General features: G+C 34.3%; 3 protein-coding genes across 3 annotated transcripts; all 3 read left to right on the forward strand.

Moving 5' to 3' along the window:
• Positions 1–24980: 24980 nt before the first annotated feature.
• Positions 24981–25436, forward strand: LOC120250096 (sodium/potassium/calcium exchanger 1-like). The gene has a single exon (XM_039258874.1). It carries the CDS (start codon positions 24981–24983, stop codon positions 25434–25436), a length of 456 nt encoding a protein of 151 aa, XP_039114808.1.
• Positions 25437–29443: 4007 nt separating this feature from the next.
• On the forward strand, positions 29444–30009 carry LOC120250105 (protein ALP1-like). Its single transcript, XM_039258885.1, has 2 exons — positions 29444–29546; positions 29633–30009. The coding sequence occupies exons 1-2, from the start codon at positions 29444–29446 to the stop codon at positions 30007–30009; spliced, it is 480 nt and encodes a 159-aa protein (XP_039114819.1).
• A 5570-nt stretch (positions 30010–35579) lies between these two features.
• Positions 35580–49924, forward strand: LOC120255980 (kinesin-like protein KIN-4C). The gene is given in 29 exon segments (XM_039263752.1): positions 35580–36034; positions 36834–36980; positions 37105–37257; positions 37471–37724; positions 37978–38159; positions 38239–38363; positions 39276–39312; positions 39414–39505; positions 39588–39698; positions 39788–39901; positions 40519–40605; positions 40687–40885; positions 41058–41158; positions 41822–41920; positions 42008–42121; positions 42185–42259; positions 42261–42302; positions 42384–42464; positions 43450–43521; positions 43600–43681; positions 43782–43813; positions 43895–43980; positions 45381–45453; positions 45536–45598; positions 45600–45778; positions 46120–46264; positions 47595–47693; positions 48116–48733; positions 49261–49924. Coding segments are annotated over 29 exon segments (3921 nt in total). The 5' UTR covers positions 35580–35893; the 3' UTR covers positions 49579–49924.
• The last annotated feature ends 22165 nt before the right edge of the window (positions 49925–72089 follow it).

The following is a 72089-nucleotide window of genomic DNA, read 5'->3' on the forward strand; positions in this document are numbered from 1 at the left end:
ACCCTACCAGCTCCCACTGTTTGATTTGACTCTCTTTGTATCGTATTGTATTTTTAAATTCAGCAAGGGACATCTACCCTGCTACTTTTTTATTCAGACTGTTCTACAGTGGATTTTATACTTTACTGCATTTTATTTATTTTACTTTTTCTAGTTATATTTAATTCTTTTCATTTATTTCTCCGTTAGGGTTTGAGGTGATCAGGTGTTGTTTTGGCCCGCATAACCAATAGCCTGGACAAGGGTAATTTCATCTCCCTCGTTGGTCCAACTAAGAAACCAGGGAAGTACTAGTGTCCACACACACTTTTATTTTCCCTTTTTTTATTATTTCCACTTACACTTGTGCATGCATGCGTACATTGGGGACAATGTACATCTTTAAGCATTGGGAGAGAGTGTGTGATTTCTTTTGTTTTACTTCATAAAAATTTGTTCGAAAATGTTGGTGCTTGTGCTTGATACATGCTAAGGTAGACCTATGAAGGCATTCCACAAATTTATTGGAGTTTCTCTAGCTTAGGGACATAATATATGTTGGTTTAGCATTTGTTTCCATGTTTCTCAAGAGTTAGTCTACTTTGCTTGTTTTTGCTCTTTCCTTTGTGCTTTTTGCACCTTATGTCTAGAGAGTGATATTGGTCTCACTAGTTTTATTTTTCTTCCTGGTCAAATTGCATTACATCAGAAAGATTTACCTCCTTTGTGGTGCGTAGTTACTCCCAACAAGTCGGATACACTGTATGCCCTATCGGGAGATATGACTGCCTTTGAAGAGTGTGAAATCTACTGACTATAAACCAGCAATGCGAAAGCTGTCTAAATTTCATAGGAAAGGGCTACCTCGAGACTTGGAAAATAAAATAAAATAATAAAAAAAGTGTGCCCATACTTGTATAAAGACTTAGTACAGAGATAAGTTGAATAAAGTCCTGAAATTTTTTGCAACATAATCTGGACTATAAGATAGTGAACAAGAGACAAGCATTTGAGAGAGTATTTTTCCCTGTAGAGTAGACTATTCTTTGCATAACATGTTCATCCTCCTTAACATTTGATTGTTTCCTTATACTAGTGAAACTCCATCATTCATAGCCTGAGGTCAAGAATTCATCATGTCCATTCCTTTGTTTTTATTTGCTTAAAGACAAGTAAATGCTTAAGTGTGGGGATGTTTGATAAGTGTTTGAACATGCATATTTTACATATCATTTACACTATGTCTAGCATGAACTTTTATATGTTTAGCACCAAACTAGTATAGAATTTTATGATTTCATTCACCATGGGGTCTAATTGCATTTTATGGCTAAAGAAGCAAATATTAAGGCAATTTGAGGCAAATCGGACCAAAATACAATTTTCAGAACCTCACAACGACCTCACAAGACAGTGGAGAATCGCATACATTACGAATGAGCTCCATTTTGGCAGAATTCAAAAGACTTGTCAAAGCTCACATGCATTTGGGCAGATTTCAGTCATCGATCATTGTAGCGATGATTTGTAGTAGTGGTTATTGTAGATGATTACTGTAGCACAACAGCATCACAAATGGGCCGTGATTTCAGAGGTCACCATGGGCATCACAACGTCCGTTGTGAATCACAATGGCCTGGTCATAAAAGATAACTCCTAGAACAACTGTGCCAGGACGTGACTTATGGCCCAAAAAATAAACTTGATAACCACAGCCTTCACAACGGTCATGGTAACCCCGTGGCAAACTCGGTCTATAAATAACCCTAGGTTTTATTTTAAAGAGGGATTCTTTTACCAAACTTGGTAGAGGCGGCTGGATTTCTAGAGACCTGTGCGGCTGGAGACGAGTTTCATTAAAATTTTAGCGGATTCTGGTGAGTTTCTCAAGGAACATTCAACGTGCATCAATAATGGAAAGTGCGCGAAAAGATTCGGCGTTCTCTTGATGATCTTGGGATTTTCCCCACCTCAACTATCAGTGACCTATTGGAGTGAGTTAGTTTAGGAATTTTTTTGCTATTCTTTTGCATGTCAATGTACCTTGATTTTTACTTGTGAAACTCTATTCGCAATAATATATTCTTTCCAGTTATCATAGATTCATTGCATGATTGTTAATGTTATTTTGTTGATGTTATGAGGAAGAGGTTCCCACGCATTAGAACACCCATGCATTGTTAGATCTATGCATGCGCTAAGAAATTAGGCATAGCTAAGTTTCTAGATTAGGGTTTGATTTAGCCTTTTTTGAGAAGTTCTTGATCTTAAGACGAACATAGGAGGCTAGGATGGAAGAGATTTCTATCCTAAATCTTAGTGTTTCAGACCTAATTGGCAAGAAATTGGGACCACAGTAGGCCTCTGAATTCCCCCGGTCCAACACTAGAATACAATTGTCACAACTCAAGTCATTTCATGAGTAATTACTAAGGAAATTCTCATACAATCACGTACTCCTTCCAATTGCACTCAACGATCGTCAATTATATTTTATTAATAATATTGTAGAAATAAACCTAAGAAACACCTAAACATTCAGGCTATTGATTAAGCGAAAAGGAAGTAATAGAAGTATCTATCCATTCCCGAAGGAATATGACCCTCGTGCTCACCCACGAGGCATTATTTGATAACCTGTGCACTTGCATTATATACATATTTAATCTGTGCGTCTGTTATGCAGTAGTGGAGGTGGCTACAAAATAGCTTCTGAAATTGTAAAGATGAAGTTGTGAAAAGAGTAGGGCTTGTGAAGAGATTATGAAAAAAGTGTAATTTCTCCTTTTCTCAAGGGGAACTAATACTTTTACCTACCAGGATTAGCCTCAATATTGGGGGGCATGCTGGTTCCAAATTGTGGGGGGATGAAAACTCTCCCCAAACCTGGTCCCACAACTTATGGTGCATACCCATGTTTAGGTATACACCAAAAGTGAGAGTGATCCTCATTACTTGGGGATCACACCCTCCATCCAAAAGGAGGGTTAAAGTCAAATCCAATCCATTCCTCAAAGCACATTAACTGTGTAACTCAATTTAACTAAATTAGGCTTGAACCAACCTAAGGCCAATCTAACTCCCAATAAGTCAAATAACTAAACCCAACCAACCCAAATAAATAAAAATTGAACCCAACCTCTACACACCCCTTTAACATTCCTTAATAACTTTTAATCTTTCTTGACCATTAATAATTGATTGATGTAAAGTAGATGCACGCAAAAACAATATAAACAAGCAAAAGGCAAAAATAGAGAAAACAAAGAATTGAACATTATAAATTAAGCAGTGCCCGGATCGATTTCACTTGGGAATTCAAAGATTAAGATGATTGCAAATTAAAAGAGAATAAACCTAAGCTAACCAGAACGAAGGAAACCAAAATCACACCAAGTGCTCTCTCAAGACTCCCTAGTGTCTAATCCTATGCTTAAGGTGGTAGTGAATCTCTCATACACCTGTCCTCGCACAATTGCAATGAGCTCTAGGGTTTCCAAGTCAAGAATCATGGTTGGACCACAAAAACTCAAATCAAAAGGTACATGGCGCCCTTTCTATCTCTAGCGAGCATCATTGATACCTACTCATCCAAGCGTGATCTATTCACAAGGATCTCTCAATATACAAGCTAAATTAAAATGGTAGAGCCACTTTTTATTAGCAAAACCAATAATAAAGACAAGGATGAATCCAGAATTTGAAGGTAAGTTGACAAGTGCTTGTGTATAAGTGATACGAAGTATTCTTTTCTTGCATTGAGCATTACTTTTCTCAAATTTTATCGCTTATTCATGTGTATATGTGTTCTTTTGTGCATGTAGGGTTATGAAGACAATTATGGAAGAAAAGAACCAAAAGTGGATCATGGATGCATTTGTTGATCAAGTCTTGGGGTGCGTTTGATACGCAGCTAAGTACAGCACAAGCAGTACTAAACAAAACAAGTAGTTGTGGTATAGCACAACTATTTGTCTTGTACCATGTTAGATATTCTATGGATAGCTTCTCGAGTACTGGACAAAAATATTATAAAATTACTTCTAATACCCTTTATATTATCTTATATTTGTTTTACAATAAACAACTTCACAATAAGATATCTTTTTCAATATTTTAATTAATTTTTTTATAATTAATCAATTTAGTAAATCATAATTATGTTTTTTTTTTGAATTTTCAAAATATATGCAAAATTATTTTTTAAAAAAAATACATGATAAATTCCTTTAATATATCAATCAGTTAAATAATATTATTTTTTATATAAGATTACTAATATGTTTATATATCTATGAAAATCATATCTATGATTCAGGAATATAAGATATAAAGAGATTTATATTTATTTTTTATACAATTTAAATTTTTAATTTTTAAATTGAAATATTAAAAAAAATTATGTTAATTTTTATGATTTAAAATTTTAATTATAAGATATTGATCTTACATTTAAAAAAATGTTATATTATTAAAATTGATTAGTGTCGTGGGACTTGATGACCGTCGTGAGATGTGATATACATGATTGTATTTTTTATTCTTCATTAAGGGTAATTTAGTCTTTAGTTGTGCTGTACCACGATAAAACTTTTGTACCGAGGTTTTGATCGTACAAAAATTTTAACTACTTGTGTTGTACTCTGACATCCTCTTGTGCTATACTTTTAACTTTTTAACAAACCAAACAAAGAATAAGAGAAGTTGTGCTATGTTGTACCCCAAAATTTTGCGTATCAAACGGACCCTTGGAGTGAACAAACGTGAAGACACAAGTTATGCTAAAAGAAATGTGAGTGTGTGCCAACCTCCATTGTGCTCAAGTGAATACACAAAGTTAAAGGGCACAAAGGCAGTCACATTCACGTGTTCCGACTTGTGCAATACTAGCAAGATTTTCGTCAATGTGATTTCATTGAAGACGCAACGAAATCTACCGCATGGATTTGTGCCCATTCATGTGGCCTCGATGATAAAAGTGGATTCGGGAGCATTTTGATGAAGTACTGGAGCAGTTACTGTAGTAAAATCATTGTAGTAGTTACTATTCATAGCTCGCCGGAAACCAAAATCTGGAAATCCACAAGGCCGTGTGGAAATTCCATACGCCCTTGTGGATGCCTGATTCCAGCCCCTATAAATACCATGATTTGAGATGTTTTAAAGAATCTTTCACCAAAAGTGGATCACTGCAGGGGTTTGGAGAGGCTTTGGCTAGGTCTTTGGAGCGGTTCTACGGCCTTCAACATCGCGTTCCTTTGGAAGAGAGTTATTGGGGGAGCTTTCATCGGCATCGTTTCAGCGATGTGTGTACTAGGTTTAACAAGGGAACCTTTGGAGAAGACGAGACAGCTCCATAAGGCCATCAATACGGACTACAAGGGGCTTTTATCTATGGATTGCATGTTTTCACTATTGATTTCATTGTTGATTGTGTATTGCTCCATGGAGAGCTAAACCCCTAATGGTGCTTGGACTTGTAAACCCTATGATGATTTTGTTTCACTGACCTTTATTATGCTTCTTTGATTGATGTTTTAATTGAGTTCTATCCTTGAATGCTTGTTGTATTGATTTTCCCTTAGAGTAACACTAGGGTTGAGAATCCATCTTGGTAATCTTTGTAGATGGGTGACATGCCATTAGTATTAGACAAAGCTAGGTTGGAGAGGGTTGAGAGGATGAAGCGAGAGGTAGCGAAACGTCCTCTTTCCCTTCCGGTGTGATTTATTCTACCTCCACGTTCCAAGAGTTATTTGCGGTCACGATAAAGTTAAGTGCTAAGAGACAAACTCCACTGGGGCTTAGTTGCGCGAGCAACAGAGTGAAGTATTAAAGTAATCCTTAGTGATGGGGCTTAATCGTGACTAGGGGTCTTTCACCTGGACCAAAGGGTTAGATCTATATTAGGGAATAGGGTTTATCACTTGGAGTCCCTAGAGCTTTAAGTAACCTTGCGCAGTTTGAGGCGTTGAGAGTATTCCTTTCCATCGGGGCATAGTGTAGGGTTAGTCACTGTTGACCTTAGGTTTGGGACAGTGTGTTTTTGGATTTCCATGACTCATTAAACATCAGTTAGGAGACATAATGATTAGTCTTGCACTTGAAACAATAGTCCTAGGGTGAGCAATGTCCGAGTGCCCCATTTTCTATCGATTGTCTTTCCTTGTTTCTATTGTGTCTCTTTCTTCTTTTCTTTATTTTTACTTGCATTGATATTGTTCATACCACTCTTGAATCATCTTCATTATAGTTAAATAGTAATATTTGTGTTTCTGAGCACTATTTCCTATAGATAAGACTACCCACTCACCAAGGTACTTTATTACTTCGACAACCCGTGCACTTGCGGTACATACACGCAAGGGGTATGGCATAAGTCTAAATTAAAAGCAATCAAAAGATAAAGCAACCCCAAGCTACACCAATCCGGGCACCCAAGGAAGTTAGCCCTCCATGGGGCTCATGTTCATCAAAACAAAATAAATCTCAATCTCTAGAACCTTAAACATGTAAAGAAAAACCCCCTTTCTCAATGCCGTGTGGTTGGAGATGATGTGAGCCACTATCATTGCCAATGGATTGTCACTCTAGCGACTCCTTCGAACTCCGCCTTCAATCCTTTAAAGCCTCTTTCAACCACAGCCAATCATCTCCAGAACCTTTCCCCCAAGGCCAAAACCCTAGAAAACTCTTCTAATCTTCTATTTATACTTACAAGGTCCGATCGGTACACGGTTAAATACACGGGCATGTACCTTGCCAGTGTAACTCCCAGGAGAAAGCCTAGAGACAATGCCCCCATTGTGTCAAGTGTGCAAAAGATGTTTCCTCGCAAGGCACAAGGGCCACTTATCCAACCAACAAGCTCCAACAACTTTAGAAGGGCCACACAGTTTAAAAGGCATGTCTAGCTTCTATAGTTTGTACTGTATGTCTAATGGCATTGTGGGATATAAATGACTAAGTCTGTTTTGGTGATAATTATCAAGATTGAATTAAATGTTTTTTGTAATGTGTTTTCAGAGTTATGACTCTGATGAAAACTTGATGGTTTTGATGATATAATTTAGAGCAGTATCCATGCTCTTTTACATTTTTATTGCTACTTCTCTCAAGTTGTATATAATCTTTTATGTTTTTTATACACTGTCAAATAGGTGATTATATGATTAAATGATTAAATAATCTTTGAGTGGTTTTGTTAATGGTTGTTATGATCCTAATGTGGAGCTACTATTTTTATAAAACTGATTACAGGTAAATGTATGATTAAATGATCAAATGATCTTGTCTTGTTGATGGTTTTTCAAAATTACTTACACAAGTGATTAAGAGATTTTTAAAATTGGAAATCATTAATTGCAAGCCATAATCAAACAAACTTATTGGACAACAACATTTTCAACTTACGCTATTACTAATAATTACATGCTTTGCATAAAAATCTTCAAAATTTGTTGTAAACACCTGCCACCTTGTTCCACCTACATGCTCTGATAACTCTCCACCTTAGTTCCTCTCTTCATACTATGTTATGTTTCCCTCTTGCTATTGGATCTTAACTTTGAAAAAAAATCTGAGGCTAGGTTTCAACACCTTTGCTTGTGGAAGAGAAATGAAGGGTAAATAAGGGAGAAAGCACCTTGGAGTTTCAACGCTTGAATGATCCAAAAAAACCCAAGCAATCTAGGATGGCAATCATGGAGGATGGCAATTGGGTTTTGTCCGAAGGTGATTAGCCAACTCAGACTAACTTATGATTTTTTTATGTTAAATGACAACTTTGCCCTTGCCACATAAGCAAGTGCTAACGACCGTTACGATTTTTCTTTTTTTTGCCACGCAGAGAAACCACAGGGTAGTAAATGAAAATTTTTCGTTTTTGTCCCTATTTTGCAAAACCCGACAACCACAAGGTTTATTTTTGAAATTTTCCCTTAAAAATATTAAAAACTACGAAAAAATATTATATATTTTTTGAAATTAATTATAAAAATTAAATAAATTAATTATTAAAGTGAAATATTCAATTTAAAATTTAATTTTAGTAATTAAAATAACGGTCATACATATTTTGCAAATATAAAGATTATTTACTTAATACATGTTAATTAAATCAATAAATTATTAACTTTAGATATTATTTTAAATATTTAATTATATTAATTAAAATTAATAATGATTTTTAACATAGTTTATAAATAACTCACTATTTTATATATAATTATCAATTTTTTACTTGAAAGGGTATAAGCGTCATTTGACCATATTTCATTTCTTCACTTTTTCTATTAACAATAACTTATCTACCAACCAAATATAGTTTTCATTACCATTCCTATCATCCTAGGTGGCGTTTGGCTCCTGGATTCATGCGTTGGGAATGGGAATGAGATGCACCCATGAAGTTTAAACCCATGAGTAAAGGGTTGGCATGGTAATGGGAAGGCTGCATGTGGGGTCTTCCCAATCCTGTCAAAATTGGGGGAGTTGGATTCCTTAGTATTGAAATGACTATTATGCCCTTTCTTTAGAAAAGATTTCCACCTTTCTTTCTCTTTTTCCCATTGAGATCCACTGCTGCCCTTTTCTTTGCTCTCCAATCGGTCCTGTCCCTCTTCACCGAGCTGCAGAACCATCCCCGACGATGATCTCATCCTTCTCCTCTCCCTCCCTCTCCAATCTGGTCTTAAAGGAGTTTAACAAGGTTTTTTTTGTTTCTTTAGTTTGCCTTTTTTTAATTGTCTTTGTGTTTCTTAGGGATTAAATTTGGAGCTTTTACTTTTGTTTTTTGTTTAATCTTTGCTCCATTTGTGATTGTTGGGATTGAAGAAAAACAGAGGAAGAGAAAAGATATTCTTAATAAAAATGAGATTTTGATTGTAATATATTTGCAGTATAAGAACCAAGTTTTTTTATATAATATATCAATTTTCTTGTCTTGTTTGGAAAAATTTATGGCTTGCTCATGTCAATGGTTGGTTGAATTTACATTGGGTGGAATGTTGAAAATGAGATTTTGATTGATCTCTCTTCTTCTTCTTCATTTTCTGCTTTTTTGTTTTTGTCTTCATTATCTTCAATGAATTATCATGGGTGTTTTTCTTTGGGATTTTGGAGCTTTGGTTTTGGTCATTCTTTGATCTTTCTTATATATATGCTATTAGTTTTGTAGGTCTGCTAATCAAAATTTCCAGCATTTCCTCCATAATTCTGACAAACATCATTCACATACCCACCATAGTTGGCATTTAGATTAGAATATTGCTTTCTGCAGCTCCTTCTCAGAAACTGACCTAAAGTCTGTTGACCAAAATCATCAACATTTCCTCCATGATTAGCATGAAAACCATTCACACGTCCTTCATAAGTCACATTCGGATTAGAATACTGATCACGTCCAAAATTACCAAAATTTCCAGCATAATTTTGATGAGCATCATTAGCATGCCCTCAATTATTCACATTATGATTAGAATATTGATCACGTCCAGAACTACCAAATTTTCTACCATAATTCCGATGAACATCATTAACATGTCCTTCATAACTCCCTTCTGGAAACTGACCAGAAACCTACTGACCAAAACTACCACCCATATGTTCTCCATAGTTCACATTGTGATTCAGATACTGATATCTAGGATTCCCGATTGGGAATTCATTGGCAACCCATTGAACAAAATTTCCAGCACTTGCTTTAAAGTTCCCATGTGAGAATTGGACCTTATATTAGCTTTTATATTCTCTACAAACACAAACTTAATGCTCTCGGTCCTTTAACAAAAACAAGGACATGTATGTCATTACAAACTAGATAGGATTACACATTGAATAAAAAAAACCAGAAAAAATAACTAAAAGAAATGAGATTATATATATATATATATAAATATATGACGACGGATTGTCTATGGACGTTTATAGGATTTATATTCTATGGATGTTATTCACAGCCGTCCATTTTAATCCAACGGTGATGGAATCCAAATCCCTAATCCACAAATTAAAGATGACGATACCTTCACCTCCGTCTCCCACCGGACTGCGCACTCTCCCAAACCTGGCCGCCCTTCTCTCCCCTCTCTCCAATCCCTCCGCCGCCCCAACCTCACCTAGTGGCCCCGCCTTGACTCAGACGATTGTCCCCATCCTCACCCCCTTCTACCCCCTCCACCTCCTCCCTCTCCCACATTTTCGACTACATCTACCTCGGCAGCGACGCTGGTGCCTGCGATAACGACGCGCTATGTCATCACAGCACCACTCACATTCTCAACTATGTTGGCTCTGTTTGCCCTAAATTCCCCCACTAAGGGCATCACCAGCATGTATGTCATGTACGACGCCTTCGAATACCTTGAAGACATCTGCTCTTCTCGCCCTCCTGGCGACGTCCTTGTCCACTGCCTCCGCGGAGCGTCCCGCTCCGCAACCCTAATCGGTTCTCCATGGCAACCGCATTGTTTGCTATCTCAAACTACATGATTTTCAGAAAGTTTATTCTTCTCCCTCTTGATTTATTCCTGGATTGTTGTTGAATCCATTGTTTTCTCTGTTCAAGCATTTGATTGCGTGATTTGAAGAATGAATTACAAGTTTTTTAGATTGCATGTGTATGAAATCCATCTTATTTTGGATGTGTGGATGCTTGGGATTCATTTGGTCTAGGAATTGAGTGAATTTTTAAGAAGGTTTGTAAGAATTTGATTTTTAGCATCTTGTAGATGAGGAAATGATGAGCTTTTTTAGGTCTCATATGCAAAAGATTATATATTTTATGAAGTAAATATTTTTTACCAACATGTACAATTGAAGCAGAAGATTTGCTGCCAAGAGTTGATGTTCCATCTTGTCTTGTTTTATGCATGTAATTAACGCTTGTGTAATTTTAATCATCTCTTCTCGTTGTATTTGTTGTAGCAGTTGAATTACCGATGACCTGTTGTGCACAGAAATTAAATTTTGCTACTTGCTTGATGAATCATCTGAAAAATCAATTTGCATAAATTTTCTTTTTTACTTCAATTTTAGCTTTGAAGTGAAAAAATATATATTTTGATGCTACTGCAACATTACATATGAAGTGTGAAAAGAAATATCATCAATACCTTGGCATGTGAAGGATCTCATGAAAATATATTAGTACTGCAACTTTTTCTGGCGTCTCATTACCTTTGAGGAGGTGAAGAAAATGATGTAAAGCAGGAACTTATGACAAAGAGATGGCAATTATCACTTAATTGGGGTGATTTAATTTCTTTAAATCACCAAGACAATCTGCAAATAATCCATCTCAATTTTGTTGTATGAGCTTTGGAGATTCATTCATTTTCATGTTGATTTATCAAGATAATGTGTGTATTCAAGCTATCTTCAACACCATCATTTCAATAAGGTTTGTATTTGATTCTGTATCTATATTATTAGGCTACAGAAGAATGCACGGCTGTTCTTGAATTGGATGTTGAGCACACAGGAGCTTTGATGTTGTGGAGTATATGGTGGTGATCGTAGAAACCCAGAAGAAATTACAAGACCACACAAGGATGACCCTGCACCAACTTCATTTGTCCCAGATGCAGCTTACCATACTCTAATTGAAGCTTTTGGTGGAAAAGGTTGTATTGGTTCAACTCCAAATGAACTAAAATCTGCTCTCACTGAACTCAAATATGTAGCTAGTGAGAATAACATCACCATGTACTATGATCTTTTCATTCAAGAATGGATCACCATTTTTGGTCTGCAATTGTGTGGGTTTTCCTTAAAGCATTTTGTTGGTCATGTTGTTGAAAAATTGTGTACCATATCTCATTACATTCCAGAAATCTGCAGTATCCTAACAAAATTTTTGCAGCCTAGCAACAAACTAAAAATGACATACCAAAAATCTGTAGCTTAACAAAATTTTTGCAGCCTAGCAGCAGCTTAAAGATGACATTCCAAACATTCTGTGGCCTAACAATAAATTAAAGACAGACATTCAAAAAATTAAAGACAGCGTAAGAAATTTCTGTAGCTTAACAAATATCCATGGCCTAACAATAAATTAAAAATAGACATTCAAAAACATTATGTAGCTTAACAAAAATGTGCAACAAATTAAAGTTTAATATTTTCTTCAGGTAAACAAATTACAAATTAAAGCTGAAACAAATTAAAATGACATCAAATACAACACAAATTCAAATGTACCTGCAACAAATTAAAGCTGAACATAAACAAATTCAGCACAAATTCACCAAAAACATGAAAATAAATATGAACATAATGTCCACAAGCAAAGAGACAGATATAATCTGCACAAAAATTGGCATTTGGAACAAAGTTCTGCAATAGATTTTGACAAATTTCTGCAATAGTTTTGATTAGAAGTCCCACTATTGATTCCTACAATGTGAAAAAATGATCATATCTAAGTCAAACATTCCAAAAATATGTACCTTCACAAATTTCAACAAAATTCATTCATGTGAATCTTACTTATTTGTTGAGCATTTATAAACCAGACAACCAAAAGCATTCCAAAAATATGGCTCAGGCCTGACCTGCATTACCACATAAAATTTTCCATTCTCAAACAATAATGATCAATTGAAAATATGAATTAAATTAACATAAAAATTCAAAGAAATTATCGTACTTAATGTGCATGTAGACATGTAATGACCCTTTCTCCCACATCTACTACAAGTCCTTTTCTTCTGTAATGACAATTGAATATCGATTCTAGATTTAATCCTTGTATTCACTTTTGGCCGACCTTTTCTTTTAACATGTTTTGGATCAAGAATACTAATGTGTGACCCACAAACATCATCTCCACCTGAGGTTGCAAGGAAAGAAGATGAACCAATAATCTCCTCATTTGCCTACTTTGCTCCGTGCGCAAGACATGTTCTCATGCACTAGAAAATTCATTCAGCTTAGGCATAATTTTTTCGTACATCTCTAAGGATGATATAGACTGTGCAATACGAAAACACATATTTTGTGCACTCCACTTCATCAAGGGTGTAAAATCATTGTTACTTGTAACAACCATCATATCATCCGACCAATATCTTGCAACCATACTCCAACGACGAAGAATATAATTTTTGGGAATCTTTGCAACCTCCTTTTTTAAAATATTTTCAATATATGACAACACAACACACCCTCAATCTTAAACTTCTTACAAGAACATGTAGCTATAGGCTCCCCATCTTCAATACCATCTCTGCTAAATATAACAATGTGATTGCAGATTTTATATTTGGAATGATCAGTCCCATCACGAATGCGTTCAGCTAGGATACTATCACTTTCTCGCAATTCTGCTTGGAAAATATTGAACACAGCTCTTGTATATACTTCTTCTGCATGTCTCTCAATTGGATGATTTGTATGAAAGTTAGGCATAGAGTTCAAACTCTTGAAGTCTTCATTTTCTTCATCATTTCTTCGAGCACACAATACCTTATCATGCTGCATAACAAACTCATCCAATGGAGTTTGTGAATTAACAAAGCCATCAAAAAATGAGTTGATACTTTCACTGCGTTGTGTAGAGGTCATTCCAGCTGTGAATATATATTTCCATTTGTGTGAAATTTCATACATTTTACTCAACCAATGTTTATCAATAATGTTGTATGTTGCTTTAAGTTCACCCATTTACTCTCAAATGCTTCAATTGATGCACTACAATGTAACCAATTGTTGTAGTCCCCTAGAAAGCCTTCTTTGCTCTTCAAATCTACTAAATACTTCATCGAATTTCACCCAATGTGCCATGAACACAATCGATGACCATAATTTGGAAAAACTTTTACAATAGCTTTCCCCATAGCCAAGTCTTGATCTATAATAATGGTTTGTGGATGTTTTCCTTAGCATACATTTCATCCATGTTTGAAATACCCATAAGAAGCTTTCTTCTTTTTCATCTGAGATTAGAGCACAACCAAATAAAATTGATTGCTTATAATGATTGACTCCAACAAAAGGATCAAAGGGAAAGCAAAATCTATTCATTTGATAAATGGTATCAAAAACAACAACATCTCCAAATTCTAAATATGCCATTCTACATCTTCCATCTGCCCAAAAAATAGATTTAGTCCAGCCAAACTCCTTCATCCATATCTGATAAAGAAAGATCATCATTGAGTCCTTGAAAACTTTACAACAGCCATGCATTTTTGCCAATATTATTACTTCGAACGCCCTTAGATGAGTTTTGAACACTCTTCTCGAATAATTTGTGTAGACCCCATATTTGAAAGTGTTTCATTTAATATTCGAGAAATTTGGCTCGGTCCCACTCTACTTTTATGCAATGCCTCCATCAAACTTCTACATGTATCACTAATATGGTGATGGGACCGCATCTTCATCACCTTAGAGGGACTAGTTAGTAAATCATGGTTATGTGCATCACCAAAGGTTTTTATAGTCCATAGTCCACTCTTCATTTTTGACACTACCATCCTAGCTTGGCAATTTGTCCTTGTATCTCTGTGTCTTTGAACAGTTTTCTTTAGTTGCCTTTTGTCTTTCATACATTTGCTTCCTTGCTTGTCACAAACAAAGTGTCGGCACATAATTAATTGAGACTTAGATGAACGATATATGTGTCCTCTTCTTATCCCAAAACCTCTAGACTTTGCATAATCTAAGTAAAATCAAAATGCTTCCTCCTCATCATGGAACTCCATACCAACAAATGGAATTCTTTCCGATTTCTGTTCATCTTGAGACTGTGGACTCTTTGCCAATTCCTGTCCATGTAAAAGTTGTTGGCTACCACCATCTTCTTGATGTTGAGATAACTCGAGCTTATTTGGATCTATTTCCATATCCTCAAATATGAAAGTGTCATCTTTGCATATTTCATCGGTGATATCTGCCATCCTATATATCCTATCAAGAAAAATACAACAAATTAGAATATATCAAAGCATATAACTAATGGAATTACTTGACATTACTTATCATTATTTACATTTATTGTTGTAGATAAGACCAAGTGAAAATTTGTAATGGTAATTGAGTACTAATCAAATCATCATATTTAATGAACATTACTTATGTTGATTCAAACCTCAAAATAAACACTAATTAAACATTTGTTTCATTTGATTAAACATTTGTTTTATTTGATTAATAATTAAAGGATCAGTTCAGTTATTATGCATGCAAACATTTATTTATTTTTCAAGTAAAGCTATTAGGCATTATGTTAATAATATATGTTTAATGGTAACACCCGTCTCTTAATTAGCTCTTAAAAAGAGGGGGAAAACCCCTTTCGTCTCTGGAACAATAAAAAATAGAGAACATGGATAATCATACATAAATCAATCAAACATTCTTCCCAAACATTCATAAACTAGAATTCATTTAACAAATCAGTCCCATGTCTTTGAATTATGTATTAATTTACTGTTTGTTTGATTAATAATCTCATGCTAGCCTTTCATAAGATAAACTGGTGTACTGTTTCTGGTTGCATGAAGATGGATAGAAATAAATATGTTAATAAACATCTCAAATTATCGTCTCATGTAGGTCCTCTTGTGGCTCAGGAAAACAAAAAGCCCAATAATTTAAAGGGCCCAATCTCAAAAAATGATAATCAAACTCGGGCGCAAGTATAGGGGAAAGAGAAGGAGAAGTCTGCGAAAGACATGGGAAAGAGAAAAGTCGGGTCACGTTGGAGGAGAGAAATATGGAGATGAGAAGAGAGTGGAATCCAAGGTTTTCATCAACTTTGTTTACCCGTTAGATGATAAATCAAACGGTTAGTAATAAAACATCCCCGTAATTGAATTCTAAGGACGTACATAGTTGATGAATTTCCTATATATATATATATATATATATATATATATATATATTAATGTAAGTAAAAAAGGGACAATAGTAGTTGAGTGGTCATGTATGAGGAGAAAGTGAGAATGATGGTGCTTTGATTATCTGTACACCACTTTAGCACTTCAGCAACAAGTTATATCTGTACACCACTTCAGCACCAAATTAAATCAAATCAATAACAATTCATTCAAAAGTTTCATTAGAAATACAGACATAAAGAATATGTGTTTGCTTTAATTATTATTATTACTTATGATTTTTTTATTTTGGAAAGTGACTTAAGTTTTTAGAGTTCCATTTATAGGCAACTTTGGCATAGAAATGAATCAAATCAATATGAGCTTATCCAAAAGTTTTATCAGAAATGCAGACATAATAAACTTCATGAATGATTGGGAAAAAACCACATGAATGTGTGTATAGTTAATTATCTAGTTTAATTAAGGATAAGCTAAGAATATACTTTGATGAGGCTTCTCAGTTATTTTAATTTTCACAACATTCCAAGCATTATCTAAACATTGAGAATCTTAGTTAATCATAGTTAACTATGCATGATTGTATAACAATATTCCAAGCATGATTGTATAGGAATGACATATATGCATATATGTATATATATTAATAAATCATAGTTAATCATAATTTAAATCATAGTTTAATCATTCTTAAAAAACGTATCTTGTTTCATTTGTTAATTTTAGATATGGCTAACAAAAACGTGGAAGATGTTCAAGCGGAATAATTACTTCACATGATGTATGCATGCATTTTTTTTTGTTGTGAACATCATTGTCACTATTCATCTAATAAGTGAGGAAAATGATCAAGACAATGTCATCTGTTATGAGATTGAGTCAACATGTACTAGGTGTCATAGACAATATGAGTACATGTTCCATGTAGTTAATGAGAGCTATGTCAAGTGTATCGATAAACTACGGATGGATTGTCGTTGTTTTCATAAATTATGTCAATTATTGACCACTACTGGTGGGCTTCACAGTACGAGAAATTTCATGGTTGATAAAATGATTGCGATGTTCTTAAAAATTATGGCGCACCACATAAAAAATAGGATAATTAAGTTTGCCTTTGTCAGATCAGCTGATACATTTAACCAACATTTTCATGCCATTCTGAAGGCAATTACCCTATGCCACGATGTACTATTGAAGAAACCTGAAACCTATTCTCAAAAATTCAAATGATCATAGATGAAAAATGTTTAAGGTAATTTCATATAACATTTGTTTATAGTTGTTAGAAAAATATGGTAGATGCCTTGTTAATAAAAGATGCTTACTTCAATGTAGAATTGTCTTGGAGCATTAGATGGAACTCATATTCGCATGAATGTGCCAAAAGTTGATTGCCCAAGTTACAAAACAAGAAAAGCGGAATTAACTACTAATGTGCTCGGCATTTGCTCACAAGACATGCAATTTATATACGTATTGTCTGGATGGGAAGTTCATCACATGATGGTCGAGTTCTAAGAATATAAACCATTGTTTTCTATAATGTCATTCTATTTAGGCATAAGTGTAATTTTACTATATTTCCCTCTTTTACCTTTTTCTATTCCTAATTCTCATTCCCTCCAACCAAACACCTTCATCATTATCCTCCACTTTCTCCTTATTCTCCTCCCTTCTTCTCATTCCCCTCTTCGCATTCCCATTCTGCAATCCAAAAGAACCCTTATTTCCATTCCCATTACTTTCACTATTCTTAGGGTGCGTTTGGATGAGGGTAATGATTACTAAGGAATGGGAATAGACACATGGTTTAGGGTCTGTTTGGATCACAGAATGGGAATAGAAATGGTAATGGTAATAGAAATGAAAAAGTTGTTTGGTTGGAAAGAATAAAATATTGGGAATGAGAAAAATGGGATAGAGAATTGTATATAAATTACTATAATGCCCTCAATATAAATAATGATATCTTATATATTAATAAATACATATAAATAAATATTTAAATTTTATAAATTTATAATTAATTATTTAGAATAAATAATTTCTTTTTATCATTAATCACTTTAATTATTAGAACCAATTATTTTACAATTTTATTATTGTTGAAATTATGTTTAATGTTGTCTATCAATAGTTAAAATTAATATTTCGTTTTAACCAAGTTTATTTTTACAACTATTGCTTATATGAAATTATTATTATAATTAAATATTTTATATGTAATAGACAAGATGGATATCACTCCCATAGATTCTAGGTGGGAATTTGGCATAAAAAAATTGACAATTGTAAATATTTTCTCATTTACTAGTACATCTGTGAATGGAGAAAAAAAAATAAACACATGAAATAACAAAATATTTTGCCCACAATAACAACTTACCATAGTACAAAATATCATAATTCAACTCCATTACCTAGTAGTCATAAAACAATACATCACTAATACCAAGTACTCATAATACAACTGGATTACAAACAAATTTTGTTTAATATTCCAATACAAACTTGCAATCTAGAAAATTTAACAAGAAAAATAAGTTCCACATAAGCCAAGTACTAACAAAGTCCATGATCAAAAGTCCACAACCACACAATCACCAAACCTAAAACAACATGTATGCAAATGTGGCTTACATGTTAGGTGGGTGAAATGACATCCTCGCTAAAACCAAATGACAAACACATAGCTTCTTGTCATTCGGCAAGTCCCAAAACATGTTGAGTTCATTTTCATCTCTTCACCAAAACTGTATTACAACTAGTGCTCCATCCTCTAATAAACCATCAATGTTGAAAACGACTTCATTTAGCAATTTTTTCCTTTCTTCAAACCCTTTCTTCTTTTCATCAACCTCTCTACAGGACGCTTCCATGAGAGCAACAGTCTCGGCATTTTGAACCGCGCAATCTGCTATCGCCTTAAGTCTAGGCCCAACTACCTCCACAAATTGTGCTATTTTTTCAGAAATTACCTCAAGAGTTGGGTCATTGGCAAGACTTTTTTTTCCGGCGTTTAGATGTTATCGATGCATTATTTTTCTGAAGTCATGGGTGATGAGGGGTAAATAGGTTCTTGCATAAATGCAAAAAAATCATCACTTGGAAGTTGAGAGGGCCCTGTATTCTCATCAAAACTAGTGTTTTCATGCATATATTGAGTTGCATCATCCCCCAAGTCACCCCTTGCATTACCATGCGCTCGATCTTTTGTGAGACTGGGGCAAATTCATTGAAAAAGGGAAAAGATTTCCGATAAAGCCCGGCAACTTCTTTGTGATTCTACATTACAATAATAAAGAAAGTTAACATCAAAAGTAACAAATAAAGGCCTTTATTAATATGAAATTTAATTATAATTACCTTGATATATTCATCATATGAGCTTTTCTCACATGCAATTGTGCTATTTTCATTGTTCCAAACAAAGCCACTAATGCATAGAAGATCGGCAATAGCTGAAGTCTGTCTCCTTAAGAGTTTCACTCCAGACTCAATGTTTGGCATGGCCTTCAGTGGGGTCCTTGGAATTTTTGCCTTAATCATTCTCTCCAATTGAAATAAGTACCCATTTCGAAATTTATTCTCACTTTGCCATAAAGCATCTGTGGATAGCTCAACTAAGGCATCAATTAGGGCCTTATCTTCTTCTGTAGTCCAATAGTGTTTGTTTTGTCCCCTTTCCCTATGTTGAGATTCTCCAATTTCCATCCTTGAAAAGCCTAAAAACAATAAAGTATGAAAATGCCCACTGCATGCATTAACAAATCATAATAACAAAATATTACTCCAATATTAAAAAAATCATAATAAACATTCTACAGTCCAATCTTCATGTCTTAATTTATCAAAAAACATGAATATTACTATCCATCATGGTCCATGAAATAAGCTTTGATTAATAATAAAGGAAATAAGTAAGTCACAATTTATTATAAAAAAAGTCATAAACAACAAAATTGTATTCAGATTACTAGAATAATATAATTATTTGTCAGCAGGAAGTTACAAGCTTAGGTAGTGTAAATGCATCTGGTATAATTAAAGAAATAGTGACACTAAACATACAACCTAACATATTTCTACTAACCACGGTATGAAACTAATGGAGCTATAGATAGGAAGACAAGCAATACTGGATAAGACTTGACAAGGTTAACAAATACAAGGTCCAAGAATTCGAAAATGGTTAATCAATTAAAATTCCCCCAAAAGATTTTATATTTGATCATAACTCCAAGTTAAAAAAATACTCTCATAAAGACAACACTTGGAATGAGGTCATAAAGAATGTAAAAACAACTTGGCATTACCATTTAAAAAATAACACTTGTCATAAAGAATGTAAAGACAACACTTATACCATTACCATTTGAAAAACAACACTTGAAAAATGCTCTCATAAAGAATGTAAAAATCATTTGCATGGTAAATTGTTCTTAACAACCAGAGAGAAAACTATCAGTGATGAATGATGTCAAAGCTAATGAATTAAATCTTAACATTCAGAGACATATAGAGGAAGAAAATGGAAACATGCACTGTCATTATTATGTTTGATTTAATTCATTGAAATGAAGCATTCTATAAATGGTAACTATTTTTTTAAGACAACAGGGCATGTGATGTGTACTATTAGGCATTTAAAAGGCAGGTAGACATGATCAGTCAAGGCCAACAAGCAGTGAATGTGGAGTATGCATTCACTGTAATGAACAGTCAAGGCCAATGTGCAGGAAACTCTAATTTGATGAAAAGCATCCACGATTCTAAAAGAAGGTAGTTTCTAGTTGTGCACATAATGATTCTCTCTAATATCAATTTTCTGTATGAGCACCATGTAAGATATAAAGAGAATTTACAACTCATTCCTTTTATTTCCCTTGCAATTAAAACTGTATAAGAAAAACAAATTACATCTATTTCTCAGAAATGGAAGCTTATATATTTTGAGTATTGAACTTTTGGTCTGAAACTGAATAACAGATCATTTATCATAAACTACAACTGAATCTAAAAACAACCACATAATTTGTTTATGTTTCTGCAGATTTGGAAGCTTAAAGACTTATCAATTGTCATATCTTTCAGAACAATTGATCACAAAAGAGCATTAACATTGGGAAAATATTTTTCAAGTTCAACCCATGATTAACCATGAAAATACACATGCAATCTGACCAATTCACAGCGCAAAGAAGACAGTACTTAGCACCTCTTATTTCATCAAAACTAAATGCCACAGAATGCATAAAAAAAGTCTCAAATCTTTCTAAAAGAACTCTGAACAAAGAAGACAGTACTAGCAGCTCTTATTTAGACTTTACAAAAATAACGGTTCATAAATAAATGCTAGATATTTCCTTTTGAGGTCCAAATGAAACAAAATTGGAGCTATTTGTAGATCACGTATATTTATGTTAATCTATTCATACATACGACAAACCAATCACATATTGGGTAAAGCCTCATGTTTTCACAATAAAACAGAGCATATCCTATAACCGGTTTGCTTTTTGGTAACTTATCAATCAAACACATGAGAAGAGAAAATTTTTATGAAACAAGTTGTTTGCTAAGATAATCATATATATAGTACTAACCAGAGGCTTAGACAATATCAAGCACAACATACAAAAGCTGTGAAAAAAACACAAATCATACACCCTTGTTAGGAAACATTGCTGGAACTTGGAAATCCATTAAACAAAAGAGAATAGATAATAATTATCATTACAAACACCACAAGCACTACATACAAAAGCTGTGAATTTTGACGACATAGATAATAATTATCAAAATCAATTACAAGAAAGATTACCACATCACAAGTTTAGTTTTGCGCACATAGATATTAAATATCGAAATCAACTTGATCGCCATGTATTAAACATGTCCACGGCCATGTCATTCCTAAATTGGGTCCACTCATATGTTGGATGAACTAATGTGATGTTGTCAATGTCATCTTCTGTGTTTTCCTTTAACATTAAATTATCAACTTCAGATTCTGCAGGGTCTTCTTCCATCTCTCTTCGTATGAAGTTGTGTAATAAGCAACATGCATTAATTATGTGCCTTTGAGTTGTTATATTCTAAAAGTTTGGACTCGCAAGAATTTCCCATCAAATTTTTAGAAGACCAAAGGTTCTATCTATTACATTTCTCGCACTAGCATGTTTCATATTAAAAAACTCTTGAGCCGTGCGAGGTTGCCGTCCATCAGCCCAAGAACTCAAATGATAACGTTGCCCTAGAAAAGGTACAAGAAATCCAGGGCAATTTGCATAGCCAGAGTCAACCAAGTAGTAAAAACCTAACACACAATCGAATATATGTCATTAGCTAATGGTTTAGGGCTCTATTTGGTTATTAATAATAGATTAGAAAAGTAATGAGAGCACATTTTATTTACCATTTGGAATCTTTAATCCATTAGGCTTTGTAACTGCATCTCTAAGAACTCGACCATCATGAGTTGAACCCTCCCAACCAGATAAGACATATATGAATTGCATATCTTGGCTACAAACACCGAGTACATTAGTGGTGATTTCTGATTTTCTTGTTCTATATCTTGGTCAATCAGCTTTAGGCACATTTACTCTGATATGTGTTACATCTAGTGCTTCAAGGCAATTCCATGTTGAAAAAAAAAAAAGTTATTTCTTACAAACCATTGCTATGATTATTTCATTAAAAAGAAAACATGTGGATTTGGAATATTACCTTGAACCACTTGCACCAAAAATCAATTGAATCCTCGAGGACAGGTTCGGGTTTCTTTAATAACACTATGACAAAGTGTGATTGCCTTTAAAACGGCGTGGAAATGATGACTAACAGTTGCAGCAGATCGGACAAAATCAAACTTAATTACTCTATTCTTGACATGGTGTGCCACAATATTCAAGAACATTGCGATCATCTCCTCAACCAAAACATTTCTTGTACCACGCAAACCACCCGTAATGGTTAGTAATTGGCATAAACTATGGAAACAATAGCGATCCATGCGTAGTTTATCAATACACTAAATATCGCTTTCGTATACCACACGACGAAAGTATTCATATTGTTTGTGTCACCTAACAGAGGTTGTCTCAATCTCATGTTGGACCATACTATTTCATATATTGCTCCGTTTTATTGCATATGAAGCAATCATGACGTTTCAGTAGGAAAATATAACATATGGACATTAAATAATATAGTCGGAGTCCTTCCATATTGTCCATATAAGCTGTGAGCATATGTTTAAAAAAAACCACGATAAGATTATGGAAAATGTATAAAGACATGAAACACACTCACTAGTACTGATGTGCAAAGACATGAAACACAGTCAATAGTAACTATCCTATCTTGTTTATAGAGATGCCAAAAAGAACAACTCTATGGCAAAAAGACATTTTCGTTAAATTTTCTATGTGCTTTTTATGTGTAGTTTTTCGTTTGTAAAATTGATCAGGTATTAGAATATGCTAATTGTATATGCATTCAACAGATTGATCTCATACTAGATATTGTTTTAGTGTTATAATGCTCAATATTTGTTAGAACGGATTTTTTATAAACAGATTCAGTATGATATTCATATAGTAAGGTAAATAAAAAAACTTGTGGTCATACTACTAGCAACGCTACATAACCAAATTTCATCGGTGAAGGATTAAAATCTCCTATCGAAGAAATTCAAGTTTTGGAGTTCAAAAATTAAATAAACAAAAGCAACAATAAACTCTTGCATAGAAGGTTTTCAATAATAGATGGTACATTGAGAATAATGCATATAGAAACACTCTAGAGCTATACTAAAATGCATACTTGCATCACATGATCATATAGCACATTTGATTGTTAATCTAATTAGAATACAGAGATACCAACAACACTAAAAGTTGATGCTTATTAAAATCCGATGCATAAATGAAATAAGTAGAAAGGATCACAGTCCTTTAAAACAAATGAAAGACGTAGATCAGATTATATAAACAGAAACAACTTAAGTATTAGCAAGCAGCATCAATTAGATCTTAATGCTCAAGAATGCAATTTACATTAACAAAGATTTTAAACTTTAGAGAAAATAAAGTCCTTTCAACTTGTAGGACTCCAAGAATTAAAAGTGGTAACAACTAATGCATTCTTAAGTAAAGACCAAAAGTAAATGGATACTCAAAAGCTACTATTAAAGAACAATTAGTAGTTGCAAACAATACTGACTCCTCGATCGTATTTGTTGGAACTATATATTCCTATAATAGGAAGTGATGAAGCCGAATGATCTTCATTTTCAGTGAAGTTTCTCTCTGTACCTCTTCTTTCCTGTGCTGCTCTACACCCTCTCTTATATCTACCTTCATTAAAAATAATAATCTTCATTGATGACCCCATTTCAATTGTCTCACATATATATCTATCTGACAAATATAGTATCATTCATGACTAAGAAAAGACTCTTAAGAGTTTGTGCTTTAATTAGAGTGTTCATATTTTCCGGTTTCTATATTGTTCTGATAATCATCTTATTTTCAACAGGAATGATCGATATGTGCTAATGTATGAAAATGAGATGAATAGACTATTTAAAATAGACACACAATACATAAACAAGAAAGTCAAACAGACATCATTAAGTGAGCAAAGAAAACTCTAAGCATGTATTGCAGGCATCTCACATAGAATATAACTTTAATTAATATTTTGTTTGTCCATCCAGAACTATCAACTAATGATCCTTATTAGTTAAATTAATTAATATTTTGATTGATAAATTAATCATTTTGTTATAATTGTACATCAAGCATTTTGTTATATATTATCTTCTTCTTTCCTAATCAGATGAAAAACCAAGCACAAAATTTCAACATACATATCTATTTTAGCAATCTAGAAAAGATAAAATATGAATAATGTGAATAGCATGAAAAAAATAAAAAATCAACAAATAAACGGAAAAGGGAAAAAAAAGAGAAAATATGAGACGATGAGATGACATGGATGAAGAGCACATACCTAAACCTTTTTCAATCAGATCTGCTTCTTCCCCGGTGTCGTTTTTTCTCCAATGACTGTTTGTTAGGTTGGCTTCTAATGGAGGAAGTGAGACGATGTTATGTTTAGTTTGCAAAATCATGAAGAAAGAAAATGGTGACAAAGATCTACCAGATTTGTTTCTCCCGATATGGCGGTTCTACTCCTGGTGTTGTTGGTCCTCAATTCCGGTATGGGGCCTGTGAGGCGGGTGAGGTGGACGAGGAGATCGAGTTGGTTGGGGATGGGGCCGGTGAGGAGGTTGGAGTGGAGGTTGACCACATCGAAGGCGGAGAGGCGGACGAGGAGACTGACTTGGTCAGGGATAGGGCCGGTGAGGAGGTTGGAGTGGAGGTCGACAATGTCGAAGGTGGCGAGGTGGACGAGGAGACTGAGTTGATCGGGGATGGGGCCGATGAGGAGGTTGGAGTGGAGGTCGACGACGTCGAAGGTGGAGAGGCGACGAGGAGATTGAGTTGTTCGGGGGATGGGGCCGGTGAGGAGGTTGGAGTGGAGGTCGATGACGTCGATGTAGGCGCAAAGGGCAAGTTGAGAAGGGATGAAGCCTGACAGGAGGTTGGATGATAAAGCAAGAAGGCCAAAAATGTCAATTCTCATCTCAATCCAAGTATTGCCCCCAATTTGTAGGGTAATGACAAGAGCTAGTTGACCCCCGCCCTTCTCCTTGGAATTTTGAACATGGCTAGAGGTAATCAAACACAGGTATAGATGGATGGGGGTAATGTTTTCCATACCTAGGGCTCCATTACCTCTATCCAAACGGGTCCTTAATCTAACACCCGTTTAGATAGTACATGAATGGGAATTGAATCCTCCTCCTATGGAGTTATAGGCTGATTTACATTACCCCCTAAATGTGAGGGTCAATGGGGAGAAATTGATAGGATTTGACATACTTGCCCTCTTCCCATAATTAGTTCAATATTTCTTAATTTTGCAATAATAATAATAATAATAATATGAACCATTTAATATAAATAGTTAATTATAATCATTACAATGAATAATAATATCTAAATTATTTTGAAATGTAGTTTCATCCTACCTTTATTAAAAAAATAATACATCAAATATTTATTTATAATAATAATAATAAATTATACTAATTAAAATTAATCATAATTGAAGTAAATTATTTAATTAATATTTGGTAATAATTTAAATATATAAAAAATACAAAATATTTCACAATTGAAAAATTTGTTATAAATAATATTTTAATATTATTTATTAATACTAAGGGTAAAATAGTAACTTTACTAAATATTTTTTTCCCTTCTCTTTTCTAATTCCCAAATGAATTTTATTCCAACCAATTAATCCTATACATATATCTCATTCGGGGACCACGATTATCGTCCAGTATAGCCCAAGTGACAGCAGCAAGTAAAGCACTTTATATTTTTACGACAAACCCAGAAAGAGGAGTTTCTAGAAAGATACTTTACTAGATACCGACTAAATTAACTCCAAGAACCTACACATTTGCATGTGAGTAGAGTACACTTTAAAGGGAAGAACATATAACTTCTCTTTTCTTATATTTTTATTGATACACAAACTCTTTTTAATTATATGTACATAGAGGTTACATTTGTTAACCATGGTAGCTATATATTGTCATATTTGACTGCTACATGGTTAAATGTGGGCTGCTACATTTGTTAAATATGGGTTGCTGCACTTGTGCATGTTTCTTCCATATATGAATTCATGTTTATTATTCAACATCACCTACATTTTGTGTGTGTGACTTTGAGTTTGTCAATGTTATAGCAAAGTCAAATTTGTGCAAAACTTTTTCAATTTAGATAAACATCAAATTTGAAATGTGATGAAGCTTATCCCATGCCTGGCTCAGTAAAATTCTTGCTTGTACCATAAGCCTCACTATTGATTGTTGTCTCTTTCTTGTATAGTTGTAAGATCATCTTGAGTTATGCTACATATCAATACATATCAGGGATTTAAGTGACTAAGGGCCCGTTTGGTTACAAGGATTGATCCCTAAGGATTGGGGATCAATCACGTATGCTCGTGCATGCCCATGTTTGGGCATGCACCTAGGGACATGGGAAGGGATTGAGGGGGGGTTGTATACCCCTCAACCCCTTCATACTCATCCCCCTCATTTTGGGGAGATTGAGCATGCCTGGGTATGTTAAATGTCATTTTTACCCTCTACAAATTAGAAAATGACATGCTATATGTCATCAATTCCTCTCTCCCACTTACCTTCCTTCTGAACCCTACCTCCACTACAATCATCTTCATCTTATTGCTGCCGTTGTCAGCCACGCCACTACCACTATCGCCACTGGCGCTACCACTTGCCACCACGGTCACCACTGCTTGCCGTGCGCCACGATCACCACCGGAGGATCAAGTCCGGTTTGTCCCTCCTCTTTTGTGTAATATGGTCTTTATATTTGCATTTGAATGTTTGAATTGTTGTCAAATCTGTGTTGTTCGGGTGGGTGTTTGAATCATGGAGTATCATGTTTGGATTTTTACTGGTTTTTTTGTTCATTTATATTTTCTTGATTTTGATGACGAGAAACGATGTCGCTTTGTTTATTATGTTGGGGACGCTTTTAATGTTTATTGGTTTGTCTGGGTGATGATGACATCGAGGAGGAGATTTGGTTTTTTTAACTACTTTGATATGAACACTTAACCATTTTGCAGAATTTGTTTTGATGATTTGGAAGAGTGGATTTGACGTTATCCACTGAGATTCTCAATTACAAGGGATCAAAAGCAATTTTAGTGAATGGCTTCTAAATTGGAACCTAAGTTTGAAAACTCATATTTTACTGAATTATTTTATTTGAAACAAAGGGTAATGTTTCTTGGTTTTTTTAGGCAACTCTTTGGATTTACTTTCTCTCATGGGTATTGTGAATTAGTCATGTCTTTAGATAGGGATGGGTATTGTGAATTAATCATGCCTTTAGATGGTGTGAATCCAATGTTGATACTATATACGTTTATCTCTCCATACATTTATATATGTATATATATATATATATATATTGATTTGCAGGGTTTTTTTTTTCTGTTGGCAAGTGTCAAAATCTAGCTAGGCTTTCAAGGCTCACTACTCAGTCACTCATTCATTTATACACCTGGATATCTGCAGTTGGGTTTCTTTTGATCTCAGTATAAGGGAAATATTAGGTAGAGTTGGTTTCCCAGAAATGGTTAGAGTTTTGTTTCAGTGAATCATTGAGACTTGAATTAACTCATATATTGATTCAGGTTGGTTTGGTTTTTGATTGGTGTGTTAATTATTGTTGTACTTTTCTTTTTGAATTTTAGTTTTTTTTGTTTGTTATGCCAGGAGGTGATCGGGGGTCTTAAAAAGAAACTTTTGAATTAACTCATATATTTCAGTGTTGTAATTGATTTATTATTATGTAAATAAAAAAGAAAGATAAAGTGTTGAATATTTGGGTGATGCAGGGTCTTAAAAGAAACTATAAATAAAAAATTAGAGGTGATGTATTCATTTTGAAACTTTTTCTTTTTGAAAATTTTTTTAAAAAGTGGTTTATGATTTTGACGTTTTCAAAATATATAGTTGTTATGATTGAAGTTGTAGAAAAACTATAAGAATAAGAGATATTAATTGAAAATAGTGGATACCAAAACCACTTTGAGAAATAAAAGATTTTTTTAATATAACCATAGTTGAAATATTCAGAAATGCCCAATGCATTGTTTTTTCTTGTTTTTCTTATATTATGAATTAGTCATGCTTTTGTATAGTGTTTATTATTGCCCAATTTAATGCATTGTTAAATTTTATTTTAGAAATGGACATCAATGAAATGGGACGAGTTGGAAGAGCTTCAACTATATGCAATGTATATGTGCTACTTTTTTGTAGTGAATGTTATAATCATGGCATGTGCGATAAGGCACCGTGCTCTTAGAAATGGTGTCATTGAACATGCGATTGACTCAACATCTACTAGGCGACACAAACAACTTGACTATCTCCAGCGTGTAATTTATGAAAGTGATGTAAAATGCATTGATAAACTACGCATGGACCGACGTAGTTTTTATCGATTATGTCAACTATTAAGAAACTGATCGGTGGGCTACGAGGCACGAAAAAAATGTCATGGTTGAAGAAATGGTTGCGATGTTTTCGAACATTCTAGCACACCACGTAAAAAAATAGGATAATCGATTTGATTTCATCGGATCCGGTGAGACGGATTAGTGAACATTTTCATGCTGAGTCTTAAAAGTCAACCATACTACGCCATAGTGTCTTGTTGAAAAAAACCGGAACCCATCCTAGAAAAATTCAAGCTGATTATACATGGAAGTGGTTTAAGGTATTATTGACTTCCATTATTTTTTTAAATACATAATAATTATTTTTTTAGATAATAACATTTTATTTATATTTAATATAGAATTGCCTTGGAGCATTGGATGGAACTCATATTAGAGTGAATGTGCCAAAAGTCGATTGAGCAAGATATCGATCAAGAAAATCTGAAATAACTACTAATGTACTCGGTGTCTATAGTCAAGATATGCAATTTATATATGTCTTATCTGGCTGGGAGGGTTCAGCTCATGATGGCCGAGTTCTTAGGGATGCAATAACAAAGCACAATGGATTAATGGTTCCAAATGGTAAATAAATTATAATTACATTGTCATTTAGATACTAATAGTTAGTCCTTAATACAAATTTCTAATAGTAATTGTTTGTTTGTTAGGATTTTACTATTTGGTGGATGCTGGATATGCAAATTGCCCTGGATTTCTTGCGCCTTTTCGAGGACAACGGTATCATTTGAGTTCTTGGGATGATGGACGCCAACCACGTACACCTCAAGAGTTCTTTAATATGAAACATGCAAGTGCTAGGAATGTAATTGAGAGGACCTTTGGTCTTCTAAAAATTCGCTGGAAAATTCTATCAAGCCCAAGTTTTTATAATATAGCAACCCAGCGACGTATCATTAATGCATATTGCTTATTGCATAACTTTATTAGAAAAGAGATGACTGAAGATCCTGCAGAAAATGAACTTGAGCTTCTGCATTCGGAGGAGGACATGCAAGATGATCACGAGAATATTACGAGTTGTTGATCCAACGGATGAATGGAGCCAATTTAGAAATGACATGGCTACAAATATGTTTAATAGTTGGAGATCAAACTAATTAATAGATAGTTTGTTAGGCATGTGAGTGTTGAGAACATGTGTTTATCTTAGTTTGTTTTTTTGTGGTCCTATTTGAAGGATGATATGTGCAAGCACTTTCCTTATCATATTATGATGTGTGGTGTGTTATTTGATTGTCTTCTATGTATATCTTTGTTATTTAAATTTCTTGGTGTTATGTGAATTCTCAAAAGAATGTAACCCTTTTTGAAATGGTTGTTTTTCCATGTCTTGATTTAAATTTGACTTATGGTTATTTTTATTTAGTATGGATTCGGGACTCACAAGTAGGCCGTGAGAGTACAAAAGCAAACACTATTGGACAACGGATGAGGATAAGGCACTTATTTATGCCTTAGTGGAGCTATCAACAAATCCAATGTGGCGGGCGGAGAATGGATTTCGCAATGGCTACCTCGTTCAATTAGAAAGAATGATAAAAGAAAAACTTCCACAAAGCATGATAAAAGCTTCACCTAATATCGAGTCTAGGGTGAAGCTTTTAAGGAAACAAACTACTGCAATAAGTGATATCTTACAAATTAGTGGGTTCGTTTGGAACTATGAAAGGTGCACTATTGAGTGTGAGAAAAGCACATATAATGAATATGTTAAGGTATGTATCACTACATTTCATGGTTAATTGATAATTTAATGGATATATTTTACTGATATCATTCATTTTCTTATTTGATGCAATGTAGAACCATAAAGAAGCGAGCTGGTCTTTATGGGAAGTGTTTTTCCATTTTTTTCAATGATCTTGCTCCAGGTGTTCACAAAAGATAGAGCACAGGGAACTACAAGGGGTGACATTGGAGATGATGCAGAACAATATGCTCAGGAAAATATTAGTTTGGATGAGGACATGGGTTTCTCTCAGTTACCAACTGATGAGTTTTCCACGCCTATGCAAGAACACGCATCACGACGAATCACCGTGGCTCGAGAAGGTACTAGTACCGCCAAATCCCGCCGAAAAACGAAAAAGTATTGGTCGGGGACCCTTCCATGGACACACTGAATGAAAAATTTCCGCAACTTTGTGGAGACAGTTGGACCGGGATTTAGGGTCGATGGCCGATGTAGTCGCTAAAAAAAGATGCTAATCGTGAAGAGCATGAAGAAAGGAGGAAATTGCTACGTCAAATACTTCCATTGGTTGAAGGTCTCTCTATTCATGAAGTGATGTTTATCTTGCAGGGTTTTGCCAAAAACATGAAGATGAACTCAAAACATTTGTTGAGTTACCGGGCGAGCATGAAACTACCATTTTTGTCATGTACTTCTAGCAAGATTGGGATATATACCACCTAATCTATGAAGTATGCATATTAGTGGTGTTATGTTCCTCATTTTAATGCTTTATAAATTATATGTAATGGTGTTATGTTTCTTGTTTTAATGCTTGGCTATGTAATGTATCCATCATATTATGTCAAACTCAAACTTTAAACTTTCATGTAATATGGCTAGTGTCATATGGATTTTATGTTTTTCTTAATTTGGAGCATTCCTATAATGTGTTTTTTTTTATTAGTGCATAATATCTCAAAATTTGTTAGGAATGTTGTTGTGATTTTTAAAATGAGGAGAAGCCATGTTGATTTTGAATAATGTTTTGGGTGGAAATTAAAAAAATGTTGTTATGGTGTGTGTATAAATATTAGATTTATTAAAAATTTTGGTGATTTAAAAAAATAACTAAATTTGGACATTTATTTATTTTTAATTAACAATAATTAAATTGTATTTGTCAATTATTAATTTAAAATTTTTATTTAAAAAAATAAATACATCAATAACTCATTTAAATATTATTTATAAAAAAATTGGAGGCATTTAATAATTGTTTCTTTTACAATTAAGATACATTATTTAATTAAAATACTCAAGGGTACAAAAAGTAAATTTTTCTAAAAATTTTTCCCCTATCCTCTCATATTCCTATCCCCATTCCCTTCAACCAAACATTCTTTTAAACCCCATCTCAATCCCTTTCCCTATTCCTATCCCCATCCCCATCCCTTCACTTCCCTCATCCCATATTCTCATTCCCTCTAACCAAACGGGCCCAAGTTCTGGTAGGTTGAGAATTGCTTGTTTGTGGTATAACAATAATAAGATCTCCAATTGAGGAGATTTATTAGGTTTAATGACCAAAATACATTTATTAGTCTATTTATAGTATTATCCTGACATTAGTAACAAACGCACATAAAGAGACTAACTCAAATATAATATAGTTTAAAGATTAATTCGTACATATTCAAGTAACTGAATTATAATAATTTTTTTTTTTAAAAGATGCAGATAAATCATAGAATTAAACTTGTTTGTCTTTAAATTTGGAAAGTATTATAAGGATAATTTATAATAAATTATTATGTATTAACTTCCACTATTATAAAACTTGGTAAATATAACATTTTAAAATATTTTTTCACCTGTCTTTTTATTGTGGACCGGTACATGTGATACAAGCCAGAAACTATACACAGGGGAGGGAGGCGAACTACAAGTTTTAAAAATAACTAATTAATAATAATATTAAATTAAAATTTTAAATAATAAAATACATTTTAAATTTTTTTATAACAATAAGTAAAATTTAAGAGAAATAATTAAAATTAATTAATATATCAAAATAAATATTTTTATTAAAATTTAATTTTTTTTATGATTCTGACTCAAGGTTGTTTAAAATAACTTGAGGTCTATAAACGAATTCTAGAATAAACCCTCTAATTTATTTAATAAAATTAAATTTATTTAGACTTTTATTTTAATAAATACTTATTTGAGATGTTTGTTTGTCTTTTCACATACTACGAGACTTATGATAAAAGGAAATATTTAAAATTTGTGAATAAAATTCAACAAAGTAAAAATCTAACATAAAAAATTGTAACAATATAAAAATACAAAACCTCTTATTTATAATTAAAAGAAATAAATATTATATTAATTTTGGAGAAACAAATGCATGAAAAAGCCATTATAGAGGATTATAAAATAATTTTGAAAAGTTACTTAGACAAGATATGACTGATTAAGCATTAAAATAAAATATTTAATATTTTACTGTATTATTTTAAAATTTAAAAATTAACTAAGATTAAAATATATTGATTAAATACTAAATTATAATATTTTTGTATTATGGTAATTATTGGTAGCCTTTCAAAATTTGAATTTTTAAAATTATTATTAAAAAAATCTAAAGATGAGGATTTTAAAAAAATAAAAATGTAAGTAATTGTTTCATTAGCTTTACCATTGGGTTGATGTTGTTATGATTCATAATATGTAATATAATAATTTAGGGTAAATTACAAGGTTAGTCACTAAACTATCCACCAGTTCCTATTTTGGTCACTAAACAAAAAAAAATTCTATTTTGGTCACTAACCTTTTAAATTGCTTCAATTTAGTCATCGACGCATAGCGCAGATCTAGCAGTGACGTGAGCTTAGCCATGTCGTCGAACTTAACTCACGTCAAGACCTTTCTGCTCAGAAAAGCGTGTCTTCTTTCTTCTTCCCTTTCCCTTTCCTTTTTCTTTCTTCTTCTCCTTTCCGTTTCTTTTCTTCTTCTCCTGCGAGATGGATGCACGATGTAAGTTTACCATGCAAAAACAATTATTTTTTTGTATCATCTGCGTAAATTACTAGATTATCTGCAGAATTCTGAATGTCATTATGTTATTACCAGATGACTATGTTGCTTATTTTGTATCATCTGCAAAATTACCGGTTTATATGCAGATCCGTGTTGGTTATTCTGTATCACCTGCAGAATTATGTGTTGGCTATTCTGTATCATCTTGGAATTCTGTGTATTACTAAAATATAATGACATTCTGTGTTGCTTATTCTACATAATGACATTCTCCATGTATTGTGTTTTTTTTCTCTTGTTTTTGTTTGGCCAAAAATTAATTTTTAAGTACTTGTGTGTGTGTTCTCAGGGAGGTGCAAGTTGTTCATTGAATTTGTAAAGCAGAATAAACAAGGATTAAGCATTCATTGGTTTCTGTTGTTTTAGAAATAGATGGTGTTGTTTTCATACTGCAGGTCTCATTCAGATGGATTATCACAAGCCCATCGATTCCCCATTGATGAATCATCATTTTCTTTGCACAATAAAGGAAGAGACAATGATCAATATCTGATAGCTTTCGGCTATTACTGGAAACTGCAACCCAAATCTACCACATGTTGATCTCACGGGAATTCCCATTACAGGACTGAGGGCAAGGAAGAAGAAAGAAACGGGCAAGGAGAAGAAGAAAGAAAAGGGAAAGGGAAAGGGGAAGAAGAAAGAAGACACGTTTTTAAAGAGCAGTGCTTGACGTGGTTAGATTCACGACATGGCTAAAGCCACGTCACCACCGCTAATGCTGGCGTCAGCGTCGACCAAATCGAAGCAATTTAAAAGGTTAGTGATCAAAATAAATTTTTGTTTAGTGACCAAAATATGAACTGGTGGATAGTTTAATGACTAATCTTGTAATTTACCCAATAATTTATCTAAAATCATTTAATTAATTTTTTTTAAAAAAAAAATAATTTTGATAAATTATTTACATTTAAGATCTTATTAATTACAAAATAAACTAATATTAAATATTTTTTAAAAATAATACCTTTCATTTAAACTTCTATTTAAATTAATCATAATTTTAAAAAAATATTTATTATTTAATTAAAGCTTTAATATTTCCGAAATCCCTAAATCAATGATACATATTTTTACAAATTTTTCTTAAAAATTTTTAAAAATAGCAAACTCAACAAAAACATCTAGTAAATGGGAATAAATAAATAAATCATTCAAATGAAAAAAATAATATTAATAAAATATAAAAAATAATGAAAATTTTAAAAATATGAAAATATATAAAGATAAAAAAATTAAAAATTAAAAAATATATTAAAAAAACGATGAAAGCGACGGGGTGGAAGGGGGAGGAGGAGGGGCTTGGGCTTTGATGGAAGGGGAGCGAGAGAGGGCGTCGGGAGGGAAGAAGCAGGCGGGGTCAACAAACCCAGCCGGCGACAAGGGGGGCATCGTAGCTCTAGTTTTGCACACCACAAAAATTTAACATCTATCCCATTAATATTTAATAAAAACATCATAAATAATTTATTTTCACCGAAATTAATGTACAGGTGTGAAATCACAATAAATACTTATAAAAAACCATTTAATTAAAAATTTTTAATTTTAAAAAAAACATCATAACGTCTTTATTTAAAAAAAAAAACATTTTTATAAATTACCTCATCATAAATTTAGAAATATACCCCTCTGTAGTCACCTTATATCCCAAAATCCTTCAAACTGGTCAAGCTCAACCCCAAAAAACCCAAACCCAAACCTAAAAGCCCAAATCTGGGTCCCACTTCACAAGACCGTTGACAAGCTTTTAAATCTGAATCTTTGCTTCGTCTCTTCACTGAAGAGGGCTCTCGTTTTGAATTTGAAATGATAAGGGCATTTCAGTCATTTTATCTCCATCTCCCCCAGATCTCACACGTGTGATCCATCCTGAGCGTCCATTTCGCACGTGCCAAACCCCCTTTCTATTTGAATTCCATTCCCCGGCGTTCCACCTCCCACCTCCGAGAATCCAGCATTTGGAAAGAGGAGGAGAAATCCAGAGGAAAAGGGGAGGGATTTTGCCCTAATCTCCCCCGATTCTTCATTCCAATCCTTGTTTTTACCTCTTGAATCGATTCCTTGATCGAAATCTGATCTATTTGGTTGGTTTTCTTGGAGGTTTTGTTTGGTTAGGGTTTGAGAGATGGAGAGCTGCGAGGATTCGAGAGGGGCTGGGCAACAGAAGGAGTGTGTCAAGGTGGCTGTGAATATAAGGCCGCTTATCACTTCCGAGCTTCTCTTGGGTTGCGCCGATTGCGTCAGTGTTGTTCCTGGGGAGCCTCAGGTGCTTTTGCCAGGGTTTCGATGCTTTTGCTGCATTTGCTTGAATTCACGAAACTGTCTAAGTTTTGTGTTTTAGTGGTTTTATTGGTTTGGGTCTTAGCTTGTTTGTAATGCTGATTCGGTTTTGCCCTTGTTTTTTCTTGCTGGTTTTTTGAATTTTGGCTTTGGTTAAGCTGCATTTACTTGTATCCTTGAAGCTGTTTAAGTTTTATATTTTAGGGATTTATTTATTTATTTATTTTTATAGATCTAGCCGATTGATTGATGCTATGCTGTTTTTGAGCCTGATTCCTTTGCGCAAAAAATTCCAAATGTTGGTCAGCTGCTTTTGCCTTCTTTCCTTGCTAGGGTTTTGATTTATCTGTATATATATATATATATATTATCTTTTAGCTGCATTTGCTTGGATTCATTCACCGGACTGTTATAGTTTTGTAATTTAAGGATTTTGTGGAGGCCTCATGTATAAGGGATGTTTGTTTGTTTGGATGCCTTCCCTAGCTCCAAAACTTCCAAATCTTGTTGTGTTTTTAAAATTTTGGTTTGATTTTGTTGGTTATGGCGCCTCATATGTAATGATGGTGTTACAAGGTTTTGAGGCGTTGTGTATGATAGGTTTTATATTGTTTTTATGCTTGACTCCTTTGTCTGCAAATTGCTATTTTTGTAGATTTAGCAATTTTGCTGTGTTTGGTTAGTTTTGATTTGTTTTTTTTCAACTTTATTAATTGCCATGAGCTTGCAATATTGGCTATTGTCAATAATCTAACATTTTAATTGTAATTCTGAATGTGAAATAGGTTCAAATTGGTTCACATGCTTTCACATTTGACCATGTTTATGGGAGCTCTGGAACGCCTCATTCACTTATATTTCAGGAGTGCATAGCTCCTTTGGTTGACGCATTATTTCATGGATACAATGCCACGGTCCTTGCTTATGGACAGGTGCAATTCGTTATGTTACCAATTTCGTAATAGTTGCTGTGACATATGTGTGCTTTTTAAAAGGATTTGTCTTTTTCTTTGAGTATTGAAAATAATAATGGTTTGTGATGTTTTGTTCATGTAGACTGGCTCTGGGAAGACATACACTATGGGAACCAACTATTCTGGTGAAGCTAATTGTGGGGGGATTATTCCACAAGTAATGGAGACAATATTTAAGAAAATTGCAGCAATGAAAGACACTGCTGAGATTTTACTCAGAGTATCTTTCATAGAGGTTAGTCCACAATTTTGCTTATGGCTTGAGGCTTTTGAATACTTTTGCGCTACAAAACATTACTTAAGGGTATTGCATGCAACCTTTTCAAGTGAACTGACACCTTCAATCACTTCATTAATATTTCCATTTCATTAAAAAAATATGATTTTGGTTTTTGTCATTTATAGAAGAAGTGATATTGTTTAACTACTTTTGTTCTTTGTTTGGCAGATTTTTAAAGAAGAAGTTTTTGATTTGCTTGACCCACATCTTAATGCTTCCCTAAGAGCTGAAGGCCCTGCTGGAGTTAAGGTAGCTGTAGCTCCAAGGGCTCCAATTCAGATTAGAGAAACAACCAATGGAGGGATCACACTTGCTGGTGTTGTTGAGGCAGAAGTCAGGTCAAAAGAAGAGATGGCATCGTATTTAGCTCGTGGTTCCCTGTCCCGTGCTACAGGGAGCACCAACATGAATAGTCAGTCAAGGTTTTATCTTCTCTCCTCTCTAATTTGGTTTTAACCAGGCCCCTTTTGATATAAGTTCGACAACCATAGTATTACCACATATTCAATATGATCTAGTATCTTACGCATCTAGTATAGGATGTTAGTTCTAGCATATTAGCTTTCAATTAACGTTTTATCTGCATTTCTTTTTATGCAAAACATATATATCACCTAGTTTGTTAATTATTTTTATAACCTGTATGTGGTTTATTTGGTGAAATTGCTTTTGCAGTCGTTCACATGCTATTTTTACTATAAGTCTGGAGCAAAAGAAAACTAGTACTTGGTCAAGTGATGTAGTGACCAATGATGAATTTGGTGATGACATATTATCTTCAAAACTTCATCTAGTGGATCTTGCTGGTTCTGAACGTGCAAAGCGCACTGGAGCTGACGGTTTGCGTCTCAAAGAGGGTATCTGGTTTCTCTTAGTGCTCTTCTTCGCTAATTTTTGAGCTCTTGGGTGATTATTATCTTTTTTTTTCTTTGTCAGGCATACATATTAACAGAGGCTTGCTGGCTCTTGGAAATGTTATTAGTGCATTAGGTGATGAAAAGAAAAGGAAAGAAGGAGGACATGTCCCATACCGTGACAGCAAACTAACTCGTCTGCTACAGGCAAGTGAATTGTGTTTTTTTCCTTGTAAACATGAATCAAATTATCCTGGATTTTGTGATTGACTGGTATACCTGCATTTAAAATTCTGTAATTTGAGCTCTCCCACTAACTACACTTGTTGCTACTTATCTATCTCTCTGAAATCAATGTTCATGTAACATAAACGGAATTGAGGGATTGGGAATACGTTATAATTCCTCCAACTACAAAAACCAGACCTGCAGAGATACTAGCAGGAAATGAGGCAGTTAAATTGGATTTTAATATTGGGTTTGGGTTTGTTTCGTGCTGCGAGGATATTTCATTATGATTTCCAAACCCTTGGCACTTTGTAGAGTAGTTGTTCAGATTATTAACTGTAAGTTGATTTTTCAGCTTCTAGTTTGTTCATTCTATCCCATTGCAATTTTAGCTTATTTTTGAATTATACTGTTTTAGTCCTCCTGATTCTTGTTAATATCTTAGTTTTTGCCTTTTTCAGAGTTGTTATCAAGTGATGGGATTTAATTATGAAACTTGTCTTGTTAGATCGCTCAGTGACTAATTATGTTAAAATTAAAACCAAAACCATTTTCTTTAATAGCTTTTCATCCTCTGTATAGGCAACCATTGACTATCTATTAGAAATCAAGAAACATGAAGCGTATCAACTCCATGAAAATTAGTTTGAATGCTTTCAGTAATTTCCTTTCTCAGACTTGCCAATTGATTATCGTTCAAGCTACATATGTCAAGCATACTAGACCTCCCAAATAAGATAACAATTATGCATGCATATGCAGGTAAACATGTCTGATAAAATCACCTACTCTTTTTTCCTGAATAAAATGCTTGTATTTCACACGCGCACTCTTTTTTCCTTGAATAAAATGCTTATATTTAACAACTACTCATGATCATCTGCTTTGTAGGATTCCCTTGGCGGAAATAGCAAAACCGTAATGATAGGTATTGTTTATTTATACTGTTTTTGACTTATGATTTGCGATCTTTAAGATGCTTAATAGAATGATAGCTTTACTTTCCTGCAATATATGTTTTTATTGCAGCTTGCATTAGTCCTGCGGATTCTAATGCTGAAGAGACTCTTAATACTCTCAAGTATGCCAACCGTGCTCGCAATATTCAGAACAAAGCTGTGGTAAGTTCTGCATGTAGCAGAAAAAAAACTCTTCTGTCTTACTTTAATGATGTGAGCCCTGGCTTCTTTTTTGTAACTGCAGATAAATCGTGATCCAATGGCAGCTCAAATGCAAAAAATGCGCAACCAATTGGAGCAATTGCAAGCCGAAGTGTTGTATTGTCGTGGTGGTGGTGCGCTAGAAGAGCTTCAAGTACAAGCTTTTAATCATACTGGATTTTCTGATGAGGCTATTAATTCAGATTTTGGATTGATAAGTTTGTTCTTTTTGTTTGAGCCTAGATTTTGCGCCATAAGATCTCCTTGCTTGAAGCCAGCAATACAGAGCTCCATCAAGAGCTTAAAGAACAACAAATCACTTGCGAGCACTTAAAGCAACAAGCCTTGGATGCTCAGGTACGCAAGATTCTGGGTCACATTAAAAGTATATTTTTTTTGTGTAGGAGTACTTATAATTAAGGTATGCAAACTTACAATTGAAGATAAACATGCTCAATGAAAATAATATTTATTATACACAGTGCTATTAAGGTTTTTGCAATTAATAGATATTATAAGATGTTCTTTGAAAAAAAAAATCCTGTTATCTTTTTCCTCATGCTTGTAATGAGAAAATTTCACTATCTACATATTTCTATAGCAAACATTTTACAGACTAATTACTATGGTGTCAAACATGAATGGTGAACATGAGTAGGTGTGATGATGTTATGGAATTGTATCAATCTTAATGATCCTAATTCACATTTGTGTAGTTAGCTGACAATTTAAGAGTAGTTAGTAAAATGTTGACACATTTTGAGCCAATTATGGCACATTGAGGATTATTCATTTGGGCTTATATTTGATGCTCAGTATTTGTATATTTTTTTTGTGTCCTTGTCTTATGTACACCTTCAAGATTTTGAAACTAAAGATGTTTGTCAATGTCTTATGAATCTAATATACTAATGTATTTTTTTTTTTTGTCCATAACTGTTCTAAAACCATACATAATCTAAATTTATGTTCAGTGTGAAAAAGATGAGCTGATTTTGAAGATCAAATCAGCTCGAAGTGGAAAATCATGGGAGGAAATTGATGGCGCAAACAACTCACAGGTTTTGCTGATATACATCTTTGTGGGCATATATTATGCTTGTTGATCTCTAATTTACCCAATTCTTTTTTATCTAAATTAGTATGCTCAAGAAATGGATTTGGTGAAGAGTTATACTGTAAAAATTCAAGAGTTAGAAGCTCAGTTACTGAAGGCCAGAAGTTTCACCAATTCTGAACAAAATGGACTTATGGATTGCCTTGCTTTTGGGAAAGATACATTCCTACCAAGTCTGCATGTGTTAGCATCAGACGATGATGATAAAAACCTTGATGTTTCCGGTAAGTGGAAGCAACAGTTTTGGACAGCAGTTTTATTTATGTATTGATTATTACTTTATCCAAAAATAAGGCTTTAATTATTTTGAGAACATACGTATCTGTAATACTCTGTTCCTTTATTATTGCTATGCTTTAATCATTTAATTTTAATATCATTTCATATATTCTTTAGGTGAAGCTGAAGAGGATGAAAAAGAGCGGGAGCATTGTACTTTGCAGGACAGATTGGGGCAAGAGCTCCAAGAATTGGATAAACGACTTGAACAAAAGGAGGTATGCACGACTTCCATGTAGGTCTATTAATTTTTTTAATAATGAGCTGTGCTTGGCTTTATGTGTTGTTCTCATGCTATTTTGCTATTCTCTGGCTCTGGTCATTATGAATCATGAAATACTTGAACTGTTGCGCAAGTAGAATTCATGACCATTTTTCTGCCCTTGCAGTGAGAATGAGGCATCCTAATTGAAAGAATTGCCGCACAATGAATCATAATTTTTTTTTTTCTGTTTTAAACATTCATCATTTAGCTACACTAACCTTAATTGAAGACATGCTTCTAAAACATTTTGATGCAGGCCCAGTTTAATTTTGAGGTGAAACTTATATTGTAGAAGGCATTTAATTAGAAGTTTAATAACCTATGTTTATTTGAAGAGAATTGTTGGTCATGTTTCATGTTTGTATTCTTGCTAGGACTTGCATTTGAATTGATATGAGTTAAAAAAAAAGAAGCAGCTGGCTTTCATAAGAAAGTGGTCTAGCGAGTGTAAACTATACATTCCACATAGTTCAATGCTACTCACATCACCACTCCTCTCTTGTATTTGTTGCCTAATATTGGTTTAAAGAATTGATTTGCATTACTTAAAGACGTGTTAAAACTATTCTTGTGTTAATATTCTGTTATGAACTAAAAGTCCCATTTCATATGTAAGGCGGAAATGAAACAATTTTCAAGGAATGACACGTCGATACTCAAGCAGCATTATGAGAGGAAGTTGTTAGAATTAGAGCATGAAAAAAAAACTTTACAGGTAATATTTCTTCGATTCTTTCTTGATGAAGTATTTTCAAGTATAAAATGGAACAAATTTGTTCTCATGTTATCCTGTCATTGCCAGAAAGAGATTGAAGATCTTCGGTTCAATCTTGCAAACATTTCAAATAATTCTGATGATAGTGCCCAAAAATTGAAGGAAGAATATCTTCAGAAGTTGAACATGCTTGAAGCTCAGGTTTGTAATTAGCCCTATACAATTAGGAATGGAGATGGTCTATTAATCCATATTATTGTTTAGGTGTCTGAGCTGAAAAAGAAGCAAGAGGCACAGTCTCAACTACTGAGGCAAAAGCAAAAATCTGATGAGGCCGCATAAACGGTTACAAGAGGAAATTCAAAGGATAAAGTCTCAGAAGGTTCTATTTTGTTCCTCCTGAAAACTTCTGAATGTGCTTATTTTCTGGTGACTACAACTTGAATTTGACATTTTATTATAGGTACATTTGCAACATAAGATTAAGCAAGAATCTGAACAGTTTCGGGCATGGAAGGCCACAAGAGAAAAGGAGGTTCTTCAGGTATCTATTGTTTAGGTTACGATATTCAAACATTGGCACACAAAATGCTTGTACTTGTAACTTGTTTTATGCCGATTAAATTGTTTCTTATATGGCTAATGAGAAACTGTTCCTTTTTAAGTTGCCTGATTATTTCTACTTTTGTGAATTATTATCATTATTGAATGAGCCTAATTGGAATGAGTCAAATCCAATAAGCCAGGTTGAACAATCAGTATTCTCAATGAGCTATTCTGAATGGGAGATGAATAGAAACAATCCAGTGACAGCTATCCTTAGCATATTAACTTGTTGCATTTTTGTCAAGGTTCCTCTGAATGTTTGCTGCAAAAATCTTATCTCTTTTGTTAACCTTCATTTCTCATATTAAGACTTGGCTTTTTTCAGTGGATGCAGCCTATTAGGGGTGTGGACTAGCACCAGTTGGTTAGGGAATGGAAATATTTCTTCAACCTCCTGTTTAGTTATAAGATGCAGCCAATGAAGTCTAAGACTTGAAATATAACTGCCTTAGCAAAAGAAGTGTCATTTCCATATGCCAATTTTCATTTAAAATTTGAATGGTAGACGTGCGTTTGGAGTCCACTTTTGGATGAATAGGATTGATAGGAATTTCCATAGACTTGGCTTTGTTCCATGGCAGGAGCTCCTCCTGCTAATGAGCTGCATGTTCTTCTTTCAATTCTTTTAGAGAAATGTCTTGTGCACACACTCGATGTTAATCTCTGATGGTTGCATTGTATTGACATTTATCTATGGGGAAGCTGAAAAACTTGGGTGACAATTTGGTCTCCTTGATACTTGTTGATTGATGGATTAGCCTGTCATTAGCTTTGACACAATTTTTTTGTTTACTCTTGCCTAGCAGCGGTGTATTTCTAATTGGTTCTTTTTTTATATCCTTCAGTGTAATGTTATACATCTTCTTCTACTGTATTTTATGTTGCAATTTGCTGTCACTAATGACATGGCTGCTTTTTAATAGCTCAAGAAGGAGGGTCGGAGGAATGAGTATGAGATGCATAAACTGATGGCATTAAACCAAAGACAAAAAATGGTAGACATGTTCTCCGTGCTTTTTTGTTATATTAGGCATGATTCCATCTACTTGAATTATCATTCTTTCTAATTTAAGGTTCTTCAACGGAAGACGGAAGAAGCTTCAATGGCCACCAAACGATTGAAAGAACTACTGGAAGCAAGAAAGGCTTCTTCACGTGAGATTTTTGTTTTGAGCACTCTTGGTTCAGTGTATGATACAAATGCCCATTTTATGCTTATCCTCATGCACTATATTTGTTGAAAATCTTCATACAGGCTCTGGAAGTGTAAATGGACCTGGGATTCAGGTAGGTATCCTGACTTAAAAAAAAATATAGCCGCCATTGCATTCAATATTGTCTTCCCTTTGACAAATTCTTTTGTCCTAGGCATTGATGCAGGCAATTGAAAGTGAGCTTGAAGTTAACTTGCGGGTCCATGAAGTACGGTCTGAATATGAGCGGCAAATGGAAGAGTAAGGATTTTTGGCATTTCAACTTTCTATATTTTTCCTTAACTATAAAATATCCAATCCTCTTTACAATCTGCTCTTCGTTCAGTGATGATAATTACTACATAGGATTTTAGTCATTGCTTCATCGCTATTTGATTGTTCCCTTACAATTGTTTGAAAAATTTTAAATTTTATGTTGCCAGTTCTTGCTTTTCTAATGCGTTAAAATCACACATTTAGTTTATTAACCTTTATTGACTTTTCAATCTGTGTTGTTACAGCATTTTTAATTTTGTATTCTTTTTTTTTTATTATTCTTACCACTATTATTTCCTTTTTTGTAAGATTGTCAACTTGTCAGCATAGTATTAGTCTTTTTTTATATGTTGGTTATCTAATTCTAGTGTTTCTTCTTTTAAATCTATTGATTGACTTGTGTCAACCTATTTTGCTGCCACTTTTGATTAACTATATCATTTCCACAAAGCAATTAACTTCTTTCTGCTGTGCGGTGGGTATAATTTAATTTGATTTTTTGATAATTAAATTTTTGGAAACTCTATTTTGAGAGCAGATTGTGTTTCTACTTCTAAATCTATTGATTGACTTGTGCCAACCTATTTTGTTGCCACTTTTGATGAACTATATTTTTTCCACAAAGCAATTAACTTCTTTCTGCTGTGCGGTGGGTATGATTTAATTTGATTTTCTTGATTATTAAAAACTCTATTTTGAGAGCAGATGTGTTTCATACTTCGGATAGAATTGTTAACTTCTCTAGCAAGGTCAAGCCAAGGTCTTGGGAAATTCTTACAATGAGAAGGAAGATACATTATCCTAAAAATATATGATTATCTTGTTGATGAGGCTTTTGCAAGAAGATTTTTAGACTCAGGGTTTTTTAAGTATTATATGAAAAATTGCTTCTAGTTCTGGTTAGAGTGATATTTCGGCAATAAATTTTTCTTAACCATTTACAATTAGTTTGAGTTCCTATGATGTCATGCTTTAGATCTAACATATCATTGAAAATTCCCCATTGTTTGGATTTCTTTAGTTTGGTAGGGGTTGGAATAAGCTGGAATGGTAGTTTTGAAGTTTTAGTTTTAATTTATTTATTGACGTGGTTATTTTTTTATTCTAATTAAAAATGAATATTTATTAATTGGTCATTTTTTTAACAATAATTAAGGATTATATTGATCTGATTAAATTACTTTTGTAAAACTAATTATTCATATATGAAAATAATACGTTGGAAGTGTTCCACTTTTAGAATTACTTGGATAAACTAGTGAATTTCAGTGGAACTTATTTTGTTTTTGTACTTGCATTGTTTCATGAAAGTCATAACATTTATCTGTTTGCTAATTTATAGTTTTATTTCCGTGCTTCATTCCGGATTTTTTCTTAATGAACAGGAGGGCGGCCATGGCCAAGGAGGTGGCAAAGCTGAAGGAGGAGTCTGAATTATTTAAGAGAAAGAATGCTGAGGTGTGCTCTTAGGTTTTTTTTTCTTCATTCACACTGAACTATGAATTTTGGCAAATTTTATTTGATTTGTATTCTGATTAAGAATTGCGTTCTCAGTGATTGCCCCCAAACGATGTCTCCTAGTGCCAGAAACTCACGAATTTTCAGCATTGGAAAATATGCTGGCAACTTCATCGACAAACCTTGTAACAATGGCCTCACAATTGTCAGAAGCTGAGGAGCGTGAACGTGTTTTTAGTGGCCGGGGACGCTGGAATCAAGTTCGTTCATTAGCTGAAGCTAAAAATGTTATGAACCATTTATTTAATCTGGCATCTTCATCAAGGTACTTGCATAAAAATCCAATGCATCTTTCATCACATTTTATTACATTTATTTCACCTTTATGTTGATTTATGAATATGTACATATATTTAGTTAATGCTATTATCTGAGTCATGTTATTCTGAATCTTTGTCACTTTTTTGTCTTCATTATTTTTATTTTTGAGGAAGGTAATGTATTAGAAAAGCAGTTTCTTGACAGTGTCATGCATGAAAATGCAAGTATAGAAACATGTGCTACGCTTGTCTTTTAGGCATGATATTTCTATGGATTATCCATTTTATTTCTATTGTGGTACACTAATGTGCTTAAACTATTAAATCTTATCTGATGCTATGCTAGGTGCCAGCTGCGTGATAGGGAGATACAATGCAGGGAGAAAGACTCCATTATTAGCGATTTCAAGGGAAAGGTTTTCAATCTTAGTAGCTTGGTGAGGCAACTGGAAGGAGAAAAGCTTAAACTGCTGCAAGAGCTGAATTTGCAGGTCGGTTGATTTATATTTATTCATTTCTCATTCTTCCTTGGGCATTAAGTTCATTAGTTTCTTGAGCTTACTGAAGATTGATAGTTATATATGCTGTGTAGTTCATTTGTTTTTGACGTTGTCAGCTGCTTCCCACCAGTTGTTTTTTACATCATTTTTTCTCTGTCTATCCCTATAGGATGTGTATGGCGTGGATTAATATTTATTCATTTATACTGCATAAGCGCATATGCGCATAAATTAAATTATTGAATTTGGAATTGAATTAAACAATGGGGAAAGAATCAGTGGTTTTACATTAATGGATGAGACCTTTGCACTCTAGAACCTGACCTTTGTTATGGCTTTGTGCTCTGAAAAAAATCAATAGGAAAACAATGGCATCCACTATACCACAAACTTGACCTTCATTATGGCTTTGCCTTTGCTATACAAGTTTGTTTTAACAGATTCCTTTTTGCGTGCTTATAGTCAGTGTTTTGGCATTCTGGTCACTTAGCCATGTCTTTTTGTTGCTCAACTGACTTGAAGGTATTTGTTTCATTCCATTTAGGATGTATTTTTTTTTTTGGCAGCTTTGCTAGGTATGGATGAATCCTTTTTGTTCTAAATGAATGTGATCTCATAATCTCAGCTTCATCTAGTCTATCTTTCTACTTGCACCTATTTCGTTTTTGCTGGGTTGAAAGTTTTTGACTTGGATTGGTTTGTCACTGATCTTGAAGGTACTTCCTCAAGGGCCACCACTTAAAGATCTTGATTAAGTACCATAATTCAGTAGTGCCGTCTGGTTTCATTTTTTTCAGTTGAAGATTAACTAGAATTTTTGTTGTATAACAAGAATAAGATGTAACAGAGGGCTGTTTTCCGTAATAAATTATGCATATTCACTTGAGTTTAGGTCGGCCTTGTTATTTATAATTAAAGTCCAGCTGTGCTCCTACAATTTTTTGCCTGTCCAGGTCTTGCCAGAAAACTAGTGCCCCCTTAAAGTTTTAAATAAAATGCATATTGTTTTTCAGAAGGCGGGGAACCATTGGTTAGATCTTTCCCTGAGATTTGCCAAACAGTCCTGGGATGTATACATGGTTCTTTGCTTATTGAACCACCCTTCAATTATGTGAAGCATAAATATTATATTTGATTAGTTTTCTGCGGGCATTAATGTTCTCCTGTAAATTAGTTTTATGCGGCTACACTTTGTTTCTCTAACAATTGTTAAATTTTCAGTCACAATAATTATTCTTGTTCTATGTTTCATGACATATTCTTGATCACTATACTAAGATACCATTTCGTAACAATGCTTTCCTGTTTGCACTCTATGCAGAAACTTGCTCCTAAGAGAAGTTCACAGGATGCAGGTGGTCATTTAGGAACTGTTTTATCAAGTTCGACTGACGATGGTCAGTACTATGCTCTGCGCAAGGTATTACTCTGCAAGTTTTTCCTTAATCGGTATTTCCTTTTGCCATTTCTGTTTTATACTTTCACCCTACAAATTCTAGTTACATTTATGATCTTTATCTGTTGATATTGCTGGTTCATAAAATTTTCATTTCCGCCATTGGTTTTCTTATTAGCTTATAGAGGAAGATTAAGCAAATTAGATATTCTTGTACTTTGTATGGCTGTTGATCTAGGTTTATTATGTAATTTTCAAATCTCAAACTTAAAACAGTCCTCGAGCTCTAAAGTCTGAAGTAAATTAACTGCATTAAGTTGTCTTTTATGCGAACATGCATGTTAAGAAGTGCATGTTCGATTCTATTTACTTTATTGTGGAGTTAATTTATGTTTTGGTGCATCACTAATGCTTTGGTATTTTTTGGATGATTTCCTTTTGAGTAGGCTTCACGAACCTCCCAAGTTTTTGACAGAAGCAGAAACAATTTGGATTTCTTTGAGGATATGGACACTTCTGATTCAGAACAATCTGATCAATATGATTCTGATTTTGACATGACTGATGAGGACTGGGTAGAGTCTGAAAAGAAGATTGGAAGAAAACAATCCAGACAATCCCGTTTTGGCAAGAAAACTTTTGAAGATGGCCATACTTCAGATAATATAAAATTGGAAGTTTTGAATGAAGAAACTGAATCGGTGATTGAGAAAAATAGCTCTCCAATATGTTGCTCATGTTCGAAGAGCTCATCTTGTAAAACTAAGAAGTGTGAATGTCGAGCTGATGGAAACTTATGTGGTGCTTCTTGTGGATGCATAGTTTCCAAATGTTCTAATAGAGTAGCTAACTTCATTCAGAAGGAGAGTGATGATAAATTACACTCAGAATTAAGTGGAAGTGGTGGGAGCAATTCATCATCTGAGTGTTTAGAGAATGAGAAATGCAATGAGTTGGTGTCTGAGTGTGCATTGCTACTTCAAAATGCACTTGCAGAGAAACCAAATGTAGTTGATGAAGATTCAAAACAGAGGAAGCCCTTATCCGACATTGGAAATACTGTGGTATGTCTGACATTATTTATTAACACAATTCTATATTCAATTTTTATATAATAACTCTCTCTGTATGTCTTGATCATATCATGTTCCTTTTAATTATCTGATTAGTGCCAATGTTCTTTACCATTTACTCTATATTTTCATTAGGACATTAATGACTCTTAGATTATAGGGAAATTCTCCATCCAAGATCTAAACTGTTCCATGATGTGTGCCCTTGCAATTAGAAGTTGGAAACATCCAAGTTTTATTCTCTGCAACCCTAGACAATGAGCTCAAAACATTGCATCCTAGCCTCGACATACCTTTATTGTTTTCTATGCTCAAACTATCTCTGTCATCCTTGTTGTTGCGTTTCCTAAGTGATGAGCATGCTTGATTTTGAAGATGAACTTTCCAGTGAGTGTTTGGATAAACATTATGGATATTATTTAAGCAAGCATTACTTCATAAATCCTTTGTTATGTCAAGATCATCATACTTGAATGCACTTATTTTGGTTTAATAATTCTAACTGTTTTGATCTTCAGACCAAGCCAAATGGAGGGAAAAGAAGGAAGAATTGGCGGAAAACTACAATACAACTTGTTCCATCAAACCCAATTCCAACTTCAGCCATTGAAACAAATGAAGTTCCGAGGCAGAGGGAGGAAAATATCCCCCCCTTGAGGTTACCACGGGTGATGGACACTAGAGCCCTGGATACAAATCCTCCTCTTGGTGATAGGAATTCAGTGAAGGCTGAAGGTTCAAGGGCAACTGCTAAAGATGTTAGCAACATTCTTCAACCCAAATCTCCCAACCGGTTAAGGAAGGCTAGCGATGAGAAAGAGAATCAGATTGTATGATCTGCTGCACCCTTTCATGCACACATCTAAAAATTGCTACTGCTGGGTCACCATTTTCAGATGAAGCACTCAACATGAATTGTCAATGGGAGATGAATCAATGAGCACCCATGAACTGCAAGTACTTGATAGAGCTTGGCTCTATGAGGCTGTGTTTCAGGATTCCTAGTTCAGGTTAAGCATGTCGCTTTCTGATTTGTATTCAGTTCTGATAATGTTGTTAACAAGGATACGATGTAGTTTTGGCTGGTTGCCGGATGGAATGGCCCAGTCAGAATTGCTGATTGTAAGGAAACACATTGATTTTGTACTCAAACGTTCTTTTATTCTTGTGGAAAAGTCATGTGCCAATACAACTATCACACTCTCTCTCTCTCTTGTTTATTGGAAGTTTTCTTTTTTTCTTTGCTAATATGAGCAGCTAGCTGCTAAAGTAGGGGTGTGTATACGCTTCTGTGGAGCAAATTGGGATTGGACTCACACATGAGAGCAGTGTTAGGACCAATTGCACATAGCCACTGCTCACATGTTTAGAAATGTGTCTTCACTCACAAATCAAACTCTCTTCACTTTTGAAAAATTCTTGAGAGGACTTGATACCAATAGACTTTTGGTTGTTGGTGTTATTTACCATAACTTACGGAAATAGGTGCTTATTATAAGAGTAGCATTATGATTGCGTTGTAAATAATCTATGGATGTTTTATATGTCATATTAATTTTCAAGTCTTTCATTCGCACTCCAAGCCAGTAAGATACAAATCTAGTTGGCTAGTAAAGGTTTGACGGCTAGTTAGCTAGGGTGACCTATGAACTACCAGCACATGAGCCTTACAATATCGACCGGGCTATGCCAAGCCTTACCCATATTGTGTTAGGCCTACTGAGGTTAGGGTGGCATGATTTAGACAACAACTTTATATTGGAGTTAAGTTTGACAATATTCCAATATAGTACTATCTTACACTTTGCTTGGATGGAGGTATTTGGAGGTAAGGTAAGGGAAGGGTTTTTAAAAACTGATAAGTGCTTGTGCGATAAAAATGCGAAGCGTTCTTTCCTTGTGTTGAGCATTACTTTTCTCGGGTTTTAACGCTAATATAGGTGTATTTATGTTACTTTCATGCAGGTAGGGTTGTGAGGCCGATTATGAGAGAAAGAAACCAATGTAGGTCGTAATGCACTAATTTGGAGGAAATCTTGCTAAGGTTCAAACGCGAAGACATAGGTCGGGTTCCAGATCCAGGAGTGTGTCCCAACCTCCTCGTACGCGAGTTAGCACAACTATTTGGAGGGGCACAAGGGCAGTCACATTCAAGCATTCTGACTTGTGCATATAGAACAAGATCTCTTCCAGTATGTCCCTTATTAAAGAAACAAGGTGATCCACGACATAATGTGTGCCCGTTTGCGTTACCTCGATGAAAGTATGGATTCGGGAGTATTTTAGGCTGGCACTGTAGCAGGGTATTGTAGAAAACATTGTAGCAAAAATATCGCAGCAGCACTGTTTACAGACGGCCGAGAAAACAGAAAAACAGAGAATCCACACGGGCGTGTGGAAATTCCACACGCCCGTGTGAAAAATCCACAGGGGCGCCCACATGGGCGTGTGAATTCCGGATTCCAGCCCCGATTTCAGCATTTTTTTCTCCATCTTTTCCCCAACTTGAGAGAGGGCGGCGGCTAGGGTTTTGAGATGTATTGGCTAGGGCTTTGGAGAGGTTCTACGGCTCCGACATTGCGTGCTGTTTGGAAGAAGGTTAGTGGGAGAGCTTTCGTCGGCACCGATCCGGTGAGGTGTATCCTAGGCCGGACAAAGGGACCCTTACGACGAGTAGAGGACTCTCCACAAGACCATCGCCACGACTAACGAGGGGTTTTCTATGGATGCTTTGTTTTTACATTCGATTTCATTGATTGTATCTAGCTCCATGGAGAGCTAAACCCCTAGTGGGTACTTGAGTATTTGTGAACCTTAGGATGTATTCGTTTCATTGAATCTCTTTATTATGCTTTTCAATTAGTTGATGTTTATTGTGAGTTCTAATCTTGGAGACTTGATTGTATGAATACTCCCCTAGAGTGACACTAGGGTTGAGAGTTCTTCTTGGTAACTCTTGTGAGTGAGTGACACACCATGAGAGTTAGACAAAGCTAGATTGGAGAAGGTTGAGAGGGTGAGTCGAGAGGTAGTGGAGTGTCCCCTTTCCCCTCCGGTCTGATCTATCCTATCTCCATGTTCCAAGAGTTCTTTGCGGCCATAGTAGAGTGAATGGGCTAAGGGATGACCTTCCGCTGGGGCCTAGTTGCGAGTGCAACGGAGTGAAGCGTTGAAGTGATTTTAGCACCTAGGGCTTAATTGTGGCTAAGGATCTTCCACCTGGACCAAAGGGTTAGGTCTATACATAGGAATAGGGTTTATCACTTGGAATCCCTAGAGCTCATTGCAATTCTATGCGAGTGCGAGGTTGAGAGGTTATTCAATCTCTCCTCCAGGACATGTATAGAGTTAGGCATGGTTGACCTTAGATTTGGGATCATGTAATTAAGGATTTCTACGACTCATTATTACATCAATTAGGAAGTATAATAGAGGGTTCTTGCACTTGAAATGATTGTCCTAGGAGGATCAATATCCGGGTACCCCATCTTTATCGATTGCCATACCTTCTCCTTTACTTGTGCCCTTTATCTTCTTGTTTTTATTTTCATTATTTCATATTTTGTCACACTTATCACTATTCATCTTCCACATTAGTTAAGAAACAACTTAAGTGTTTTTATTCCCTACTCTCTGTGGATACGATACCCACTCATATGGGATTATTACTTCGACACCCGTGCACTTGCGGTTTACACGCATATACGGAAGTGCCAAAAACCCATGCTTGGAGAAGGGGTTTTAGAGGGAGGTAAGGATTGAGAGGGGTTGATGGAGGTTTTAAAACTCCACTTTTCACTTATTTCTCAACCCTCCAAATTGGAGGGTTGGGGAGGTTTTAGATTTGGTCCTTTTTTTTTTGACAAAAATACTCTTATGGGTTTCATAGAATTTCTTTGTTATTAATTAAAGCTTTTATTTTCAATTATAATGAGAGAACACCTCATTCTTCTACTTTCCTTCTTCTTCACTTAGGGTTCTAAAGAACGAAGCCGCCACCTCAGAGCTACCAGAATCGCTGAACCCCTCTGCATAATCTTCGATCGTGGAAGTTGGGAAGGTATTTATTTCGACAAACTTTATCTTCAATTGTCTCTAGGTTTGCTCCACCAATGAGTTGTTTATAGGTACTTTAATATTCTCTAATAAGTTAGTTTTGATTTGTTGAATGACCAATTGTGACATTTTATATCTTTGATTCGATTGATTCATTCGTAGGTCTCTCTTTCATATATATTGTTGATTTTAATAATATATATATATATATATATCAATGTAAGTTATCTAATTTCCTAGTTTTTTGTTTTGTTCAAGACCATGCATGCATATATAGCTTCATAATTAAATTTATGTTCATCAGTGATTAATGCTAGTTATTATCTATTTATATTTATATGTATATATGAAGCTTTATTAGAGTTTGTAATATATGCATGTTTTCACCTTGATTAATGATATTTGTTTACATATACTCTGACTTTTGCATGAGTGGTTATAATGACACTTTATATTGACGATGATAATGATAAGATAGATCGTGGCATTTTCTTGTAATGATCCGGATAAATTTAGAATAGTGATCAGTGGAAGTATAGTATGCAAGTGTGTGCATGGTGCTAATTAATTATCTATGACTTCTTATATTTATTTATATACAAATCTGCGGGGGTTTTTTTTTTTGCTTTTAAAATTCACGTTTAATAATTTCTATGATGTAGTTTATAGCTTGTCGCCATGAGTTGGTGTATCAATACTTGGTTCTTGTGGTCACTGTTCTAAAGTGAAGTTCTTGTTTTTAGATTTATTTTTGTCCATTTGCAGTCACATTGAATGATTTCTATGTGTTTCTATTTTGGGGCTCAATGTCTTTGGAAGTGCTTATTGTTTATGTATTTCCATAAGCTTTGTTGATTGTTTGCTAAGATTAGTTGTTCTCTTACTGCTTCTGAATTATATTGGTTGCCATCATCATGGTTTGTACATTTCTTGCTTATATTGGATTTGGATTTTATGTTATATCAGGTTGTGACATTCTTTATAGTGTACTAGCTGTGTGATTGCTTAGTATCTTGTGTGCCAATGAAACTAAACTAGTATTATTTTTTTATTTTGCAGTTAGTATTATTTTTCCTTCATCTATATTTGATTTGCATTTTAATTAATAAACTTGTTATGTTTAGATGGATGATGAAAATCAAATGTTGGCTAAACTTCTATTGGCCCTAATTACGTTGAACAACCAATTTATAAAAATGGAACACTTATATCAGATAGTAGCAGTTGAGTTCGTCACCATCATAATTGGTTGGTAGGCGAGATGTAAGGATGAACTTACTAGATGCCAACTTCCACGTGAAGTTCGGCTTGAAGCAGATCAAGCACGAGATGAATTAATGTCACATTTACTTACAAGTAATTTATGTCATAATATGATACAGATGAGTCATGCAGTCTTTCAAGAATTGAGTGACATGTTAGTAAGAGAAAGATGTCTTAAACCATCACCACAAGTTACCGTTGAGGAACAAGCTGCAGAAAACACTATACCTATTAGGTCATAATGTTTCGCACAATGAATTATCCTTTTTTTCAGGCGTTCTGGTGAGACTATTTTTAGTCATTTTCACAATGAGTTGCAAGCTATAGTAGAGTTGGAGGATAAATTTTTAAAACAACCCGATGACATACAAATTTCTTCAAAAATATTCAATAGCAATAGATTTTATCTATACTTTAAGATAACAAATTATATTTGTTAAATTATAAATTTAGTATGAATAATGTGTATGTTGAAAATGAAAATTTTAAATTATGTCACAGGATTGTGTCGGTGCTATTGATGGAACACATATTCGTGTAAAAGTTTCTAATACAGAAGATCCCAAGTATTGTTGCACTTACAAATTTCATTGTTATCTCATGCATTTAGCTAAATAATCATGCATTTTTCCTAATTTTCATAGTGATTTCTTCTCTCTTTTTGTATAAACTACTCTCTCTAGTTGTTTTGATTTCAGAAAGCAAGAATTGTTTGAGAAACCCTGGAGACTGGGAAAAAACACAACCTATCTGTGGTCTGCGAGAAGTACTTGTGGTCTGTAAAGTGACTGGGGCCCAGCTTCCATCTTTGGCTATAAAAGGACCAGAAAAGGAGCTTTAGGGTAAGAAGAAAGTAAGGAGAAAAGGATTTGGCGGCTGGAAAAGAGGAAAAGAAGCTCTGAAGACTTTGAGAAGGCTGGAGAAGGAGAGAAGAGCTGGAAATTGAAGATCGGACCCCTGTAGACGTTATAGGGAGTCCTCTAAGCCTTGTTGTGCTGTTTCCTGCAGAACTTCTATACTTTCTATCTTTCTTTTGTAACTAAGACAATGTGTGTGTAGAACTTTATTTAGGTTTGGGATTAGCCCAAGGTGTTAAGTGTTGATGTGTTGATACTTTTTTGTATGGATCTTTTAAGCTTAATGGTAGATTCCTTGAGTTGATTTCTGATTTAAGTGCACAGCTTGTAATTGTGAAAGCATTACTTGCCTATCTTAGAGATCTAGGTTAACTGAAAGGGTAACCTAGTCCTTAGAACCTCATTAATCACCCTGAACTTACTGAAAGGTAATTCTTGAGGGTCTTTTGCTTAATCACTGTGCTTATTCAGGTTTTGAAAGGGTTTATCTACCACGAAAGTAGGAGATGGCCCTACCAAGACCTAATTTGTTATCTCTTGAAAGAGAGTGGCAAGTAGCTTAGGATTAATGCCCTTAAAGAGATCTACCCAAATCTAGTCTAGATCCAACACATTATTCATGTTACACCTTGTGGTGGGTTCCCAAACCTAAGTCTATTTTAACCTAAAGTGTAATCCACAGCCCTGTGTTCCTGCAGCCTTGATTGTGTTTTATTCCCTGCTTCTTGTTGTTCCCAATTCCCACCTTTTTAATTGTCTAGATAACCCCTTGTTGCAATAGGTTGGTAATCATACTTGGTCCTCGTGGGATCGATACTTATTTACTACTTGGCAAAACCATGCGCTTGCGGTTGTGCAAACAAGTATCGTGGGAGAAAAGAATACCCAATACAGAATATTTTAGCTACATGCATATTTTATTTGAAATTTACATGTGTTACTTGGTTGGGAAGGTATTGCATCTGACTCAAGGATTATGAAAAATGCCTTAACTAGAACATGCCTCTTAAAATTCCAGAAGGTTCTTATGAGTACATATAATATTATATAAACACAACACATACATATAGCATATAACAAAGTTTGTTTTATGTCTAGGGAAATATTATCCAGTTGATGCCAGCTTAATGTTGGGACATGGACTTATAACACCTTATAGGGGGGAGCGATATCACTTGAAAGAGTACTCAAGGAATCCACCCCGAAATGCGAAGGAATTATTTAATCTTTGACATGCATCTTTGGGAAACGCTATTGAATGAGCATTTGGTGTTCTTAAGAAGCATTTCCTTATAATTGGGAGCTCTACAAAGCCTCATTATGGTTTGGAAACTCAAAAGAAAATTATTTTTGCATACTGTGTCTTACACAATTATTTAATGTGTGCGGATCTTGATGATGCTATACTTGCATAGGTTGACAGTGAACTTGTGGAGGAAGCACCAGAGGAACATCATATCAGCTAGGAAAATAATGAAGAAACCATGGAAAGAGAGTTAATTAGAAGATACTAATTTTTTATTTTGTTGTTGTAGTTTGAGATATGTCGAGGAGAAAAACAAGCACAAATGTTCATGATGGAAATGTCACGTGTGTATGGAACTTGAGCATGGATGACACTTTAATTGATGCATACTTACATCAACAAAAAATGGGCAATAGAATTGGTAGTACCTTCACAACACATGCATGAGAAAACATCGTCAGTGAGTTAAAGTGAAAATTTCCAGAGAAGACAATAGATAAGGAGAAGGCTCAAAACCAAATGAAAAACATTAAAAGAGCATTTACTAGATGCTATGATGTTTTCAAGAACGAGATGAGTGGATTCGCTTGAAATTCAACAAAGGAATTGTGGGATGCTGAACCTGAAGTATGAAAACATTTAATTGAGGTAATTTTTTCCTTTTGTTTAACTAATAGAAGTGCAAGTTAATATTTATATTATTAGATATAATCTTCTTACCATTTCTTCATGTATAGGCCAAACCAGAAGCAACTGAGTTGATGAATAAGAGCACTAGAAACTATTAGAAGTTGATTCAACTTTATGGACAAGATAGAGCAATGGCGCAACATGCTGAGACTGCATCAGAAATGAGACAAAGATGACGTCTAAATTCAATGAATATATTTGGCGGTTCTTGTTTATATGTGATCCATGACATTGATTTTATGGTTTCCCAAAACATAGAAAACCTAAAAAATTTGGGGGGCAATGAAAACATAGAAATTCATGATGATGAGATTGGAGATGAAGCATCCCCTGAAGTTCCAAGTTCTTCTAGATCGAAGAAGGTTAGAAGATCTGATAGTCGTGACGACTCTGATAAGTTTTCTACAGCGGTGGAAATGATGTCTAATGTATTTATTTAATCAACAACGGCAATAGTTGAAGTATCAAACAATGTGTTGAATGTGACCAACCAAATTTTGAGTAGATTTGGTCAAAACACAAATTCAATTAAAGCATCCGATGTGTAGGCCATGTTTGTGAATTTAGGGTTCTCACAACCTTTTCTGAACAAAACTTACTTGTTTCTCATCATGGATCCCAAGATGTTGGAAGGTATAACGGGATGTCCAAATGAATATCGCAAAACTTTGTTGTTGACTTCAATGGGTTATGATCAAGAACCACGCGAATGAAAAAACAAAAGGTAAACATTTATCGTTGGCGGAAATTTTTCTTTTGCATACTTGTGAATATTAATCATTGTACTAATTATCATCTTCTTATTTGTTACAGGCTTAAACAAGTGTGAAGGTAGACAAACTTAAATTTCAGAATATTTGTGTTAGTGTCTTCAAGTGTATTTTTTGGCCAATGTTGTAATGGCGAAACCAAGTGGGTGGATTTTCTTACTTTCATCATCTTTGTTGATTCCTAATTGTGTTTCTATTTGGTTTGTATTAATAATACTTAGAGTTGTGTGTGATAGTGAATTTTCATCTATCACAGGTTATAATGAGAATTGCTATGTTATTTTGTGTCTCTATTTTGTTGAACATGCACTGGACATGCATTATCCTTCTTGAGGTTCTCATTATCAATGTTTTTTTTATTGGTTTTGATTAATTAAGATTTGGTTGTGTTATTTTGTGCTTTTTACATGTTTATTTCTTTGTTTATCTTTAGAAGCAAAGTTGGATGTGTTGGTTGTGATGAAGATTATATATCTCCATGATTATTAATGCCCAAAAAGTTTCTTTTTTCAAAGGATTTAGCAATTCTCCAAATCAATACATACATGGTGGCCATGATTTGGGAATTCTCCCCTTTATGATAGCCTTGATGATGCTATTGATTGCTTAATTACACCATTAATTGTTGAAATATCATTATAGTCTAACTCTAATTAAAAATAAATTCTAATTAATTAATAATAATAATAATAATAATAAATGATAAAGAAATAGATAATTATATAAAAAGGGAAATATTACTTAATCTATTAATGATATTTTTTTAATTAATTTTATTACTCAAAACGAAAGATAAATAAGGTTATATGTATATATACATTGTTTTTTTATTTTTTTATTAATCACAAGAGCAATTTAGTTATATACCATGTAACCTTACCTCCACTAACCTCCCAGCCAAGCACAATAAGATTTCAAAACCTTCAATTACCTCACATTCCATCTAAGCAAAGTATGGTTTAAAACATTCTTCTACTTTCCTTTACCATACTTTACCTTACTTTATGAAACCTTCCATTACTTCCATCCAAGCAAAGCCTTAGTTACTTGTTTGTAATTAGGAAAAGTCCTCTAAAAAAAAATATTTCTTACTCACCATGACATTGAGAAAGCATTGATATGAGTAAGTCATACTTCTAACTAAGCCACTAATTCATGCAGTTATGGGTTACTTGGATGACAATGGATAAGGATTTGGCCATCCCTATTTGAATTTTTTGTGAGAGGAATAAAAGCATTTGGACATCTAAGCTTCAATCCCTAAATGATAGATGATAGGCGGATGACATCATTAGAAAAGTATGAAATGTTGTTCATCTAAGCCACAATCTTCTCCATATCATTTCAACCTTGTTCTTCCACCATGATCCCTATTCGATTCATATCCCTTTGCCCTGGTTCCCATTACTTCCTCATAATTGCTTCCGTTTCTCATTGTTCTCCGTTGACTTCTATGGCTCTAGCACCAAAAATTATTCAAATATTTTGCCATTGAAAGGTTTTAGATCATTGAGTCTATCCAAAGTAATCAAATCGAGATTCGAATCATGAGTCAAAATTCTAAATTTGCGAATTGAGAATCGTGAATCGAATCAAATCGTGAGATTCGGTTCCACATTTCAAAATCATATATATATATATATTCTAAGTCAAGCATTAAACATAAAATTAAAGACAACCTAGTTCAAAGCACTTATCTACCAACCAAGTTAATATTTAAAAACTAAATAAAACTTAAACCTTAAACTCAGGTGCTCAAGCTATCAAATTATAAATTCATATCCATGATTCCATATCAACACTCATTCAAATTTGTAACCCTCCTCTTCATTTGTATTAACTTCTTCATCATCATCTTATACCTCCTCTTCATCTACAAGAACTTTTCCTTTTCTTTTCTTATCAAATTTTAAGTTTCTTGGTCCTATATAAAATACATTATATAAAATATTAGAATATAATATTTTAAATAATGAATGCTTATGAATTTAGAGAGCAAGTGATTTACCTCGTTTTCTTTACTTATTTGATCCAAGCCCTCCATCATCTTCAAAACATTCATTCATATCCATCCATTAATTGTCTTGGGGTAAACAACGTCCTTTACTTTAGTGATCAACTCATCATCCGACTCCATATCACTCAAACAAATTGGATTATGTGTCTCACATTTTTTTCTCTCTTTTTTCTTGTTTAATCCAAGTTGAATATTGTACTTGAAAAAAAAAAGAGCATTTAATCTTTGTTGCTCCAAACTATTTCTCTTTTTGGAATGCACATTGATGGACAGGTTATAGGTGTGTAAATTATGCAAATATATAAGCATGGAAGTATGCACTTAATACTACAATTGGTCCGTGAGACCGCAAGTGTTCGGGTCATTAAGTAATACCTCGTGGGTAAATATGAGGGTCGTATTTCCCCAAAAACAGCAAGAGGCTCTTATTACTTCCTTTTCACTTAATCAATAACCTAATCATTTATGCTTTTTCTTTAGTTTGCTTGAACAACACTATTAAATAATACAATTGGAGACAACGTTAAGCACACTTAAAAGGAGTTGAGAGTATGTACTACAGTTATCTTGATTATTAATTATGATAGGTGTTCAGTGTTAATCATGTTTTAGGTTTGAATCAGGGGAATTCAAAGGCCTATTAGCCCTAATAAGCCATGGCAACTAGGTCTAAGCCACTAGCAACTTAAGATGGAATCTCTTTCACCCCGACCTCCTAGATTTGCCTTAAGTGCGGGAATCCCACGAGAAGAGACCAATCAGACCCTAAGCCTAAGGGACAATCAATCCTTAATCCAGAAACCTAGCTATGCCTAACCTCTCAGAACATCTATAGATTTATCATGGCATGGGCGTTATCAACATGGGTTCATATCCTCCTCATCAACATCAACATGTAACAATCAATTAAAAACATGCAATGATTATGACAACCAGAATAATTTATATTAATCAATCAAGATTTATAGGTAATAACCGAGGGACCTAAACATACAATTCCCCTCTAATCAGGTTCTTATGGATCATAACAAGCAAAGCATCAAAGCACAAGAGAACCACAAGACCAAATAAAGAATAAATAAGCTTTTAATGTATTCCTAGACTAACTTCCTCCAATAGTTCTCCGAAAGTTGGGGATTAGAGGATCCCTAAATTATCCGGATGACGTGTGTCACTCACGCCCTTTTGATGATGATATTTGAAGATGCTTGTCACATGCGACCTTCTTAGATGATGCTCGCTGACATACTCTTGAGAAATCCGTTGGAATCCATTGGAATATGGAAGAAACACCGTCTCCCACTGCTTAGATCTCTAGAAATCTGGCTGCTCTAGCTTTTTCGGCAAAAAAGTCTCCCAAATTTAGAGAATATTGTGGTATTAATAGTAATCAGCTCTACCACGGCCTCATCACGAGTGTTGTAACGCCTGTTGTGCGTAAGTTGTTGCTTAGGCTCCAAGTCGCTTCCTGCCACAGTCTTTGGGCATTATGTATCTTAACAACGACCGTTATGGACTTCACAACTACCGTTGTGAGGCCATTATGGTTTCTATGTTACTAACAGTGAGCTCATGCTGCCATGACTTGATCACAGCAGTGGTAAGTGTAGGTAATTGGTGTTATGAGTTGCCATAATGGCCGTTGTGAGTCGTGGTGCAACCTTGATTCAGCAACTTGTTTCATTTTGCTTCAAAATATCCTTGAATTCGCTTCTTTCTTCCTAAAATAGAAATAAGTTTGTTGTGAACAAAAGAATGAAATTTCGTACTAATGAGATGCTAAACAAGTTCAATTTCATGCTAAATGCAGTGTAAATGATATAAAATATATCATCAATTCAGCACTTATCACACATGCTCAAATGTCCTCCAATTTCTTTCGCATCCTGTGGCGCTACATGTAAGACTTAGAACCCGAATGGCAAGATTTTGAAGCTTTTTGTATTCTTCCCCATAACTTTCCCACCGTAAAGATAGAATATATAACATAGGTAATTAGTTTTTTTTGGCAGAATTAAAACTTGAAATAAAAAAAAAGTTTTACAATTCATCTACAAAATTTAAAAACATTACTAGGTTGTTTCTTTTCTCTTGTTAAAATAACCATGCTCATGCCAAATAATCCCTTTGCTTTCTTAAACTTTTCTAATTGTTGATCTTTTTTATTCTTGTTTCAAGATTTGGATACATTTTCTTTATTGTCTTGTACAATCTCATTTTCCCTTTCATGTCTGGATTGAAAGAATCACTTAGGATTGAGAAAATAGTCCGCGGCATAAAGTGGCCTATGGAGTTACAAATCCCATCTTGTGTCAATAATATGCCAAATGAGTTCGTATCTTGCCTTTTGATAATTGAAATTTTGAGCAATTTGTTTTTTTACTCTATCCATGGCTTCACATATGTAATCCATTGCCGGTTTTGCATCACCATCCATAAGTCTTAAAACTTTAATGAGAGGACTTGCACACTTCAAACAATACTTAATAGATTTCCAAAACTTGTCATCCATTAATAAGATCGCCTCTACTTTCTTTGCCTCCATCTTAGAAGAATAAGGACATCTAGTCCACTCTTCCAATGAAACATTGCCCTAAGATCAAGTTTAGACTCATCAATGCTTTTCAAAGTGAGAAATGATGTATCAAATCTTGTAACTTCGGGCCTCTTCAATTATTTCTTCTTGGAGTACTTTCTAAAAATGTTAAGGACCAAACATGTCGATAGATGTAAACACACACTTCCTTTGCTCTTTTTATAGCATATCAAAAAATTGGCTATTTACCCATGTCATGCAAAATCAGATTAATGCAATGTGCAACACAAGGAGACCAAAATAATTTTGTCTTATTTTGCATTAATAAATCACCAACAGCTACATAAGATGGAGCACCATCAGTCACCACATGGACAACATTTTCCTCCCCAATTTCCTCCACAATTGAATCAAGCAACTTAAACAACTTCTAAGTATCTATTACTACATTTGAGGTATCAACAGGTTTAAGGAAAATAATTCCACTTGGGATATTAACCAAAAATTAGTGAGAGATCTATTTTTCTGATCACTCCATCCATAGAACATCAAAATACATCATGTCTTTTCCCACTCCTTTTTATACTTCTCCATCATTGAGTTCATATTATCAACTTCCTTTTTCAAAATTGTAACTCTAGCCTCGTGATAGGAAGGAAGTTTTATTCTTCTCCCATATTCACCAACCATTTCCATTATTTTAGAACATAGTGGGATTTTTATAAAAGTACACGTCCATATAAAAATCTGCAAATGCTCTAAACAATCGATTCTCCTTTTTTAAGCATTACATTAATAGTTTGTTGCTTGACTCCCTTTTCTATGATGATAAAGGCATCCATAATAGCTTTTCCTTTTCATCTGATAAATGATTGTGTACAAATAATACGAAGTACTATTTTCTTATATTGAGCATCACTTTTATCAGATTTTATCGCTTATTCATGGGTATTTGTGTTCTTTTGTGCATGTAGGGTTGTGGAGACAAAGTTGGATGAAAGAAAACAAAAGTAGATCATGGATGGAATTGTTGATGAAGTTCTTAGATTGGACAAACGCGAAGATACGAGTCGTGCTCAAAGACATGAGGGTGTGTGCCGACCTCCATTGTGCTCAAGCGAATACACAAAGGGAGGGGCACAAAGGTAGTCACACTCATGTGTTCTGACTTGTGCAATGCTAGCAAGATCTTCGTCAATATAGTTTCAATGAAGATGCATCATGATATACCGTATGAATGTGTGTCCATTCATGTGGCCTCGATGAAAAAAATTGATTTGGGAGCATTCCAGCGAAGTACTGTAGCAGTTTACTGTGAAAAATTAATGTAGCGGTTATTGTTCATAGCGTGCAGAAAAATCAAAGTCTGCAAATCCACACGGCCGTGTGAAAATTCCACACACCTGTGTGGATGCCCAATTCCAGCCCCTATAAATACCGCGACTTGAGACGTTTTAAGGAATCTTTTCCCCTATCTTTTATTAATCTTTGGAGGTGCTCGCGGCTATGGTTTGGAGAGGCTTTGCCTAGGTTTTTGGAGCGATTCTACGGCCTTCGACATCACGTTCCTTTCGAGGAGATTTATTGGGGGGAGTTTTCATCGGCACCCATTCGGCGAGGTGTGCCCTAAGCTTGACAAGGGAACCTTTGGAGAAAACGAGGCGGCTCCACAAGACATTGATACGGACTATAAGGGGGTTTTATCTATGGATCGCATGTTTTCACTATTGATTTCATTGTTAATTGTGTATTGCTCCATGGAGAGCTAAACCCCTAGTGGGTGCTTGGACTTGTAAACCCTAGGATGATTTTGTTTCATTGACCTTTATTTGCTTTTTTTAATTGATATTTTAATTGAGTTCCATCCTTGAATGCTTGTTGTATTGATTTTCCCTTAGAGTGACACTAGGGTTGAGAAATCCATCTTGGTCATCCTTGAGGATGAGTGGCACTCCATTAGGATTAGACAAAGCTAGGTTGTAGAGGATCGAGAGGGTAAGTCGAGAGGTAGCGGAATATCCACTTTCCCATCCGGTGTGATTTATCCTACCTCCACGATCCAAGAGTTCTTTGCAATCACAATAGAGTGAAGTACTAAGAGACAAACTCCACTGGGGCTTAGTTACGCAAGCAATATAGCGAAGTGTTGATGTAATCCTTATTACTGGGGCTTAATTGTGACTAAGGGTCTTTCGCCTGGACCAAAGGGTTAGATCTATATTAGGGAATAAGGTTTATCACTTGGAGTCCCTAGAGCTTCATGCAACCCCATACAGTGTGAGGCGTCGAGAGTATTCCTTTCCACCGAGGCATAGTGTAGGGTTAGTCACAGTTGACCTTAGGTTTGGGACCGTGTGTATTTGGATTTCCACGACTCATTAAACATCAGTTAGGAGGCACAATGATTAGTCTTACACTTGAAACAACAGTCCTAGGGTGAGCAATGTCCGGGTACCCAATTTTCTATCAATTGGCTCTCTTTATTCCTATTGCGTTTTCTTTTCTTTTCTTTTCTTTATTTTTATTTGCATTGATATTTTTCACACAACTCATCAATCATCTTCATAATAGTTAAATAGCAATACTTGTGTTTCCGAGCACTATTCCCTGTGGATACGACTACCCACTCACTAGGGTATTTAATTACTTTTACAACCCGTGCACTTGCGGTACACACAAGCAAGGGGTGTGTCATCCTCCTACACATTGAACATCTTCTCCCACTTGTTCATGAAAGCATTCTTTCCCATCTAAAATTTTTTACTTTTTCATTTCATTTAAAAGCTTGGTAAAAGTTTCTCTCACATTATCTGGACATTGTTAGCAAGGAGCAACATTATCATGAGTATCGGCTAAGTGATGTTTCATTCGAATTATCCCTCCCCACTTTTCTAGTCCACAATAATTACAAATCAAATGTATTATATTGTCTCCAATTCGAGAGTAATGTTCACAAGTTGGATCAATTTTCTTAGTTTGAGATCCTTTCCTAAACTTGGAAGATATTTTCAAGTATTAAGCAAACCTATATATATTTTAAAAAAACAATAGTTATTTCAAAAATAGTTCAAATTTAAAAATTAATGAAATAAACACGGAAAGATTACATTATGTTAAAGATTTAGTTTTTTAATTAAAAAAGATTCCTTTCCATAATGACATTTTTAAGATAACAAATTAATTTGATATTAAAATTTTAAAAGAAAACATTATCTTTTAATTAATCTTTGAATTTATTTTTTAGATAACAAATTTGAAGATTAATTAAATAATCACTAATTTAAAGAACTTTTAAATAATTAAAATAGTTGACCGTATACATTATAAGAAAGAATTTTTTTAAAAAAAGAACTACAGAAGAGCGGCAATAAAGATAAAGAGATGGTAAAAAAACTTTTATTGAGGATGTTAGAATAAAGACAACAAAATTTCTCCTTCCTCCTTTGCTTCTTTCTCTTTTTATTCTTCCTTTTTGCTTTGATTTTCTTTTTTAAAATTTTGGTATCTACATCGTCGGGCTCTTCATTTCCTACAAGGGGTTGGTTTGCCATTTTCTTTCTTTTTTTTTTCTTTTTTTAAATTCAAAACTTTTATTAACCATGAAACCAATGACTGAATCGTTGATCTTCTCAATTCATATCGATTCGACCAATTAGGGACCAATTCAAAGGATTCATTCATGATTCTGGAACAATTTTGATTCTTTTATAATATTCGAACCGTTAAGTATGAAAAATGATATAAGTTGTACGATTCGTATCAAGAATCATACAATTCTAACTACACTGATTCTATCTAGTTTGTACAAATCTTCTTCTGAAAATGCATCATTATTATTCTTTCTTATTTATATATTTATTTAGATTTTTTTTCTTTTTGTGATTGATAAAGATATTCTAATTTCCAATATAATCTAACCAAAGTTACAAATTTAATCAATATTAACAAGCAAAGTCCCCTGCAAATTATTGTTAATTCTAATTTCCAAAAAACTTGATGCCTACCACAAATGCATTGGTTGTTAAGTATAAGATATGGTTTCCATGAGAACAATGATATCGATTATTAATTTCCTGTAACTAAGAGTTATTTACACAAATCCAAATATGAATAAGGAAAAAAATTTAACAATAATTAAAATTAAAACTGTAATACCTGGCCTTCAAGTTAGACCTAACCATAGGGGCAAACTGCAAATTTTAGATTTTAGTTAAACTAGGATAAACTTAAATTCAAATATTATGTAGCGTTTGGATTACCACAATGGAATAAAGGGAAATGAAATAATGAAAAAGGGGGGGATCCGTAGTTGATGGTAATTAAAAGGTGTTTGATTTGAGAGATAATTCATCGGGAATGAGAAAACTAAAAAGTGGTGTTGTGCTAAGGTTACCCTTTGCATAAACAAATGATATTTATTTCAAATGATTATTATTTATAGAATAATTAAAACATAAATATTTATTTTATTATTATTAATTAATGTTTAATTAAAACTTAATTTCAAATAACTATTAATTTAATTCCATACTTAAACTTTTAGCAAAGAGTACTAGAAAACATTTAAAAAAACTCCAACCACCAAAGTTGCACAAACAATTCACCAACCTAGAAAAAGTAAAACATCACAAACGGCAAGTACGAACATGGGTCCAAAAAGTTTCAGGTTCTTCCACAAAGTTCTATTCAAAATGATAAGATGCGTCATTTAACTAGTAAGAACATCGAACAAAAAAGAAACTCCTTCCCGAACTCATCTCCTCACTCTAACACTTGCCTATCAAATGGATAAACCTGCAAAGAAAGGATATTGGAATGGAAATAGTTAGTTGATTTTCTTAATGGAAAAAACAAAATCCAATATACACATCAACCACAAGCAAATATTAAAGCAAATAAACCAATGCCCAAATTTGCTCTAGACATGAACATATCATTTGGTATGTAAAATAACTCATGCTACCAAAATATACATGTAATGAATACTAATTAATCATCCAAGTTACATAGCTACAATATTAAATTTTTACCAAGACGAGTCAAGCATTAGATGGGCAATATGATATCCTTAACAAGAAAATCCGGCAAAAACTCAATTTCTTTTTAGCTGGAAGGTTCCAAAATACTATAAGTTGATCTTTCTTTTGCCAATACTTGCAACATAAACATGACCTCATCTTTCAGTAAGACCATCAATAGAAAAAAAGATCATCACTAAACGATCTCTTTTTTGCTTGAATGTCTGCATGAGATGTTTCATTGTGCGTTGTGATTTCAATATTATGAGTAGAGATTTCAGTATTACGTGCGGCAACTCAAGATTGCTAGCAGAAGATTCAGCTTTTCATGTAGCAAACTTAGCGTTGCGAGCAGCTGCCTTGGCATTACATACTACTGTCTCAGCCAATACTCTAAATTCTGGGCCAACTAAATTTACAAAAGCATCAAAATTTGTAGAAATTCAGTCCATTATTGGATCCTTAGCAACTGTCACTCCCCGTCTCACGGGTCCCACACATGACATACAGCCACGACAATCCAGGGAAGGTCAAACACCTGCCTCAACCCCAGATCGTTGTAAGGCTAACCTGTTCCCTGTACAACATCATTATACCAACAAGGAATAATTTAACAATAAGGACATACAACAACATTACTACAAAAGGACAACATTGTAACACAAGATAGATACATGGGTAATCACAACATCAAAAGTCATATCAACAAGGATAACATCCCCCAAAACACTGGGTATAACTCTCATACATCAAATAGTCCTGACTGACAGTATTAGGAATATCCAAAGGAAGTAAAACAAAATATGAAGGTATAACATTCTAATAGATCTTTCTAATACATGTCAAAATGTTTAAGCATCATACACAACTCAAGAGGACACACAAAACAAACTCTGCCAAGCACTTCACGCTTTACCCCAATGCTGTGCTATCACCTGAGAGGAAAAAGAAGAGGGAATGAATAATAAAGTTACTCAGTGAGGGTTAAACATGGAATTACATCTCATACATGATGGAATAAAATACAATGCCAAAATATGTTTCCATTCTCAAAATATTTAAAATACTTTAAATAGCAAATATAACGTAAGAAATGCACAATAAAAACCTTTTACATCATTACGGAATCCATACAAGTATGAAATCCAAAATCATACATTCCTTTAATAACTCATAGCTCAAAATGGTTAGAAATAAATAAATCAAAATTTTAAAATAGTCAATAGTATCACAACTAGCCTTGAAAACCCTGCATTCGCTAACCATCGCCTCGATTAGGTCAGGAGCCACAAAGATGCGCGTATCTTGGTATTGGCCATTGGGGAAACTATGTGGTGACTTCGGGTAATTAACTTTGCACACCTTTTAGTCTCTCTTCGTGCCCCCTAAAAGGGTGAAACCTCATCTGAGTACTCCATGCCACTCCAACTAGGTCGGCCCGTGGAAACTCTAACCCTTACTACAGTAAGTATTGGGGATCCCCCCATGTCACCATCAAAACATTTAAATAACAATCCAACCCGAAGGCTCAGTATATACATCAATATAATAACATAAGTCTCATCAAGAGATCACAAGTTTTTCACATAAGAAACCTTCACTCCAAGAGTGAATAACTTGATTATAACATCTTCAATGAAACCATTTTCATCAAGAACATCATACTCTTTGAAAATATACTTCAAATAGAGCGTCATCACAAGGAAATTCAATTTGGTTCACACATGTCTTTTTAGTCATTTTAACAAGAATATCAAGTCTCTTGAAATACATAACTTGAAAACATATATTTCAAAACATGGGGTTTCCAAACCACAAGTAATGTATATAATATTTACCAACAATCATAAAATAAGCCAAGTCATAAATCATCATGATTTCTAGATCCCATGGAAAACATTTCAAGAGTTTAACAACAAGAAGTTTATCTTTCAAAGGCAAGCAATGTAGATATTAGAAAGTATGCATGATGTATAGTCCATAATTTAGTAAATCCCACACACAAACTTGGCGAGCTAAAACACCCCGATGTTACTTCTCTACTAGCTCTTTTCCTTTGTTTGAAGTTTCACCTCCTAGAAGCAATTAAACAACCCAAAACAACAACCAAACATCATCAACAACTTGATCAACTTGAATGAAGGAAAATGATAAAAATGGGAAAATAATTGTTCCTAGGGTTTTCTAAGCACTCTAACAAGAAGATATAACAAGAATGAAACTCTCACAACCTCAAAACCAATAAGAAAAGCAAAAGAAACTCAACTTGGGTCGGTGCTACAGTAACCCTAACTAAGTGATGAAAGATATCTCTCAATTCTCAATGGATTCAAGGTTTTACAACCCCAAACTTCTTCTATACTCTAGATCCAACCAAAACTAGGATTTTCCACCAATAATCTCAAAGAAATTCAACAAAAGGAGAAAGGGAGAAGAAGAAGACAAAGGGGAAGAATAACCTTACCTCAAAGCTTTTCAAAAACCCCAAGGAGAAGTACTTCTCAAGAGAGGAAGAAGAGATCTTCGAGTTTCTTCTTGATTCAAGGCAAAGGATGATGGGTTTGAGAAGTGGAGATGAAGGTTCTAAAGGAGGAGGAAAGTGGAAGAAAAAAGGGTTTAAGAAAAAGTGTAGAAATAATGAGAAAAAGATAAGAACCCTAAATTTCCACCTTATGCCGGGTTCCATACGGCCCCCATACGGCCCCGCATGACCTTATAAAAAGTTTCTGGATTTTCATACCAGGTTGCATACGGCCCATATGGACCCCGTTATGCCCATTTAGCCTCTACAAAAATGGCTCTAAACCACTCAATTGATGGTCGTTTGACCTCTTTTTTTATTCTAACGACGTGGGATACTCTAAAAAACTCTCACACATGAAAATTACTCAAGAAAACAAGTTGAAACAAGAAGGAAGAAATACAAAAAAGTCAAATTACCACAGCAACACTCTTCATTTTTTGACACATAGATGTTGTTGAGGTGCTGTTATCAGATGGCATAGATGATGGATCCTGTGTCAGTTCTTGCATGGGCATGGGCAGGTCATCAAAAGGCATTTGGGATAAAGGCCGCCAAAAACTACTTGTGTAAAGCTCAACCAAAGCATTAATGAGGGTTTTATCTTCCTCGGGGGTCTAATATCGTTTGTTTTGGCCCCTCCCTTTTGGTTGTTGTTATGTCTCCATACTAAAAAACAAACAAGGAATAATTTACATTAAACAACATGGACATAATTCACAACATGAACAAGATAATTACACTCAAGCCACATCTCATAAACATCCCCATAAAAATAAAGTACAAAAATTAATAAAATTTTAAAACAAAAAAAATACAAAAATAGTGGTACCGTGACCACTAAGTAAATGCCTATAATTCATATCTACTATATATAATTTCCTTGAAGATTTCCATAAATCATATATACCATATAGAATTTCACTCAACTAAATCACAAATAATTCAACACAAAACCAATATTGTCAAGACAAATGTAACTAGTTTTCACATGAAAATTAGTATTGTCTAACCAAATTGTACACAACAATCTAACAATCCAAAATGAAGAGCAACTTATAAAAGTGATGAGTACATAATAATCCATTAACTATATCAACTTGATTGCCATGTGTGAAACATATGTATGGCCATCTCCTATCTAAATTGGGTCCATTCATCCGTTGGTTGCACGGCTACTATGTTGGTGGTGTCATCTTCCACACTCTCATTGGAAGATGGAACATCAACTTCTTCTTCTTCTGCAGGATCTTTTGCCATCTTTCTCCTAATGAAATTGTGGAGTAAACAACATGCACTAATAATGCACCGTTGAGTGGTCAAACTATAGAAACTTGGACTGGTTAGAATTTTCCATTGAATTTTTAAAAGGCCAAACATTCTCTCAATAACATTCCTAGCGCTAAAATGTTTCATGTTGAAAAACTCTTCAAGTGTTTGTGGGTGACACCCATCGGCCCATGAACTTAAGTGATACCAAATGGGTTGTCTCATTAAGGAATAGGACTACCAAGGCTGGCTATCCATTGCTAATATAAAATTAAGCCCACTTTGGCGTTAGTCTTTGAGATCACATGTAAGGTGACACACGGTGTCTCAGAATTAGTGGAGGTACCCACCCACTTCCAATTCAGGTTTCCTTTGTGCCTCCTGAATGGGTAACCAATGTCAACCAGTCTACTATACCGCCTCTTACTAGGCCAACTCTTGGAGACCGCTACTGTAGTAGCTGAGTGACTGACTCACTGTCACCAAAATTCAAAATATCACATGGCAATGTAATTGAAATAATGACCTTTTTAAAACAAGTCATAGTATATAATAACTTGAGAATAATCACATATAGAATTTCAATGTAGCATATTATATAATAGTAACACGATCATTTAAAAAACCAAATAGGAAAAACTATTTTGAAAATAACTTTAGGGAAAGGCATCACTCATTTTACTGAGACTTGTAAGTCTAAGAGATTAAATGCCATACTCCTCCCCAAACTCCTTGTTCTTACTTAAGGATTTACCACCTAAGAGCAAATCCAATTAAATACAAAATTTTACCTAAAAAGAACATGCATGCAAGATGAATATGTGCAATTCAAGTCCTACATGAGATGCATAAAGAATTAGGGCACGATTCAACTTTAAATCGATTTCAATTGACTCAATCTACTTTCAATTAAGGTTAGAACATGCCCAACATTGAAAACTCAAAGAAATTTGAAAAACACTTATGTTGCTATAGTAACAAACTAAACTACGGTAACTAAGCATTTGCTATAGTAATGACACACTATAGTGTATTCTGTTTGCTACAACACCAGTCGCTTATAAGCTCATAAGTCATTAAATTAATGGAAGATTAACAATCCAT

This window comes from Dioscorea cayenensis, chromosome 3 (assembly GCF_009730915.1).
Source record: "Dioscorea cayenensis subsp. rotundata cultivar TDr96_F1 chromosome 3, TDr96_F1_v2_PseudoChromosome.rev07_lg8_w22 25.fasta, whole genome shotgun sequence".
In the NCBI taxonomy this organism is placed as follows: Eukaryota; Viridiplantae; Streptophyta; class Magnoliopsida; order Dioscoreales; family Dioscoreaceae; genus Dioscorea; species Dioscorea cayenensis.

Bases quoted from the DNA above. Each gene is read 5' to 3' on its own strand.
- LOC120250105 (XM_039258885.1), top strand. From the start codon at position 29,444: ATGCAATTTATATATGTCTTATCTGGCTGGGAGGGTTCAGCTCATGAT. The intron at 29,547-29,632 runs GTAAATAAATTA...TTTGTTTGTTAG, and splicing joins TGGATTAATGGTTCCAAATG to GATTTTACTATTTGGTGGAT.
- LOC120250096 (XM_039258874.1), top strand. From the start codon at position 24,981: ATGGTGACAAAGATCTACCAGATTTGTTTCTCCCGATATGGCGGTTCT.